This window comes from Pelodiscus sinensis, chromosome 6 (genome assembly GCF_052426305.1).
Source record: "Pelodiscus sinensis isolate ZL-2025 chromosome 6, ASM5242630v1, whole genome shotgun sequence".
NCBI classification, from domain to species: domain Eukaryota; kingdom Metazoa; phylum Chordata; order Testudines; family Trionychidae; genus Pelodiscus; species Pelodiscus sinensis.
Genome location: NC_143057.1, coordinates 66,022,809 through 66,094,897, shown reverse-complemented (window position 1 = coordinate 66,094,897; position 72,089 = coordinate 66,022,809).

Here is a 72,089-nt window from a genome sequence, read left to right as displayed (position 1 = left end):
TCAGTGGCAGCAGCTGAATCTGGAGCCAGTTCTGACTTACATACAAATTCAACTTAAGAACAAACCTATAGTCCCTATCTTGTACGTAACCCGGGGACTGCCTGTACTACACAGTCTGGGAGTATGTCTACACTGCAGTGTTTTTCTGGAAAAACTATACTTATGTCCACACTGCTATTGAATTCTTTTGACAGGAATTTGAATGAATGGAAAGATTTTTCCAGCAGCAGTAAACCTCTTTCTACCAGGAAGAAGCCTTTTTCTGAAAAAACGTTTTTTGGAAAAAGGCGTGTGTGGACACGGAAGAGAGTGTTTTTTCAAAAGAAGAGGCCTCCAGGAAAAAGCACAGGTGCTCTGGTAGCTACTCCATCCACAGTAATCACAACTGAAATGCAAGATAGCATCCAATCAATGTAGATGAAATCTTTCAAAAAAGCACATCGCTTTTTTGTTGTGCTTTTGCTATGTAGACTGTCTTTTGAAAAAAAGATTTTCCGGAAGATCTCTTCCAGAAAGGCTTCTCTTGAAAGAAAAAATAGGCAGCCGTTTGCACCCCACTGGCTGATGAGAGAGTTGCTAGTAACCAGGATGCAGGTCACCCCTGAGGCAAGGAGCTAGACAAGAGCCTGTAGATGGCTGCTAAGGCAAATGGTATGACAAAAAACTGCTGGTTCCCCAGAAACCTGAGGAGGCAGCAGGCTCCAACATAACCAGAGTGCTAAGCCTCAGAGAGGATGCTGTGATCCAGAGGCAATGCATGTCTGAACAGTTGGAGATAGCAGAGTGATGACAGGTGAGACACCACTCAGAAAGCAATATACTTAATGGAGCTAATTCCTAGAGTAAACAGTAGAGCTGTGTCTACACTGGCATCCCTTCCGGAAAAGGGATGCTAATGTAGCACATCGCAATTGCAAATTCCGCGGGGGATTTAAATATCCCCCACGGGATTTGCATTTACATGGCTGCCGCTTTTTTCCGGCTTGGGGAAAAGCTGGAGAAAAGCGCCAGTCTAGACGTTATTCTCCGGAAAAGGCTTTATTTTCCAGGGGGGGATATTTAAATCCTCCGCGGAATTTGCAATTGCGATGTGCTACATTAGCATCCCTTTTCCGGAAGGGATGCCAGTGTAGACGCAGCCTAGGAGGCATAGCAGTGGTGAGTCCACCCATTGGTAGCTAGGTGGGTGGGAAGTGGCTATGGGGGGATGAGCTGGATATAGTTCAGAGACTCTTCTAGCATTATTGATTACTGATTTCTCTCTTATCGCGGACAAGGATCAGATATCTGCTGACTTGCTCACATGAGCCTTTCATACCTGCAGTATAAGCAACAAAGCACTTGCTCGAGTGATTTTGTTCTTTTCTCTCCAAATGTCAAAGCTTGTTCTCCTTGAACTCAATAGCAAAACTTCTTTTATTTCAATGGGAACTGGATTTGGCCCCAACAAGAGATCAGAGAATGTGAGTTGATCAATTCCTTATTTGTACAGAGACAGTTCTCATGTGTACTCGTTCTGCCAGACTGATTTTGATTGCCCCTCCTTACCATATATCACAAGTCCTTCACCCTTAGTAAGTCAGTTCTTTCTCTAAACTTCCAGAGCAGGGACACTGATTTTCAAAAGGCCAGCACTGCCTACTTTCAAATTTGAGGATTTCCAGAATTCACCAAAGAGAGCTCTTATATTCCCAGCTGCATACCCTTTTGAAGATTCACCTATTTCCAATCCATGAATGAAAGCATACATCTAGCATGATCCAGTATCATGCCTGTGACACTGGTGCAAAGCACAAAGCAAAGGATATGGGTGGATTTATTTTTAAGAAACCTTCAAAGCTTTCAAAGATAGAAAGAGAAACCTGCAACGTTTCTGCCCATGGTATGCAAGCCTGTGTTATTAGTCCTCACATTCATCAGCAGTTTTCATCTGTAAATGAAAAACCAATAGGGAAATGAAAGTCAACCCAAGTAGAAGAACCACAGTTGGATTAGTGTGCTTATGTTTCTTGTGTTAAATTTTTATTATTTGTATGGTGGTAGTACTAGAGATTCTAGGACCATTGTGCTAGCCAGTACATAACACATAAAGAAAGACATATAAAGACACTTACATAATATGAGAGGAAAGAAAACTGATCATTCCACACAATGGCCAAAAACTAACTCAAATGTAGTCGGTGTGGTAGTAAGAAAGCCTTGTCAAGAGTATCTGTCAAATCCAGCGAGGAGATGTACAGTATAAGATAGGGTCTGCACTCTGTGAAATTCAGGCATGCAGAAAAAAATCAGAGAAGAAATCAGTCACATTTTCTTCAGGGACCAATACAATGAAACCTATAATAAAGCACTGAAGGCATCTTGAAAGAATGTGCTGAATAGATGAAAATAGATTTTCATCCAGTGAACAGGTCATTGTGTACATTACAAATAGGGTGATCATGTCAAATATGGCATAATGATTCTCAAGCTATTAAAGAAAAGAAATGCCATGCCCTAATTTCGCAGCAGCATTTTGACACTTTGGAAAGATTTATACATCTTGAGGCCAAAAGTATGATAACCTCAACAACCTCTGTATAAGGTTCAATCAACATGAGGGGATAAACACTGTAACACACTAAGGAGTTCAACTCTCTAGGTCCCAAAATTACTAAAGTATCACTGATTTGGTAAGGCAGTTGTTATGTTCCTATAAGCCTTGGCACTAATGATTTTCATTTCAATGTACAATTATGGGCTGTAATTTTAAAAACACTAAGATTTGATTATGAAAGTTGAGAGTACAGACATATCAACATACATAGACGTATCTATGGTTGGAATTTTGCCAGAAAACCAAAGCAATGCTATTTCTGGAGTGAGATATAAGTCAGAGGGCTATAAATCTTTGCAAAGAGTAAATAGCAGGAGGGGGTGAGAGCAGCAAGTTGAGGTAAATAGGGACCAGATGTCTGCTGGGCCAGTTCCCTGTTATATATTATAGAACTCTGCTGCTGTATAATATGTTGGTTTCCAACAGTGCTAAAGGATCAAGATGGCAGGTTAACCTCAGTGGCAAATAGGGGGAAGTCCTGGCCACAACCTTTTGTGCTGACAACATTCCTACAATGGAATCAGGCAATGAGTGTGGCTCTGGGGTGGTGACACCACTAGAAGATCTCCTGACACTGCTGGTTATGCTATACTAACTTTATCATCAGAATCAACAGGAAATGTGAAACAAAGGATGCATACATCACATCCTAAGGAAGGTGTAGACAATAAGCCCGAGGCAGTTCACCAGTGTTAGCCCCTGGCAGGCCACCAGCACTTTATTTACCTACATGTCTGCAGATAGGGCTGTTTGCAGCTCCCATTGCAGAGGATCACTGTTCTTGGCCAAAGAGAGCTGTGGAAAGCAGTGCCAGCCGTGGATACACAGGTCAATATAGTGCTGATGGCCCGTCGGGGCTAATCCTGGCAAACTGTGTCCAGCCCACAGGCTGCTTATTCTCACCTCTATCCTAAGATCAGGCCCACAATGTACAATGATATGCAGTACAGTATGTTCTTACATTACATAAGCAAATTACAGCAGAAACGTAATATTAAATGAAAAAGACTAGCAAAGATTAATACATAAGAATCACTACATAAGCATTGAAAATGGGACTTCATTTCATTCACTGTGAGGTTTGCTTCTGCAAGAATAAGGTCAATAGATATATATAATGAAATGAAGTACAATTTTTAATTCCTTTCTCTCTTTTTTTTTTTTTACTTTTTCCTCTCTTTTTTTCTCCTCTGTAATATATGCAAAATCTATGTTAATACAGCATTGAAAGTTGAGAATTCAAAAAGTGCAGAAGTCAAGGAATTAAAATATTAAGATTACCTCAAAAGTATTAACTCTGATACGATAATGCATTGTACAGTATATATTAAAGTATTTCACAATGCAGCCAGTAATCCAAAATACCACATGCTGTAGGTGCAATGTGACTGAGTTAATGTTGCCATGGGGATGATAACATTTGAATTTCTTGACCTGTGTGTATGTGAATTGCCATTGTAAACACTGGGCTAATCACAATAGGCCAAATTCTTAGCTAGTGAAAATTAATGTAGCTGCACTGAAGTCAATGGAACTACATCGGATTTATCAAATTGAGGGTCTGGCCCCTAAGTAATTTTTAAGAGTGTAATCTTTTCTAATTCACCAAAGATGGGATCAACATCTGCAGAAAACTCCTTGTTGTATGTCAGCCAAAATACTACAGATACGAATGGATTCATGGGAAATCGTAATCAACAGAGAAACTTCAACATCACTAGTCTTCACAGCACAGAATAATCCTCTCTCACAGTTGACATAAAAAATAGATGATGAACATTAAACTTTTAGAACATAAGAATGACCATACTGGCTCAGACCAAAGGTCCATCTAGTCCAGTATCCTGTCTGCTAACTATGGCTAATGCCAGATGCCCCAAATGGAGTGAACACAAGAGGTAATCATCATGCCAGACCTATCCTGTCATCCATCTCCATACAAACAGAGGCTAAGGACACCATTCCTACTCATCCTGGCTAATAGCCATTGATGGACCCATCTTCCATGAATCTATCTAGTTCTTTCTTTAACCATGTTAAAGTCCTGGTCTTCACAACCTCCTCTGATAAGGAGTTCCACAGGATGATGGTGCACTCCATGAAGAAAAACTTCCCTTTGTTTGTTTTAAACCTGCTACCTATCAATTTCATTTGGTGACTCCCTAGTTCTTATATTATGAGAACAAGTAAATAACTTTTCCTTATTCCCTTTTTCCATATCAGTCATGATTTTACAAAACCCATTTTATATCCCTCCTTAGTCTCCCCTTATCTAAGATGAAAAGTCCAAGTCTTTTTAATTTCTCTTTATATGGGACCCGTTCCAAACCCCTAATCATTTTTGTTGCTCTTCTCTGAACCTTTTCTAATGCCGATATATCTTTTTTGAGATGAGGCGACCACATCTGTTCACAATATTCAAGATGTGGGCGTACCATGGTTTTATACAGAGGCAATATCCTGTTTTATTCTCCATCTCTTTAAATTATTCCTAATATTCTGTTTCCTTTTTTTGCTTGATAATGCACACTGAGAGGATGTTTTCAGAGAATTATCCACAATGACTTCAAGATCTCTCCCAAATAGCTGTAGCTAAATTAGTCCCCATCATATTGTTCATGTAGTTGGGATTATTTTTTCCAATATTCATTACTTTACATGTATCAACATTAAATTTCACTTGCTATGTTGTCTTGGTCTTAACTATCTTGAACAGTTTAGTAACATCTGCAAATTTTGCCACCTATTTCTCCAGATTATTTTTAAATAAGTTGAATAATAAGTTGTTTCCATGACAGATCCTAGTTAACACTAGTTACCTCTCTCCACTCTGAAAATTTACCTTTGTTTCCTGTCTTTTAACCAGTTATCAATCCATGAAAGGACCTTTCCTCTTATCCCATTACAACTTATTTTACTTAAGATCTTTTGGTGAGGGACCTTACCAAAGGCTTTCTGGAAATTGAAGTATATTATATCCGTTGGCTCCCCCTTGTCCACATGTTTTTTATACTGAGGCAAATATTGTTATTTGTGAATAAACACATTTAAATGCTTAGCATCCAAACAATTATAAGCATGTCTGTTCCCATGTTAGTATTATGAAAAAATGCTGCTGAAGGGTATAAGGTATGGAAATGAACTTTCTTTTTTGAAACTAGTCCCTTCATAATATAACATTTAGTTGGATTTGGAGATCTAAAATAATCCATACCGAATTAGTAATTTAACCTGATTCTGCATATTCAAATATTCCAGATGACACTGTTTGAACCAGAATGTTAGGTGGTCACAGAAATTTTTTCCAGGAACATTTTCAATGCTAAAATACTAGGGGAAAAATTCACATCAAATTTGCATCAAATTCAGTGGAGGGGGATTTGTAAGAAAATTCTCATGAGGGACTGGCCTTTTTGAGCCTTGGGAGGCAGGGGGCAGAGAAGGCTGTAAGGTAGCCAAAGGGAACTCATTCCAAGAAACAGTAATGGCTCACAAGAGACTGAACTGATAGCATGCAAGACTGAAGTCTTTTGCTGAGCTACAGAAAACGGATGATAGCCTTAATCTAGCCACAGACAAGGTGTTGAGTCTTCTCATGTTCCATCAGCTTCAATCCTCAAATTCCCTGGTGAGTGCACCATGAAGTGTATCAGTTAGGGTTTTGTGACAAGGACAGCTATCCAGTGGGAACAGGGCAGAGCCCACTGGTTTATTCCACATATAGCATTCAACTGAGGGTGAAATTCATCCCTTTGAAGAGGGTCAGCATAAAAGCTATATACTATTTAAATTCCAATTTATCCTTTGATGGCTGAGGCGTCACTTAAGCCAGGGGTGGGCAATAAGCAGCCATGGGCTGGACATAGTTCACCAAGGTTAGTCCCTAGTGGGCCACTAGACTTTTATTTACCTGTACTTCTGTAGGTACAACTGGTTACAATTGGCCACCCCATTTCCTACAGCTCTCATTGACCACCCCATTTCCTACAGCTCCCATTGACCGGGAATGGTGTTCTGTGGCCAATGAGAGCTTCAGGCAGACATATCTGCTCATGCACAGGTAAATAAAGCAAAGGCAGCCCATCAAGAATTAACCCTAATAAACCTCCTCTGGCATATTACACACCCTTGTAATACATGGGTCTTGTTTTGAGCCTTGGACACAGGAGATTTTTTTCCCCTGAAAGAATAATATTAATGTAGAAAGTTACATTTAGTAGACCACTAAACAAAAGTTAATTATGTACAATTATTACAGAGCCTAATTTAAAGCAATGACCATGAAATCAAAGACTGTATATTTCACTGCAAATACTGGCTAAGATCCTTAAGATGATTCAGTGCCATAAACACTATTGTATGTGTAACTAATAAAATAAATAGAACTGAACCATTGTGAAAGATGACTATATATGAGTTATCAATCTGTACCCATAAAGTTTGTTTATAAATGCCCTTTAAGAAAGGGGGTGAGGAGAGAGAAAAAAAATCACTGACTTGTTAGGTATAATAATGAAGACAACAGAGACTGTCAATTTGGAGATTGCTCAGCCAAACTAGTACTTTAATTCTGAGTCATAAACTTCAGGTACATGCTGACAGAAATAGTAGCACTCAGACATAACTATTTGCAATAATCAAACTAATTGTCAAGGTGCTTACTCATTATAATCTAGTGATAACTGCAGTGAACAAATGTTCCTTACCTGGTTCAGAGGTCCTGGTTTTTATTTAAAGGGTGTGGTATTTGGGCTTGATGTATCCAAACTGACGAAAGAGGTGCAACAACTGAGCATGAACCCTTGAGTTAAAATATTTGGTGTTTATAGAGATGCAGATGTGTTTATTTCAATAGCCAAAGCCATGAAAATTCCTTAAAATCATGGTAGTATTAATGAATGGGGACAAGCCTCAGTGTTTGGAACAGATTAATGCACATCTGCTTTCATAGAGCTACAGATCACATTGTAAATTTTACAGTTGTGCTTTACCTTCTGGCAGCCAGGACTGATATGAAAACATCTTGCTTGCATATGCCAGAAAAGTTTTAACTCCAGCTATTAATTTTGATTTATTAGCCATTGGCAAAAAAAAAAAATGCTCATTACATTTCTGACCATATACTGGACACTCACTTTGCCTGTTGATCTGCACTTCACAAAAAATACCTTTGTGGAAGTCCAGGGAGAAAAAGTGCAAAGAATTTTAAATGTCATTCTTATTATTCATCCTTGGTTTAGTTCTTAACATAAAAAAGTGTGGATTCTTTCCCTAAAGTCATCAGCAAGCAAAAAGATCTTCAAACAAGGTGACATTTTTAAGAATTGTTGCTTTTTGGTATTTAGAAAAATAGGCAGACAGATACACCTACATTTGTCTAACATGATAACAATTGCTAGTTCTTATATAGCTGTTCATATATAGCTCTCTAAGCACATTTATAAAGGAGGGAAATATCATTAGTCCCATTTTATAGATGGAAAAACCAGGGCATGTGGTGGGGAAGTGATTTGCCCAAGATCACCCAGCAGATCAGTGGCAGAACTAGGAATAGAACCCTGCTTCCAGTCTTATGCTCTATCAACTGTGCAACATTGCCTATTTATCTATATGGCATCAAGTATGAGGGATATGAATATGGGAATATTGGCTTTTTAAACTCTGAAGTCACATTGCAGCAATGCAGTGGGGCCATGCTTTAATGAGAACCCAGGGAAGTACAGTAAAACTCCAGTAGTCCGGCATCCAATTGTACGGCACTCCCGGTAGTCTGTCATCAAAATGGCAAGAGCCTAGTGAGTGAACTTCAGCAAAAAATGAGTCACAAGGCAGCAGCAGCAGCAGCAGCAGCCGCAGCAGCAGCAGCTGAACTGAGTGAAACTGGACAGGACCGAGTCAGTCTACCACTAGCATTGTGTGACACAGGACAGTGCTTGTGCTACAATAAAAAGGGTTAAAACACTTTATATATGGTATATACTGTATATAGATAACATCTTATAGTACCTCCTGATAGTCTGGCATATCCAATAATCCAGCACCACCTAGGTCCCAAAGGTTCTGGATTATCGGAAGTCTACTGTATATTGTCTCCTTGGAGTTCTGAGGGAGTGCACACTGCAGCGTGACTTTTCTCACCCTTTCAATGGCTACTGCGTGGGGTCCTTGCTATCCACCAGCCTGTTCTCATTTGACTCTGCCCTCACCCAGCCCTCCCTTTTCGGCAGAATGGGAAGTGCACATTTTAAGTCACCTTTATCGAATGAATTAACATTAGAGTGATTTATAACAACACAAGAAAAGGTGCTCACCTGCTACTCTGGCCATCTTTGACGCTATTTAGTAGGTGGTCACTGTGTCAGGTATATGAAGAGGTTGTTTTCACACACACACTTTTTTCTTCCCAACACACCCTGCCCACATCCCACCTGCATGTCCACATTCACCAGATGTGATCCTGTGCATACCTATTGGTTTGACAAATATGCCAAAAGCAACAATGTTATTTTGTTTGGGTTTCTATACCATTTTAAAACTGTTAGGACTTGGAACTAAAGAGCCATATACTTAGTTGGGAGGTGAAATAGGAAATGAGCTACAGTACTGTATTAAGGAAGCCAGTGGAGCTATGTTCCCACACTTTCAAAATTACTATCAATATATCTGCATTGGTGTAGTCAAACAATTTTCCCACTGAAAGAGCAGGCAAATAATTAAATCTGAATTATACACAGAGGCACAAATATATTTTTTTTTCAAAGAGTGGATAAATAAAGTAACATTAAAGTACAGTCCTGTCTTTCTGTGTTTATTAAAGATCCATGAAATATGCACAAACATGTTTCCCTAATATTATGGCAAATTTCTAAAATTCTTCTTTGCTAACCTGAACGTTCAACTATACCTGAATAGGGTATTGTCCCTCACTTCCTTCCTCATAATGTGTTATAGTGTTGTTTGTGCACTGTTAAAACAGAACTGCATCCTCCCTCTGCTTTCTAGATTGTAATTTACTGGTGAAGTACATATCAGATAATACATTTCTCCTTACTTATACATAAACTCCAAGGCCAGGCAAGAATGTTATGCTTGTCTAGTCAGACCTCCTGCACAACACAGGACAAAGAACTTCAACCAATAATCTCTGCATCAAGCCTGTAACTTCTATTTGCGCTTTAGCATACCTTTCAGAAAGATCTTCAGATTTGTTTTGAGGACTTCAAGACATAGATAATCCTCCCTAAATACCTTTAAGAATCTGGCTTTACAACCTTAGATAAGTTGTTCCAGAGGCTTATTATCCTCACTGTTAAAATTTTGCACCATATTTCTAGTCTGAATCTGTCTAGCTTCATCTTCCACTTATGTGAATAGTGTGAATGGGCTTGTCTACACTATGGAGAAGATCAACACTGTCACAATCAATCTTCCAGGATTTGAATTAGTGGGTCTAGAGAAGACCCACTAATTTGAACTGAGAGGGATTCCCCATTGATTCTGGTAGTCCTGTGCCACAAAGGAGTAAGAGAAGTTGATGGGAGTGTACGCTTCTATCGCTCTCCTGTTGTGTGGATGGCACAAAACACCAGCTTAAGATACTTTGACTGCAGCTATGTGATTAACATAGCTAGAGTTGCATATCATAAGTCAGCTTTCCCCTTTAGTGTAGACCAGGTCAATGTGACTACTTACATGAGTAAAGTCTAAAGTTTAAATAAATGAAGTTTGCCTATATCAGCAGGATTCTTTAAGAAAGATATTATATTATTGAGGGTCTGGTCATGACTGACTAGTTCAGGTTTATGGGGTAATAGCTTTCATTGGATCAACTTCTGGTCGTGAAAGAGATAAGCGCTGAAGATACACGGAGTTCATCTTCAAGACCTAAAAAGAGCTCTGAGTAGCACAGAAGCTTGTCTCTTTTACCACCAAATATTGATCCAATAAAACATATTACCTCACACACAACCTGGGTTCTCGAATATCTGGGCCTAACTTGGCTACAGCCACACTGCACTCACAAAGTTAAGATTTGTGAGGTCTGACCTTTACTTAAAGCAAAGATCCAACCACTTTGTTGTGTATGAAAAGTGCAGCAAAGCCTCTCCTAACTCTTTGAATACAGAATTCATTTTCTGAGAAATTACAAGTAAATCTGTTTATTAATTTATGAATTTAAATTAATTAAATTGGATCCTTTAAGAAATTAAGCATCTGCCTATCTTAAGTTTTTGTCATGAATGATCTTAACACTGGAATAAGAGTGACATTTAAAAGTTTTAGTGTGGTAAAAATTAATTGCAATTTTGCATAGATGATATAATTGAAGAAATTAATTTGTAATTGTTATTTCTTAACAACTGTATCTCATTGTTATGATTATAAATGTTAAAGTGAATAGAGATCAGAAATAACAGTCCTATCACTACCTTTCCTCTACTACTAATTTACATGAAACAATTCTCTAAATTGTAATGACTCAAGAGCAAGAGCAAAACGGACACATGTCAAGTGTTCTCATCATTGGATAACTTGACCCAGCTGCCATTGCTCTTTAAAGATTTCATCTAGGGCTGCATATTAGAATACATTTCAGTACTTGAAGGACTCTTCACACAATTGTTGCCTTGGCTCCTCTGTGATATGGGGCAGCCCTACCAGTGTACCAAAGACTCAGGGGGAGACTTTGAAATAAAGACATACAAACTTTTCTTTCACATGGTGAAAGACTGTCTCTTTAATAAACCCCTCTAAATCAATGTTTCTCCACTTATTTACCACTGTAGGGTGTATATATGGCCCACAATGTGTTCTGAGGGCCACATTCAGTGCTATGTGGCCCACATCCAATACCATCTCTATGGCCCTTAGGCTATATCACATGAGCCAAAGCTCTGTACTGATTGACCACTGGTGGTCCATAAATCTCATGTTGAACATCCCTGCTCTCAACCAATACAGCAGAAAAACAGCTACAACAAAGTAATGTATCGAGTAAGTTAAAAGTAAAAAAATATTATATTATTGCATATAATTATCTTAAAACCAGGCAACCTAACTCATATCATTACTCTTAAGGCCTTTTAGCATTTCTGGTCCCAGATTAAATTTAACAGATTTTTAAAGAAACTTTAGATATTTTCCCTATTCCTACTGCTCATGACCTCACCCATGTCAACACCCAGAAACAACCTTTACTCTGTTCCTATAGTGAAAATAAAATATTTGTAGGAAAAATATGAAAACACAGGAAAATATGAAAAAGAAATTTTAATTTGTCTTTACAAATAATTTACACATAGTCTAGGACTGCAGACTCTAAAATTTTAAATCAGAATTGTATAGTTATGGCCTGGCATCACTACAGGGCAAAGTTAAGTAGATTACATACCTTAAATAAACATTCTTATATCTGTATATTCTGCATTGGTAGTTTGTAGCATCCTTATAATATTTTTCTCTTCAATTACTGATATGTATTCACAGCCTTAACTCTATTTTAATATGTTATATGTGTATATGCATGAGAGCGATATATCATTATTTTATTAAAAATATTTAGAGGCATGTCTTGTCACTCGTGTCCTATAATTAATATCCCCACAAACATGAATTTTCCTTGCTCCTATTGTTCAATTAAATGAGGACCATTCATGTATTTTTTCTGGAAGCTGGATCTATCATCTACTTCTGGACAGTGTATTGGTACCAGACATGGTCTTGTTATGCATCCCGAGTTACAATTTGAGTTAACATTCAAGGCTCTCAGTTTCTTGGCTGCCAGAGGCTGAACTCATTGGTGAGATAAATTATACCTCCCCTAAGGGAAAGAAGCAGGCCACTTGTCACTTGTCAAAGAACCATCAGTTGTGCGATGGTACCTAATGTCCTTCCATCCCACCTGGAGGCACAGTGGTTGTTATGAAAGTGCAGCCCTGGATAAAAGTGATGGGAAATAGGCAAGGATGTGGCGGATTTAGATAAATGAGACCAGGCACAATTAGTAGCAAATCATGCTGGCAATGGAGTTTTTAAAGAAGCTTTTAAAGGAAGAAAGGTTTTACATTCTACTCACTATAATCCAAAGCAAGCAGCTCACATAAGCTTCATGGTGTCCTCTCTCTCTAAAATCTCTAACTTGACCTATTTCAAGCCATATACTCAGGAAAATAAATCAGCACTCTGTGGTTTATTTCACAGCTGATACTTTATTTGTATTGTTTACTGGGGGGAAGAGTATTCCAATCAAAGGTAAGCAACAAGACCATGCCACTATTTGTCCTGCAAATAGAAATTTTCATCAGTCTTTGCAATAATCAGATCCGAAGGATTAGCAGCCACAAGAGTTACAAAGATTGCTTTATGCTCTATTGGCTTTATGAGAAGAGAGTTTCGATGAGCGCCTCTTCAAATTCAGCTCCATTTGTGCTCCACATTCATAATGACTTCAATTGACTGAAACCGGCAAAAAATATCCAATTAAGTATCATTACATGAGTTCAGTCGAATGCATGTTTGAAAAGTCTCTTAGAAGATATTAAGTTTCAGTGAGTTTACTGCAACATGCTGTGGCTGAATCTTTAATTCTTAAAAGTACTCTGTCACTTTAAACTGTCTTGAGTAGTTTGAAACTAATTACTACATTTCAATTTTGTCACTTTCTGTTTCCCCGCAAATGCTGAGAATTGGTGATGCGACAAAACAGCTTCCAAACAAATAAACAAAAAGATTAATTACACTCTGGTTTGGAGATGCTTGTCAGTATCTGAGCTTCAGAGGGTTTTTACATGTGACCAAAAGAATCAGTTGTGTGTTTTAGCTTATACATGCCTCAGGTATTCATCTTCTACATTCAGAAGGTACAAACATGAACTCTGACATACCAAGAAATTACAGTGGATGCTAATTTATCTGATTTTAGCCTGAATAATGGATAAAAACCACTAACTTGCTTGATCTTCTGCTGCACTGCCCACAAACACTAATGGTTGGGAAATGAGATTCAATTACCGCCAAGGAAATAAAATAAACAGGGGAAATTGTTAACTGTTCATACATAAATGAGTGGCAATCATGTTAAAGAATAACACAATAGTCAATAGATTAAAATTAAAGAAATTTAAATTTAAATTTAAATTTATATATTACTGAGAAAAATATAATAGTCAGGTCATTCAGATATATGAATAATTTACCACTACTTGCTAGCGACCTTAATAGTGATTGGGTACATCTACACTGCACGCTTATTTTGAAATAAGTTATTCTGTAAAAAATACTCCAAAATAGCTTATTTCAAAATAGCATATCTACACCACAGGAATACTCAAAATTAGTCCAAGGTAGGCTTCCCTAATGTGGACATGCTACCTCCATTTAGAGCCCCAGGAGGCACTGGGGAGTAATTAATCTGAATAGCCCTAGGGAGGAGCTATTTCAAAATGGCAGCAGTGGAGAGGCCTCACTACTGCTGATCTGAAATAGCTATTTCGGAAAAAGCGATATTCCTCATGGAATAAGGTTTACAGAAGTTGGAATAAGCCATCTGTTATTTCAATTCTATTTATATAACGAAATTGCTGTGTAGATGCTCGTGTTGTTATTTTGGAAGAGCAGCCGTTATTCCGAAATAACAGTGCTGTGTAGATGCACCCATAGTGAAAAATGTCTAATGTAGAGGACAATCTATGAACTGGCAGAGATGGTACTAGGTGACAATCATTTTATCATTCTATTAAACATTCTGGAGCTCAGATACTGTCCTTTTTTCTTATTTAAATGTTGTTATATTATTTAATACATCAGCTAAAATCATTTTTCATTGTTGTAGTCACCATGAAAACACACACCAAGATGCAGTTTTAGACTGAATAGTTTTAAATCAAAGAATACAAGTTCCATATAAAGAACAGAGGGATAGGACTACTGACCAACACACACATATTTATTTATTATTACTTATTTATTTATCACAAGTGCCAGCTGTCTTCCTCTGCTCTTCAACTGAGCTATTATTTGTGAGCTGAATTCTTATAGTTGTCAAAACTGAGCTGTGTCACAGCCTTCCAAGTCAATTCAGGGTAACTGTTGTATGCGCAGGTGTGAACAAACCCCTCTCCCCCACCTGAGACATTTATGTGAGAAGCTGACAAATGGCCAGAAGAGCCTGGTATCATAAATGGAAGATGCTGGAGACAACATAATAAGACATGAGACTGGACAAGGTGGGAGGGAAAGAGTTGAAATGGGTGTCCAAGGGGACAAACAGCTTGAAACTGAGTCAGTGAAATAAGGGGAGACATTGGCATGATATGAATATGGTGGTAATGTGATCATGATCAGGGTGACAGACAAGAAAGATAGCCTTCATAGCTGCATTTTTAATGGTCTGTTAGGCTATGTCTACATTGCACATTTATTTTGGAATAAACTATTCCAGAAGAAATATTCAAAAACAGTGTAACCCCCAAGGAGATTACCTAGATTCCTGGGGCTCTTTTTTCCATCGGAAAAAATAAAGTTGAGTGGGTAGCAGGATCCAGAAGAACCCAGACCTATCTATCAAAACCTGTAAGCAGATTGGCCTTAAAGAAGGTAACCAGGTGGCGAGGGGAGCTACAATAGCTTATTTCAAAATAATGCGTCTACTCACCAAAAGCTCATCAACATAGCACTGAGCTAGTTTGAAATAGAGCACCCACACTGATTGGACGCTAACTCACATTTAAGGCTATCCAGAATCACCTCAGGCAGGGCATCAGGACAGCAGTTAGTTCCTGGAGCGCTGCCTGAGGCTATCTGAGGCTACTTCTAATCACACCCCTCTGTTGGCAGAGGGATATAAATTAGATGTATTGAAAGTGCAAATGAGGCTAGGATTTAAATATCCCATGCTTCATTTGCATAATGGCGGCTGTCGCTTTTTTCAAAACAGGGCTTTTCGAAAAAAACCAGCAGTTTAGACGGTTCCATATAAAGAACAGAGGGATAGGACTACTGACCAACACACACATATTCAGTTATTATTACTTATTTATTTATCTATCACAAGTGCCCCGTCTAAACGGCCATTTTTTTCGAAAAGCCCCATTTTGAAAAAAGCGGTGGACGCCATTATGCAAATGAAGCATGGATTATTTAAATCCTGGCTTCATTTGCACTTTCAATACATCTAATTTACATCCCTCTGCTGACAGAGGGATGTAGTTTAGATGTAGCCTGAGGCTTGTGCTTAAAGAGACCCCCCCATATAGCAGTCTGTTAGGCTTTTTTCCTTTGCCTACCTCCTCGAGGGACAGCAAAGCCTTTTCTTTTGCCTGCTGTGGTTGCCTTTGCAGACACCTCAGCAATCCAGCTTGTGCTGCACCTCATGCAGCAGTTTCTGCAGGCTACCTCCCAGGCTCTGCAGGAACCCAACATCCTGCTAGGCTTGGAGACCCTCCCTGCCTCTCTGCAGACCTGGCTCTTTCTGCTGGATCCCTCCCCTGCACACCATACATTGTTGCTTCCTGCATCTGGACACCAGTTCCGAGTGGTGGGAGGGCACGTCATGGAGAGGTGAGGGGTGACCAGCAATGGCTCTGGAATTTCTGGATGAGGAAGGACACCTTTCTGGATGTGTATGAGAGGCTCACCCCTGCATTCAGGTGATGGGACACACACATGTGACTTGCCAACCCCCTGGAGAAAAGGGTTGACATAGCCATGTGGAAGCTCGCCACGCTGGACAGCTACCGACCAATCTGTTGGGAACCAGTTCAGCATGGGGAGATCGACCGTCAAGGCCCTGGTCATGCAGGTCTGATGCTCTCGGGCTATTATGTGCAGGGGGGAAGGCAAGTGCTAGAATGGGGAAAGGAAGGGAAAGGAAGGGTGGGTGGTGGTAGTGGTGCAAGCCCCCTTCTTAGGAGGTTTTCCAGTCCCGCCCTCACAAAGCCCTGCCAGGGATGGCGTAAGTGTGTGTGTGTGGGGGGGCGGGTTGCTCCTGATGTGCAGGAGGGTGAGGAAGGGGTGGACTCAGGGACCTCCCAAGGACCCTGGCACCCCTGTGATTCTCTGTTTGTCTCCTTCTACAGGTGGTTGGGCTATCAACACTGTTCTGCTGCGCATACTCATCAACCTTGGTGCCATGGATACCGTCATCACCTGCTTTGCCAACACGGGCTTCCCCAACTGCAGGGGGGCTATTGATGACACCCACATCCCCATCTAGACCCCCCCCCCCTCACCCTCCAGGCATCTGTGTTCATCAACTGGAAGGGATACTTCTTAATGGTTTTGCAGGCTGTTGTGGACCGCTGTGGCCAGTTCACAAATATATACGTTGGGTGATCAGGGAAAGTGCATGAAGCCTGCATCTTCTGCAACTTGAGTGGGTTCGAGAAGCTGTGTATGCTGGAACAGCACCATCAGGGTCAGGGATGTGGACATGCTGATGTGCATGGTGGGGGATGAGATCTTGCCCTGGCTCATGAAGCCCTACACAGGCCTACCAAGTTCAGCAAGGCCTGCATGGTTGTTGAGGGCACCTTTGGACATCTGAAGGTGAGGTCCCGATGCCTCCTCACATGGCTGGACACTGAGGAGTGAAACATCCCACACGTGGTGGTTGCATGTTTTGAACTTATTTGTGAGAGGAAGGGGAAGGCATTTCTGCCAGGGTGGGGGGCAGAGGCAAAGCCAGGATATGGTTCAGGTCTGTATAGTAGGGGCAGGTGTGGGATTCTGCCCCAGAGCTGGAACTGTAATTCTCGGGCCCTGGCATACGCGTGGCAGAGCTCCTTTACTTTCAGCTGCACCTGCTCCTGAGTGTGGATATGCCCTTGGTGGCCAGACTCTCAGTCATGCAGCCATAGATATCAGCGTCCTGCATCTGGTGCAGAGATCCTGGAGATTGGTCTCATCACCCAAACCTCAATAAGATCCAGGATCTCCGCACCAGACCAGGAAGGCACACATCTCCTGGGTCCTCGGGCAGGCTTTTGGTATCTGTCTAACTACTCCCTGGGAGCAGTGGAGGGCTGGGTGGGAGCAACGGAGTCACTCATTGTGGCCAAAATACATTGCTGTGGTAGCTGCTGGGTGGCTCAGGGCTGTCATGGCCTTATGTCTCCCACAATCCCTTCCCCCTAAGGCTGCAGCTTTAAGGGCTCCAGGGGAAAGGGAGCAGTATAGAGTTGGGCTGAGTGTAGACAGTAGACAGAGCAGCCTGCAGGGCACCATGGAAAGGAATGAAGGCCCCTTATTTTGAAATAACTTCAGCACCTTTGTCTACACAGTCACTATTTTGAAATAGCTATTTCAGAAGAATCATTATTCCTCCTAGAATGAGATTAACAAATGCCAAAATAAGCTGCCCCTTATTTCAAAGTTATTTTAAAATAACGGAATTGCTGTGTAGATGCTCATGTAGTTATTTTAGTAATGGACAGGATACTTCTGGTATCCTGAAATAGCTATTCCGTGTCTTTTGAGTGTGCCCATTATTTTGAAATATAATGGGTTCACTATTCTGATGTCCCTGTAAACCTCATTCCATGAGGAGTAAGGGACATTTTGGAATAGTGATTTTTTTCAAAATAAGTGCTATGTAGAGAGAGCCAAATTTTGAAATAAGCTATTTCAAAATTAACTCAAAATAAGCTGCACAATTTGTGTAATGTGCAATGTAAACAAACCTTTAGGGAGCACTGTGTGTAACAGTATGGATGGACAGCAGGAGGTTACAATAGATGGAAAAGGGAAAAAAGTCAGAAATTAAAAATATTATCTCGGGAGAAGAGGCAAGATTTAAACATAACCCAGGGTTCATGGAGGGGAAAACGGGGAAGGGTTGGCACCTTTTTAAATGTGAGGACTCAGTGCTTAAAAAGAATAGTGAGAGACAACTCAGAGTTTTGGTGTTTTAAAGGAATGTTTTAAAATACCTAGATAACACTACAAAAGAAGAGGTGATGAGAAGTATGAATTTAAAAAGATCACAATTAGGTAAAAGAATACCATTTCTTTGTGAACACATAGCTCACTAATCACAGAGTGAGCTTCCAGTACTTATACCATCAGGCAAGATCATAAGAAAACCAGAAAGAAGAAAAATAAGAGCGAATTACGATGAAATGTTGCTATATGAGCTAGTGTGCAAATGAAAAATAGAGAATGAGGTGAAGGGTGTCACACATCATCTTTTCTTTTTTCAAGACATCACTTGAAGCACAAGAACTGAACCCTAAAACACACTGAAGTGGAAATTCTATAGCAGAGTAATTGTGTGAATTTTAAAGCACTTAACTAAAGCATTTACTACAGGTTCTTCTGTATGAACCTACATAGTTGAGAACAACTGCCTATTTAGCCAGATCAGGAAGAAAATGTGGATCAGTGATGTCACTTCTAATTACAATTCTTAATACTAAGTTCTATCTGCCACTTTGGAAATTACCAGCTCCATCTCCTTGGTCACAAATGAAATGAAAGGTCCTGCACTCCACCAAATTAAAGGGTCTGCACATCTTTGGGTTCCCAATGGGGGCTTCACAGTGGGAAAAACAGAGGGGGATAAGTTGTCACACAAAGTACAAGGGCATATAACTAAAACTAATTGGTTAAGTTAAAAATTGTCATTTCTCCATGACAACAAGGTCTAATACTCTTTGAAACAGTTGCTCAGAGAAAGTGGTAGAAAAGGCATGTCTGTTGGAACACTATCAGCTAAACTAGACAATCTTGCTCTTGATTGGGGTTGGACTAAAAGACATAATGGTTCTTTCCCAACTATTGAAGCAGGTATAAGCTTTGAGTTTGTAATACAATCTTAACCCAGCCCGATAGTTTTATGTTTTGATTGTGATATTCATCGAAAGGTATTTTCCCACCTAATAATGGCAATAGTTTTCAGAAATACATGAAACTTAAATATAATGTAACCAAAGAGGTGGGATCCTTTTGTCCATATCCAACTATGTGATATATATTAAGTTAAAAACAGAATATGCTCATTACGTATCAATTGGCCTGTGACAAAGAAAAATTTGTTAATTGTTATTTATTTTATTGTTGTGAATATTACATGAAAATTATTTTTATTATGATTGCATAATTCAATCATCAAATTGTCTCAGACTCAAAAGTAATACTTATTTTCTAAGGATTTTTTCTTATTATTGCAGTAAGTATGATATTGAGAACTGAACATTTAAGTGGTTTAGAGTCCCAGACAAGAAGTCTTAGGAAAGGGTGCTGGAGAAGCCAATGTTCTGTGGCGCATACACAGTTGAAACTGCTTCCTGTATAAAGAGGGTCTCTTTCAAGTAACTCAGAGTGATTAAAAAACATCTCAGAATGGTTCAGGACCCAATTCTGAAGCTCTTACACAAAATTCCCATTGACTTCAGTACTGTAGTAAGTTTGCATGAGTTAGATCTGCATGATCAGGCCACATGTGTATAGTGATCAAAGCAACAAAAGCGTCCATATTAAGGAAAGTGCCTAAGGACATGTGTAGAGTTGTCCCTTCAGAATCAACTGTACTACTCATATATTTAATCATCTTGCTGATATGGGGACTGTGCCCACAAGAGGGTGTCACATTGAGTGGTATTTATCCCATGACCTTTCACTTTCACTCTTCTGTGAAATATGCATTTATTTTTCCAAAAGAAAATAAAACACTTTTTCAAATAACTGTGTTTTACTTAAACCAAAAACCTGCAAAACAATACTATTGAAAATGTTCTTTTATTTTCTATCTTCTTGCAAAACTGGTGAATACCAAAAGCCCTGTGTTCAGTTCTAATTTGTGAGTGTTATATTTTCCTGACATTGTAGGTTGCTTTTGGTTGCAGTTGGTTGTTTGCCTGTGAGTGCTTTGTTCTGTTTTTTTGTTTGCTGAGCTGAAGTTTCTGCAGAAAATATTTACTTTAGCAAAGGTTGTAATTACAAGCCATCACACTTATTTTGTTTCCCCCTGTAGCTGTTAACACAAAGTTTGACTTGTCTTCTAGGTCTGTCAAAAAAACCCCAACCACCTCACTAAAGAATGTGTATGTTTGAAAATTCAAAAGGTCAGCTTGATCCTTGCAAGCAAGTCTTACTGAATAATCCCCCAGAAAAAAATGTCAAAGATAGTGTAAAATGTCATTTTATATTGTGCACCAACCAACTAAAATACACAAGTGTAGGGAATGCAAACTCAAACTAATAATAATGGAATACAGGAATTGAAATAGAGTTTATATTTTCAAAGTAGAAGGGTGCATGTGCATGTTTTTCAATGCCTGTCCTCTTTTCGTGGCAATCTTTTGGCCTCCAGAAATGATGCAAGTATTAGTGTCTTTGGGATGCTGACAACAGCATCACAGTTTATGCAGTTTCCATTTGTCAAAGCAAATAATAACAATAACTTTTCAGTGGGATGAGACCTGTTTTAGTGGTAAAATTTGAAATCACAAAATTAGCACTTGCAAAATAAATTACTAGTTGGGAAATTTTAACTGTCCTATTTGTGATCACAATCAAGTAGTGAAGGCCTACAGTATAACTGTATTCATGTGGGATTGGTCCATCAGTGGCTATTAGCCAGTATAGTCAGGGACAAAACTTCATGCTTAGGATGTCCTCAAACTTCCAGAAGCTGGGACTGAATGAAAGAGTAAGAATCACTTGATACTTGCCCTTTGTAGCTCTGGTGCTGGCCACTCTCGGAAGACAGGGTTCTGGGCTAGATGAACCACTGATCTGAGCCAGTATGGTTGTTCTTATGGTCTTTGCTAGACTGGGGTTTTGTATCTCTTACTAAGATACTTAAGCCCATGCAAAGCGCTTGGGAGTAATCCCATAGATGGTATTAGTACATAAACGGTATTAGTCACAAGCACTTGAGTACTTTGCTGGATCAAGCCCTGGTGTTCACAATTTGACCCACAATTCAAATCCATGTGCAGATGGGGAGCAATTTTTGAAGACTAATGTGATACCTAACTTAAGAAAAACTGCTTTTGGGAAAATTTACCCCTAAGTGAACCCAAACAAGATAGTGATTTATATTTTTCTGAAAAAGTGTTGGAATAACAAGGCTTGCAATAAATTCCCTACTTTGCATTAAGTGAATCTCTGGGGATAAAATGAAAATCTACTTCCTTGGGGTAGCAGACCTGCATCCAACACAGCTGGAAGTCAAGAGAGGGCTCTGCAAGCACTGACCTCACATGTCTGTCTGCTTTCATTAACGCAGCTCAGTCATAACATATTATTGCTTCATCATAACAGAAGAAAACAGAACTTTTCTTTCCACTCCTAAAATTGACTACAAAAAGAACCAAGTGGGAAATGAAAAAGAAAATGAACATAGAATGTATCAGAAGATCAAATAACATGGAATCAGAATTTGGAGTCAAAATTCTCAAAAGCCGTGTTGCCTTCACACAAAAGGAATATCAAAAATCTGTGAGTTCTTTTCATAACAAAAATGTCTTTCTGGATGAACGATATGTTATGTAAATGGTTAGAATACAGAGCATGTTTTTCCCCACATAAAATACTCCATTATGTGATTTATTATACCTTTTCCCCAAATGTAATTGGATACTTTTCCGTTATGTATCTGAAAGGTGCACAAATATAAAGAAAGATGGAGTCAATGGAAAGAGGGGGAAACTCTTCACATACAATATAACTATTTAGAGAAGAAAAATTCTCAAAAGCATAGCATGTAATTAATATATTGTATCCCTAGGGAAACAGACACAGAATACATGTGCCAAAAAATAACACAGGTTTTATGCACCTACTTATCTGGCTATTCTATAAAATATGCAAGCACTTTCCAGGACAGCCCTTTTGTCCCGTGTTTCATGTGCCAGTTTTAGGACACAGATGATCTTTTAAAAAAACTCACATTCTCACACCTGCATGGAAAACCTTTTGAACATTTTATAGCATTTCAAGGGGAAAATATATATTATAGCAAATTGGCATATTTTCTCCAGGTGTTCTTGAGCTCCTTATTTTAAAAGTATTTGTTTTTCTACTCAAAGTATATTTTCCCTTTTTTGAATAATTAGGTTTTTATAAGGAAGGTTTAGATTGAACAACTCTTTGTCTTGGCACTATTTTACTGCAAGACAAATTAGTCCACAGGTCCTTGTTTAATCAACATTACTGCTGTTTGTACAAGGAGAAACTGGATATTTCTTCAGTTTTTCTGCAATATAGTTAAGATTTCATATGAAAAAGCTTGATCAATGAATAACTTAATTCACTTCTAGCCACCAGATTTTAAGAATTGGCTCAGGTCACTAATAATTGTAGCTTGATGATCTGAATTTTTACTCCAGTACTGATCCTATAATTAACTCCTCCTGTGCAAATCTCTGCTCACACACAGAGACCCACAGGGTGAAACCTTAGCCCTGTTTAAGTCAATGGGAACTCGGGTTCCACTGACTTCAGGATTTCACCCACTGACTTTCCGTTAGGCCCTGGCTATACACAAGTTGAAATATTGTGACCTTACCTTATAAACTCTTTGGGGCAACATTTTCTCTGAAGCTTCTAGCACACTTTGGGGTAATATGAAATAACTGATAATGAATAATTTGTTCCTGTCACAAACTCTCCACAGTGTTGTAAACTATAACTTGTAGTGAATGTAAGTGTTCTCCCATCAAAAAATAATGAGTGGGATAGACCACATGACTGAGAAGCTTGCTAATAGCTCTATCTCCCCTCCATCACAGGAGAAAGCAACGGTGTGAAGCTGTAGTAACTCCCTGACTTTCACCTAGTTTTCAAACTTTCTGAATGATCTAGACTAAGTTTTGGACTGGGCCCCAAACCTGCTGGGTGCATCTAGACTGGCAAGATTTTGCGCTAAAGCGGCCACTTTTCCGCAAAAACTTGCCAGCTGTCTACACTGGCTGTTTGAATTTGCGCAAGAGCACTGACTTGGTAATGTACAAAATCAGTGCTTCTTGTGCAAATACTTTCACACTCCCGTTCGGGAAAAATCCCTCTTGCACAAGAATACTTGCACAACAGGGCCAGTGTAGACAGGGAAGAATTGTTTTGTGCAAAAAGGCCCCGATGGCTAAAATGGCGATCGGGGCTTTCTTGCACAAAATCGCATCTAGGCTGGCCACGGATGCTTTTGCGCAAAAGCACTTTTTGCGCAAAAGCATCTGTGCCAATCTAGATGTGCTTTTGCGGAAATACTTTTAACAGAAAAACTTTTCCGTTAAAAGTATTTCCACAAAATCATGCCAGTCTAGATGCAGCCGCTGAGTATTTTTTTCCTTTGGACCCAAATCGCAACTCCCCATTCTTCTTGTAGATAACCAGCCCCAGCTCCTCCACCTTAACTATTGCCATTTTCTGGGGCTAGGCGTATCTTTTAAGGCTTGCATGCCCCTGTATTAGCCCACTCTCATTTTTCATCTTTGAGAACAGCTATCAAGGTACAACTGCTTCCTATCCTCTTAAATCTCCCTGGGAAATATTATCTAGGGGAGAAAGAGGGAATACAGAAATAAGAAATTCACTGAAATAAAGAAACTATAGATAAGCAAGAACAGTAGAAAATAAGTATATGAAATCCAATGGAGAAAATTCTAAATAAAATCCAGTATATTATATTAGAATATATTAACTATACACACTAACTATACACTATTGCCAGTCTCAGTTTTCTTGGCTTTCTTTTTCTATGCAAAGAAAAGGCTTTCCTTTAACTAGGAACATTTACTAAGGGTTTTTGTGTTGGGGTGTGCATGTATTAGAGAGAGAGAGAGAGAATTTCTCTTGGGCAAAGCAATGGTGGCATAAAAATTCTGGAAAAACAAACAAAGAAACCCCCTATGCATCAAGTCTATATTGTTCAAAAAGAAATCTGAACCATCAAATAACACAAAAAGTAGCAGAGCTAGTGCAATTTTTTATTATTCCTATTGCTTGTCACAAAAAAAAATATGTGAAACTAACATAATGAGGGCCAGACCCTGGCCTCTGATATGCTCCATCTGCTCTACTCCCAGATACAAAGGATAAAATAATCTCCCTCCATAAAATAATCCCAATAAGCAGAGTCAGCTCCTTTACCACTATCACTGATCACCTTGGCATAAGGAGATTGTTGGGATAGTGAAGGATTGGATAAGCTGTGCACTGATTGTCCTTATCCAATGCACTATTCACTAAAACTGTTACCAGCTGCCATTTCCATATTTCTAGGGGCCATTACACCCTGGCACGAGATTGAGCAAACCCCAAGCTTCAATTTGCATTTGAGGGTAGCGGCAATTGAACAATTTGTATAGTAGTGGAGCTGTAATCCACTGAACAAAATGGAATTCTGTATATGATGGAAACACTTCAAGGCAGGAGTTCCCCAGCCACCCTAACTCCACCACCCCAAAAGGGTTTTGTGTGTTTATGTGGGTGAGGATCATGGGGGTGGAAAGATAACAGAAAGCTAATTTATTCTGTCCCCCCAATTCCCTTTCCAACTCTTTACTATTCAGCTCTGTACTGGATAGTACTGAGTATAGCCTGGCCCACCAAACATGTGGCCCTGATCTTGTGCTGGACCAGCAACACAGTTGTATGAATCCATATCCCATTACCAGTCTCCTCAGTCATTCAGCCCCTCCAATTTTTCAGAATGCCAGAAGCTTTTTCTCTTTTAAAATAAAGCTGAAGTTGTTCTTTACTGAGCACATACATTCCTTTGTTCTTTGCAACAGAAATTTCACAAGAGTTTTACAGGTGCAGATTGAGTGAATATGCACTGCAGACAAATGGTCCTTGAATTTAAGTCTCCAATAACTCATAGACATGAATGCCTGAAACATCTCCAAAGAAATCATCATGAGCTATCAGGTTACAAGTCAGTGCGTTAAAAATTCCCATGAATATAGATAAAAATGACAAATTGTAAGAGTGCTGAAAAAGGAAATAATACTTGTTTTAAAATGTCCCTAAATGACAGATCCTCATGCACTGTTGTAAATAGTTACACATTTTCAAGACGGTGGAATTTAAAGTGTACTCACAGTGTAAGTGAGACCTAAACTGGTCCTTTGTGTTATTTATGAGGTAGTTTTTCTATTCTAAAGAGAAACCTTTTATTTTTTTAAGACAAGAAATTTCTTGTTCCTAAACATTTTTTAGATTAGTAAATGCTTGCTATAGGTTTGTGTGAATTTTACATACTTTTACTTCCATCTCTTTTATAGAAGACCAGAGATACATCAAAACAAAACAGATTTTTTTAATTATAAAAAGTTTATCAAAGTTTACTGACTCTGACAGAAAATTCAGCTGTTTAACTTTCAATTTGAGTTTGGGGTGAACTTTTGCACCCAGTTTGACCCATTTACATTCTGAAGCTGAGAAATTAGGAGGAAACTCCAAATTTATCTCACTTCATAAATCCGGTTTTTGATCACATGACTTGAGAAGTCTGGTGTTCATGATCTTTCAGATTGTGTTATGTGATATGCAATACACACATGGTGGAGTAAGTTAAATATTGTTTTCCAGTATTAGCTTAGAATTCCTTGGGTTTTCAGAGAATAAGCCAGACTGTTACCATGATTTTAACAATTTTTATGTGTGAATAATCTATTCCACATGTTGGGTGTAAAAATGTAGTGGAAAATATTTGACCTGGAAATTGATGTATTATTTTATTGGTATATTTTATGAATAGAGACTCAGAATAAAATTCCATTCTAGATATAAAAATGTTTTCATACCAAAACTAAAGATCTATAAACTTAACTGCAAAATGACTGTAGCTAAGGAAAAGCTAGTCAATTATATTCTTTATATAGTGAAATGACATGACAAACAATACCCTCACTGATGATGATTTTTACAGTATAGCTACTAAAATGTGACATGGTAGAATCATCATGGTTTTATTAGCAAAACTCCAGTGAGACTGCCCTCGTTCAACTCCTTGCAGCATTGTCAATGACTATATTCCTCATGTTTTAAGAAACTGTGCCAAATTCTCCTCCATATGTTTGGGAGGGGGGGAGAGAAAAATCCATGGAATGGCAGAAACTCCATACATTTCTACTCTAAGACCTTCTTAAATTAATATGTGTTCTGATATTTTTCAGCTATCATGACAGATATGAAAATCATGGTAATCCACGTGGAGTCTTTGGATGAAATCTTGGCCCCATTTAAGTCAATGGAAGTATAGTCATTGACTTTATTGGGGTCAGGATTTCACTCCTGGGCTGTGTCTAGACTGGCCAGTTTTTCCGGAAAATCAGCCACTTTCCTGGAAAAACTTGCCTGCTGTCTACACTGGCTGCTTGAATTTCCACAAAAGCACTGACGATCTCATGTAAGATTGTCAGTGTTCTTGCAGAAATACTATGCTGCTCCCATTCGGGCAAAAGTCCCTTTTGCGCATAACTTTTGTGTAAAAGGGCCAGTGTAGACAGCTGAGATTTGTTTTCCACAAAAAAGCCAAGATCACGAAAATGGCGAGCTGGGCTTTTTTGCGGAAAAGCGCATCTAGATTGGCCACGGGCGCTTTTCCGCAAAAAGTGATTTTGCAGAAAAGTGTCCGTGCCAATCTAGATGCTCTTTTCCGAAAATGCTTTTAATGGAAAACTTTTCCGTTAAAAGCATTTCCGGAAAATCATGCCAGTCTAGACGTAGCCCTGATGTTTTCACATTGCTTCTTGAAGCCTGTGAGTCCCAGGTTACCATAGACTCTGCTAGCTGCTACCCCCTACCTCTTTCTCCAAAGGTGGGGTTTGCTTAGAGAAGAAAATGCCATTAACTAATGACAATAGGTCTAGCATTGTTTTACATAAAGAAAGCATATGGTGGTGAAACAGTCATGATGTCATGGCTCCACCTATCCCTCTGCTGTTGCTCTATCCACTTCCATTCCATCACTTCCCAGACTATGGCCACATCTCCACTTACCAGAGGATTGATGCTCTAGCAATTGATATTCCAGGGTTCAATTTAGCGGGTCTAGTAAAGACCCAGTAAATCAAATGCTGAAGATGCCTCCATTGGCCATGGTACTCCTTGCTGTTGCAAGGAATAAGGGAAGTTGGCAGGAGAGTTTCTCCCATCGACTTCTTGCTGTGGGACTGTCCCAGAAAATTGATCCAAGGTACTCCGACTCCAGCTGTGCAATTCAAGTAGCTGGAGTTGCATAAATTGCATTGATTATTCTCTGCCAGTCTAGGCCTGACCTAGGAAGTCTCAACCTAGCCCAAAAGTGTATCTCGAGAACTAGGGAGAAGTAGGAGATCATGCATCCTTCCACATTTTGTGCCCCAGTCTGTCCAGTCTGAGTCCCCTCAATCAATGAAAGGAAAGATGAGGTCAATTATTTCCACTATTTGCAAAAGTAAGGCATAGTGTCCATAAGGTGTGCACACAAGTGTTTTCCATGTGAAGTGCATTTGACCTGGAGCTTTAACTAGAGTACAAATGCATTTGACTATAATTTTCAGAAAAAATTCCACAAGCTACTTTTTGTTCTAAAGTACAGTGCTTAAAAGCATTATCCTTTTCATGATTGTTTTCCTTTTAATTTGTGTCTTTTCTTGTCCCCATTTCTACTTCTATGGAAAAATGTGTTCAAAATGTGTTCTTTAAAAATGAAATAATAATACCAATCATAAGACACAGTTTTTTTTAAAGCGTGGGGTTGGCTTACCAATGGATCTACATTGTTGTTGTAAATCAGGGGTTGGCAAACTTCAGTTCCTGGTCTATTGTGTAAGCCACTGGTGTACTGGGATGTTTTGTGTACTTGTAGCATCTGCAAGCACAGAGCCTGTCAGCTCCCAGTGGTTACGGTTTGCTATTCACAGCCAACAGAAGTGATGGGGAGTGGTGGCCAACACGTCCCTCAGCCCACAGTGCTTCCCACAGCCCATTGGTCAGGAACAGCAAATCTCAGCAATTGGGAACTGAGCGTCAATGTCTCTGTGGACACTCCAAGTAGAGAAAACATCCTGGTACAACAGCAGCTTACCCTGATGAGCTGGGAACTGAAGTTTGCTAACCCTGCTGTATTTTAAAAATTGGCAACACAAGAAACTTGCAAAAGTTTTAGTAGATATATTTTAATGTAATCTAACAAAAAAAACCTGTCATAATAACTGAACAAATATGTATTCACGTACCTTAAGAATTAGTCCATGTTTTAAATTCTCATATTCTAATGCACTTATTTAAATTCAGCTTCAGTCTTAGTTGCTCCTGTGTCATCATCATAGATGTCAGCGGTGTTGTTCTCAGACTCAGGTTCCTTATCATCAGTATCCATTTTGTCATCAGTAAATATGGCGTTGTCTTCTGACCCATGAAGCTCATTGCTGAAACAGCATTTCCAAAATTATTTTTCTATCATTTCCAAGGGAAAAAACTCCCATTGATCCTTGACCCATTGGGTGACCAGATTGATTTTCAGCTTCAAAAGATTCCTGCCTTTTGTAAATTTTGCCATGCCTGAGCACATCCAGTCAGACCACATTTTGCATAGCCTGTCTTTAATGTGTTTGTTCAGGCAGACAGTAAGTGAGCCTCCAGGTATTACAGTAAAAGTACTTTTCATTTTTTTCAGCCACGTATTTCACCTCATCCATCTTGTGTACCCTGAAAAAGACCCAAACAAGCATAGAAGGTTTATTGAAAAGTGCTCTTAGTTTCTTATTCCACATTCTTTCCAACCATTTAGTAGTCCCATTTTCAACCATCCATTTTCATGTGCATGTATAATGATACCTGCAGGAAATTACATGTTTTTTAGGCAAGGCTTTTCTTTTAAAAATAACAAGAGGAGGGAGCTTTGATGCTTTGGCCAAACATGATGAAACCACTGTAAAATGGATTTTGTCATTAACAACTGTTTTAATTAAAACTGTTTTTTCACATATACCAGTTACCATTCTGTTACTCAGGAGATCAGATGTTCTTGGCGTTTCATCCATGTTTCCATTTTTTGTGGCATCTTAAAGGCATATCCCTTTCAATATTTTATAATAAAACTTTGGAAAGATTCAATTTTTTCTTCCAGGTTTCTCAGCAGCTTTTGTGCAATCTTTGTTCACTGACAAAGACAGAGATCATGATGGTTTATGAAGTGAATACAGCAACCCACGGATGTGACAAATTTTGATGACTTTACTGACTCGTATTTGTTGTTTTTTGACATTTGCAGAGCCCGCAGATGACTTCCAGTTCTAGTGATGATATTCAACAATCCAATTATTAGGAACAACAAATAGGACTACTGATAGATTTTAAAATTATAGACTAGAATGGCTACCCTTCTGAGACCAATCATTAAGATCTTTCTACAGCGCGGGAAATGAAGTGCACCTCATTGGACATATTTTCTTGCTCCTTGCCATGTTTTTTAATGTTGTTTTATTTTTTCACCATTCTCTTACCTGCCTCTCATTGATACAGAATTCACGAGAAGCAATGTAATTATTGTTTGCTCCTGCATATTCAACAACTTTAAGTTGAATACAGAACATTTTCTTTTGATTGTTCACTTTAAATACTTGTATGAAAATCCTAGAAAATAATTTAGTTAGATCTTTTTAGGCTAATATAGAGGAATGTCACTGGCTTTATCACTGTCAAATTATAATTGTTTATTTCAAAGAAGCCCTGTAGATTGGCATATCTGTGGTGATAACAGACTACTTAATTTTTTTATTACAGATTTCATTGATTCTGCACATTATATTTTCAGATTGGCTAGAGACTTAGGAGGTCCAATGGTCAACCTGCCTGAAGAGATCAAATTACACAGTAGCAGACTGACACCAGTGCCACAGTACTGTCATTCATGGTATGTTTTGATTTACATGCAAGGTGTAGTATTTTGTGGAATAGATGGGTCAAATTTCATGCAGATACAATTTAGATAAAATAAAATTTTAGTATATTTTTTAAAGAAGAAAGTACAAAACTAACATTCTGCCATCAGTGATTTACAACAGGGATCAACAAAGTTTGGTTCCTTGCTCATCAGGATAAGATGCTCGTGTGTTGAGAGGTTTGTTTACCTGGAGTGTCTGTAGGCATGGAGCCCCTCTGCTCTCAGTGACTGCAATTTGTCATTCTCACTCAATGGGAGCTGCAGAAAGTAGTGCAGGCCTAGGGACATGCTGGCTATCACCTCCTGCTGCTTCTGTTAACCAGGAAGGGTACATTGCAGATACTGGGAGCTGAAGGGCTTCATGCCTATTCCACTTAGGCTCCGTCTAGACTGCAAGCCTCTTTCAAAAGAGGCTTCTTTGAAAGATACTTTCGAAAAAGCCTCTTTTGAAAAAGAGTGCTAGACTACAATCAGTACTTTCAAAAAAGCAAGCCGCTTTTTCAAAAGAGAGCACCCAGGCAGTCTGGATGCTCTCTTTTGAAAAAGCACAGTTTGCATTACATAGTGCCTTTTTTCGAAACAGCACTTTCAAAAAAAGGCGTTCTTCCTCGTAAAATGAAGTTTTCTGAGGTTGAAAAAACTGCCACATTCTTTTCATTTACCTTTGAAAGAATGCGGCAGCAGTCTAGACACAGGGGAAGTTTTTTTTTTTTTTTAAAGGCTACTTTTTTTGAAAAATCCCTGTAGTCTAGACACACTCTTAAACAAAATGTCTCAATACGCCATCCACTGACATGAAATTAAGTTTGCAGAATCAATGAAATCTGTAATAACATTTAAATAGCCTGTTTTCACCACAGACATGAAATTAAGTTTGCCAACTGCTGAAATACAGGGTTAGCTTAGTAAAAGGTAATAACATTTTGCCATTTTTATCTATTCATCTTGGGGGGACAAGGATCTTACAAACCAACAAGATAATGAACATGTATATATGGTAGTAATAATAAACACAATTAAACCTGACTTCTTTCGTCACTTAGAAACTCTGCACTTTAACTCCAATCTGACAAAAATCATACCGGTAACTTTATTTGCAATGAAAGATTTGCTGTCTAGCTGTGTTGCCCGTGTGTTATTCAGAGTATTCGGTTTTATTACGTTCAAAAGGAAAGTGTGAAGATGTGAAGTCTTTATGCCTATTGTCAATTTTCCTGTAAAGTCACTCCTTTAATTCACTAAGCGATGAATAAACGCTGGCATTTTTGCAACTTCATATCCCAGGCACTGGCCAAACACCTCATCCTTCCAAAATGAAGTATGAAAGTTGTTTTGTAGAGAAAAAAGTAAAGGATCTAAATAAAGAGCTAACTATTAATGAAATACATATTCACTTAAGAGGTTGGAGGATGATAGTGATTTTACAGTAGTAAAGGTAGATGAATTCTGAAACTATTTTCACAAATACTCAAGTTAAAATGAATTTGTTTTAGCCACACTCGCTAAAAAATCATTTATGGTCATTTACCATGTGAGCAATTGACTTTTACTAGGATTAGGACACATGGAAAATGAAATAGAAGCTCACACAAAGATGTGTTCATTATAGAAGTGCTATATTTTACATGAGATAGATGCTGCTAAACACAGCAGGGCATTGGGGGCTAGATAGAATTTTCAAAAAAATCTGTCATTGCCTTTGTATAGCTAAAATTAAGTAAGCCAGAGAGGGCTCTGACTACCCCTTTTTCAGCTAGGACTGCATACTAACTCACACATTTACAGAAACACACATAATTACAGAGTAATAGTGTACTTCATGTACTGCTAGTGGCACAGCATGCTGTGTTAACAGAGCAATAGAATAACATTCTCAAAACTCCACAGCTCTGAAAACCAGACAATGAAATTGCCTCAACAAGGCTCTGACTGCTCCTTTTGCAGTTAAGACTTCACAAATTCCAGATGGGTATTTTGAATAAACATGATGAGATATAATAAAATTTTAACTATTCATCCCGCTAATAAATCCTATCATACTCTGGTTATCTAGTTATCGTGTGCCTTTGGTTAAACCTTTTTGGTCTAGAAATATAAACGTCTAGCATTTACTAGCCTTCTCTAATCCTGTTTATAAGCTACCACTGCTAACATTCCTGCCTTTTATGGAGAGATTCAAAAATCATCCTGACTTCTTTAAGATGTCCTCCTTATGTTCATGCATTCAGGAAAAGGAAAGTATACTTATACGTGCAATCATAACTACCCGATGCAGGTCTAGTATCAAGTCACTGACTTTAATGAGACTTTAGCACATGAATGTGCTTAAAAACTCCACTGGCTAGGTAAAAGACTTAAGTATATGCTTTGCTGAATTTGGACCTCACTATTGTCTAAAAATAAATTCCTTTCTATGGATACTTTTCATTTTAATCTACTTTTCATTTTAATGTACAGCCCATTTAATCATGGTCTGTACATCAACTGTAGTTTAGGGACAGTGGTGTCTAAATAATTTTGGCATTTGAATGATTTTTTTGTTTGTTTTATTTTTGTTTGTTTTGCTTATCCAACTTACCTGAAACTTTGCCGAGGTTCAAGTATTCTTTTACTAATGAATTAGAAATTGTTTTGTGATTTTTTTCAGCACCCTGCTTTTGCAGAGTGCAGTGCCTTATACATACAATGGTGATTATCTCAATTAGAGTCTAATGTTTCAAAAACATCTTGGCTCTCTTCTGAAAATAATGAAATGCTGCTACTGTACAGCTTGGCCCAGTACATCCTAAAGATTCTAAAGAGTCGTATAATTGAGCATAAGTCCTTCTAATACACAAAATCTTGGGAACTAACTTCCAAAGGGCCTGATCCTACCCAATAAAGTCAACAGGAATAAGAATATGCTTTAGCTTAGTACAGTTAACCAAGGCAGTCAGAATCCATGTTAGCTGGATATTTAAAAGCACTTGATAATGGTTCAAGTTTAACCTGAGTGGTAGAATCAAGTAGCTCAATCTATTTAGCTTAACAAAGAGAAAATTAAGGGGTGAATTCTAAGGGGGTAAGTTGATTAGTCTACCAACATGCAGCACAAATATGAGCTCTGCAATCTATCAGAGAAAGCAAGTTGTAGACAAAGTCAATATAGAAATAAAATGTGAAAATAATTAACTATTGGTCATTGTGGACGGTTCGGGGTGCGATCACTCCCTCCCAGAAGGGGAGGGGGGCTCGGCGAACCCCATCACCCTTTTTTTGACAGGGTCCCATCTAGGGTCAGTTGAGTGCGATCACCTCCTCATGTCCAGGCTGGGGAGAGGGGTTCAGCGGACCCTGCAACTATAGGCCAACCCTGCAGGGTGGGGCCTGTGCCCACAGTCTGGTCCTTCCCTAGACCTCTATCTGGGCCGGCCCTACTGTCCGGCCATCACCCTCCACTGTTTCCCGCGCACGCTGCTGCTGACCAGGATTGAATACTCCTGGGGAATGGGGGAGGGGGACCCAGTCCCACCCTCTCTCTGGGTCCCAGCCCAGGGCCCTAAGTGCAGGGGCTCACTCATGCCCCAACGCGGTAGACAGGGGTAATTCCCTCCGTAACCCGTCTACCCAGGGATGCCAAAAGGGCCCTACCCCAGGCTCCTTCTTCCCTTCCTAGGGGCCTTTGAGCATCCATACTGATCCCCGGAGCCTACCCAGGTTCCGGAGACCAGGCCCGGCATTGCTCCGGCAATGTCCCACAGGTCTGCTCCCTTCCGAGTCACTCCTTCCAGGGCCAGCGGGGTTGGGTCCAGTCACCGTCGAAGTCAGGACTGGCTGACCGCCAGCTGCAGTGGCCATCTTGGGAACCCGTAGGTCGAGGCCAGGCCATCTGCCGGCCTCGGTCCTGCCCGAGGTCCGTCCTGCGCGCGGGGGCTCTCTTCCCTCTCTGTGAAGAGGCTGCCCCCTCCCTCTCTGGTGGCGGGCCTTTTTAAAATGGCCCACCATGCCCAACACCGCCCAGGGCTCCCCCCCTTCTGGTGGCGTGCCGGCATCTCCTGCAGCTGCCCGGCTGCTTATCTCCGCCCTGGCCCTGCCCAGCGCTGCCCCCGAGGAGGGGCCAGCGGTTCCCCACTGGTGCAGGCGTAGAGGCTGGGTCTGGCCCCGCCATCCTTCTTCACCCGCGCCGTGGTCGGAGGGAGGGGCTTGGTCCATGCCTCCGCTTCCCGCTGCCCGGCGGTCTGGGCCGTCACCCGTGCAGGTCGTTGGCAGCCCGTCATAGTGATCTTACCAAAGATTGTCTATCTCTGACCATTTTAAATCAAATTGGATATTCTTTTTTCTAAAACATATGCTTTAGGGATTATTTTGGGAAAGTGCTATGGCTTGCACTATACAGAAGATCAGAATAGTTGGTCACAGTGGTTGCATCTGTTGTGAAAAGAATTCAGAAACGTCCTTTTCCCAAATCCCAGCAGGTACCATACACTCCATTTTTAGAAACAATAGGTCTATAGGGATAGTTATATCATAAGGGAAGAGTTGTTAAGAATTATGCACTGTAATTTTCTCATTAACACATAGAAAAATAAAAAAAATGTCTAAAATAATTAAATAACTTTTTTTTAAAGAAAAGGGGGTACATTAGAAGAAACCATGCAAAAGAACACAGAGTAGTTGGGAAAGCACAGAGCACACCTAAGATCCCCCCAAAAAATCTACTATATATTTGAGAGAGTTTGTGTATTTGTCTGTCTGCCTGGGAATCTATTTGTTCAAAAACTCCTCCTAAACATTAAGAGCTAGAACCATCAAGTATTGTATGCGGGTTCTGATTATCATAACTTAAAGCAAGGTCAGGGTTTGGTTGTGCCAGGATAATGGGATGTACATGGAATGTAATTGTTTCTCATGAATGGAAAGTGAGGGGTGTGATAACAGGGACAGTTATACTCACGAAAGGGTGCGGCAAGCACAGAGCGATCACAGTGGGGCAGCAAACCACTCTTCCCCAGGGAGCAGCCACTGGCCAGCAGTGCAACCCCTGCCAGCCCAGGTTGTCCCCAGGGAGAATCCAGTGGGAAAGCCAGAAGGCCCCCACCACCCTGAGCCATCTCCAGGCAGAAACTAGTAGGTGTCCCTCCCCCCAGATCTCCCTCCCATGAACTCTCCAATATCTCCCAACACCCTGGCTTGATTCCTGCATCCTCCTGACTCCCAAAGCCCTCACTCCCTACCCTGCGCCTCTCCTGTATCCTCCAACCCTCCAGTCCACCCACAGCCATAGCCTCCTGCCATAAATCCCCCTCATCCCCAAGTCCCTTTCCTGACTCCTACACACCACTCACACACACTTCCTTAGACTCGTGCCCTGAAGCACCCAAGCAATACTGAGTAAGTCTTCTAAAGAAGTGGGAGGGAATTTGATTCTCATCTCAAAAAAGGTCCTCTCATATAAGACACGCTAAAAATAACATACAGTGTGCACTGCAAATCTAGTAAGCAATGAATTTTTTTTCCTTGCCTTTTTATGTGACGAGCTTGTTATGGCTAAACTGCAGAATTCAACAGCTACAGACCAGTTGAAAATGGGTACTGCTCCAGAAAAGTCTGTAATAAAATGGGTTTATATTTTATAAAAATGTGTCATTACAAGTGGTAATCCTGTGAAAGAATAGAGCTGAGAAAATGCAATATGACAAACATTTCGACATGGTTCTCTACAGATAGGCTGATTTAAATGTGTTGAAGTAAAAAGAAATGAAAGGCTTGGATGGATTCTTAATGAATTTTACCATTCTAAATAAATCTCTATAGACACTGTGGTTTCCACATTAGTTTTACCAGCATACATTTCTAGACAAAGGGGAAATACTAATGGGACAATAGTATTGATTAAATTGGAAAACCAGCATTACCCTTAAACTGTATAATTTGTGCAAGACTAAGCTCTCAATGAATCCCTCCAGTGCTCGTCTCTCATATTTACTTTAGTATCACAAATACTTTACAAACTACAGCTTGCCAAATCAAACAATAGAGACAATCTTATAGCCCTTCCTCCACTGGGGAACTTCTTTCATACATCGAGAATGAGGTTCAGATGACTATGTAAGTATGTGATTTGTAAATAATTATTGGTATTCATATACCAAACAAATAGTTAATATGTTTATAGTAAAAAAAAAACAGTAAATCTAATTAGATGATTTATGGTGATCTCTGGAACTCCTATATTCCTGGATATAAATGTTCATCTCTGTGCTATGTTCATAAATAATCACCATGCTACATGAAAAGATTTCTTTAACTATGCACTGGGCATTCATACTGGAGTGAGGGCAGTTTGTAAGAGTCGTGTCCACACCAAAATAAATACCAGATCTGGCATAGACGTATGTTTTATATAATCTGGGGATAGCGTGAAGTCAGGAATATTTTATTATGTACATCTGTAACAGTGCTACATTTTAAAGCACAGTTTTTTATTATAGCTTAATGTTATTTATTTTAAAAAATCCTGACAGTTTTCAAGAATCAGTCTGCTTCTTAAGAAAATCTTTTTGTACAATTCAGTCCAGATTTTATTTGATCATTTTGTGACTTTTATACTTTGTAACAAGGTAAAACAGAGGATAAGGACACAAACTTGCCCCTTTTAATGAAAAACAGGTTTTGCCAGTGGAAAACAAATTCTTTGTTCTTAATTCACCAAATGGTCCTTGATTAAGATATCCATCTTCCACCCATGTTGATAGGGAACTACTTGTATGAACAGAGAGATTGTCTGCCTTCTTGCAAGGTTTCTTCTGACAGGAGGAAAATACAGTAAGTTGTGGACAGGGTTTTAGAGGACCCTCACTAGCTGAAGCTGCTCATGAGATGCACTGATTAGTTGCACTCCTTGCTGTAGTGGTAGTCCCCTGCCAGTGCTGCTTACCTCTGGGAAGGTGATGAATGCTGTAGGATCCTTCACAGAAGCTGCAACTGATTTTCCACTACTGTGTCTTCTATGACTTGCTATAGCAGAAATTAGTGTATACCTCATGGTGACCATGATCTATTATAATTGGTAATATTTAGTGTCATTGTGATCTCATGGGCACAGCATGAGATTTGTGTCTTTGATTTTGTTCAAGATTCTTCTAGTGATTCACTATGTGACTTTCACCACGTCATCTATGAGCAAATCATGCTGCATTACTGTGGAGGTTCCTCTGGTGGCTGAACTGATGCCATTGTAGTGGCCAAGATGGAGTTAGCATTCTATAGTGCCAGGAAGGAAGGGTGAAGGTAAGAGTATGGTAGAAGCAAAAGGACCTCTTGAGATCTTTGTCAGTCCAATGACTCTATAATTTTGGATTAAAAAAAAGTCTGTACTGGATTCTCATCAAGAAGGAAAATGAGAACTATATTCTAGATCTAGGACCATTATTTAGCATAAAATGGTTTGTCATACACAAATGCAACACTCTGTAACAGATCTGAGTGTGGCATGGATAATTATAGAGAAAGTAGATGGTATGTCTTAAAATGAAACATCATTCCTCAAGGAACACTATAATGTACTTACTACATGGAGAAAAAAAGTGAGCAGAATCAGGATGATGTGGCGATAGTAGAATCATAGAATACTAGGACTGGAAGGGACCTCGAGAGGTCATCGAGTCCAGTCCCCTGCTCCCATAGTAGGACCAAATACTGATAGACATTCATCTAACCTTCTCTTAAATATCTCCAGAGGTGGGGATACAACAACCTCCCTGGGCAATTTATTCCAGTGTTTAACTACCCTGACAGTTAGGAACTTTTTCCTGATGTCCAACCTAAACCTTCCTTGCTGCAATTTAAGCCCATTGCTTCTTGTTCTATCCTCAGAGGCCAAGATGAACAAGTTTTCTTCCTCCTTCTTATGACACCCTTTTAGATACCTGAAAACGGCTATCATGTCCCCCCTCAGTCTTCTCTTTTCTAAACTAAACAAACCCAATTCTTTCAGTCTTCCTTCATAGGTCATGTACTCTAGACCTTTAATCCTTCTTGTTGCTCTTCTCTGGACCCTCTCCAATTTCTCCACATCTTTCATGAAATGCGGTACCCAGAACTGGACACAATTCTCCAAGACTATGTCTAGACTACATCCCTTTTTCAGAAAAGGGCTGTAAATTAGACATATCGCAATTGCTAATGAAGCAAGGATTTAAATCTCCCACGCTTCATTAGCATAAAAATGGCTGCCACTTTTTTTTGGCATGGAGCTTTGTCGGAGAAAAGCGCCAGTCTAGAGGCTGTTCTTTCGAAAAATAAAGCCTTTTCTGAAAGATCCCTTATCCCTTATTTCAAGAGGGATAAGGGATCTTTCAGAAAAGGCTTTATTTTTCGAAAGATCAGCTTCTAGACTGGCGCTTTTCTCCAACAAAACTCCATGCCGAAAAAAAGCCGCAGCCATTTTTATGCTAATGAAGCGCGGGAGATTTAAATCCCCGCTTCATTAGCAATTGCAATACGTCTTTTTACATCCCTTTTCCGTAGCCCAACTGAGGCCTAACCAGCACAGAGTAGAGTAGAAGAATGACTTCTCATGTCTTGCTCACAACACACCTGTTAATGTATCTCAGAATCATGTTTGCTTTTTTTGCAACAGCATCACACTGCTGACTCATATTCAGCTTGTGGTCCACTATAACCCTAGATCCCTTTCTGCCATACTCCTTCCTAGACAGTCGCTTCCCATTCTGTATGTGTGAAACTGATTGTTCCTTCCTAAGTGGAGCACTTTACATTTGTCTTTATTAAACTTCAGTAATAAGTAGACTGTGTCATCCCAGATGCAGCGATCTCAGGCACTGCAGCAGGAGCACTGTGTGTGGAGGCTAAATTAATGATCAATATGGAAAGATGCACTAGTGGCAGATCTGAAATTGTTGCTCGGTTATGCCAGGGAGCAGCTGAAGGTCACTGCCTGCAGGGAATGAAGGCAGGAAGAGAAGGCCATCGCTACACAGAAAAAGAGAGAACTGCATAGTTTCCACAGGAAAATGTGCTTCTCTTATTCCCTATGCTGCAACATTGCCTGAGTTCAAATTGCCTCTGGGGACTCTGAATGAGATATCCTCCAAGGAATCGTCTGAGACAGAAAACTTCATAGTTGTTTCAACTACTAAGAGTGTCATTTATTTTTCTGTATATTTGTTTGCCACTTTGTTAAGTGTGCCCATTGCATATAGTCAATGTTTCCTCTCAATTCCCCTAAAAATAATGTGGTTTTAAATGACTGTGTCTTTTTATTACTGTTATAATTTTCAAAAAGTTTCAGAGAATATATCCATAGTATCTGTTGTCTATGTGGCCAAGCAGAAGATCACACCATACTTTTCTTTACCATCTTCTATGCTGATTCTATGACAAAAATAAATGAAAGGTATACTCTATTCAAGAAAATTAGGATGTTTTACACAAGTATATAGTAGTGAAATTTTGAAGCTGTATTAGTAACATTTTACTACAGGTTGAACCTCTGTGGTCTGGGATTCTCTGATCCAGCAACATCCATGATCCAACATGACCATGGAGTCGCTGGATCAGAGAGACCCAGCCCCAGAGATTGCCAGCAGCTGGGAGCTCAGCCAGATAAGCAGTCAGGAGAGTCCGTGTCCTGGTGTCAAGAAGGCACAGGGAGCCCCTGCCAACTGGGGATGCAGATCCACTGCCAGCCGGGGACATGAAGTCCCTGCCAACTGAGGGGGTGGATCTGCTGCCAGCCAGGGGGAAGGGAAGCTCCTGGGGCCAGGGGTATGAAGGTGCCATATGCTAGGAATAGGGAAACCCGTGCAGCTAGGAATATGGAGCCTATATTGGCTGGGAGTACAGACCCACTGCCAGCCAAGGACAGGGAGACCCTGTGGCCAGAGGAGCAAAGCTTCTGCCAGCTAGGGGCAGGGAGCCCCACCAGTTGAGGGAAGGGAACCCCGCAGACGACATGGCGGCAGCCAGCAGTGGCATTCTGCCAACAGCTGGGGCTAGTGCAGTGGTTGAGCTAGTGGCCAGGAGGGGAGCCCTTGAAGAGCCAGAGGCTTGACTACACCTGCTCCAGTAAACTCCCTCCTTCGGGGCCACTCAGTTCTCAATGGTGCCAGACCAGTCCGACCTGTATTATATTATTTGTGTGCAAAAGCACATTTAATGCCAGAACTACTATCTATGTTTTAATACACAAACAAAGCTGTCAAAATATAATGCTGCAGAATAATTTTCATTCAGTTATTAGGAACTGGACAAACTTTTAGGATAGGGAGAACCTATACAGGAAGGATGGGCTCCACCTAAACCAAAGCAGAGCAGTTTTTAAACTAAGGGCTGTGAGAAAGCTGACAGGTAGAGAGAGACCCGTGGATTGGACAGACACGTCTATTAGGAGAGACTCTATTAATAGAGATGCTCTGTGTTCTAGTCAGGAGGAGAGGATGGAAGTATGGGTAAGATCAGATGAGACATAATCAAACGAAAAAGAGTCTAACACATCAAGAAATGACAGAAAGATACATAGTGACAAATTATTAAAGTGCTTATACACAAATGCTAGAAGTCTAAATAGTAAAATGGGTGAACTAGTTTTAAAGGAGGACATTGATATAATGAGCATCACAGAAACTTGGTGGAAATTAGGACAATCAACGGGACGCAGTCATACCAGGGTATAAAATATATCGGAAGGACAGAACAGGTTGTGCTGGTGGGGGACTGGCACGATATGTGAAAGAAAATGTATAATCAAATGAAGTAAAAATCTTAAATGAGCCAAAATGTACCATAGACTCTCTATGGATAGTAATTTTATGCTCCAATAATAATATAGCAGTAGGGATATATTATCGACCACCTGATCAGGACAGTGACAGTGACTATGAAATGCTAAGGGACATAAGAGAGGATATCAAATTTAAAAACTTGATAATAGTGGAGGATTTCAACTATCCCCATATTGACTGTGTACACGTCACCTCAGGACAGGATGCAGAGATAAAATTTCTTCATATGACTACATTTCTTAAATGACTACTTCTTGGAGCAGCTGGTTCTAGAACCCACAAGGGGAGAGGTGATTCTTGATTTAGTCCTAAGTGGAGTGCAGGATCTGGTTCAAGAGGTAAATATAACTGGACCTCTTGGAAATAGTGACCATAATATAATAAAAAGTAACACCCCTGTGGTGAGAAAAACACCTCAGGAGCCCAGCACTGGGGTATTTAATTTCAGAAGGGGGAACTACACAAAAATGAGGAAGTTAGTTAAACAGAAATTTAAAGGTACAGAGACAAAAGTAAAACCTCTGCAAGATGCATGGATACTTTTCAAAGACATCATAATAGAGGCCCAACTTAAATGTATACCCCAAATTAAAAAATACAGTAAGAGAACCAAAAAAGTGCCATTGTGGCTTAACCGCCAAGTTAAAGAAGCAGTGAGAGGTAAAAAGACATCTTTTAAAAAGTGGAAGTCAAATCCTAGTGAGGAAAATAGAAAGGACCATAAACTCTGTCAAATTAAGTGTAAAAATATAATAAGAAAAATCAAAAAGGAGTTTGAAGAACAACTAGCCAGAAACTCAAGAAATAATAGTAACATGTTTTTTAAGTACATCAGAAGCAGGAAGCCTGCTAAACAACCAGTGGGGCCTTTAGACAATTGAGATGCTAAAGTAGCACTCAAAGATGATAAAGTCATAGTGGAGAAGCTAAATGAATTCTTTGCTTCAGTCTTCATGCCAGAGGATAGTGGAAAGATTCCCAAACATGAGCCATTCTTTTTAGTTGACAAATCTGAGAAATTGTCCCAGATTGAGGTGACATTAGAGGATGTTTTGCAACAAATTAATAAATTTAACAGTAACAAATCACCATGGCCAGATGGCATTGAAAGAACTCAAATGGGAAATTGCAGTATCTGTGGTTTGTAACCTAACCTTTAAATTGGTGTCCATACCTAATGATTGGAAGATAGCTAAAGTGACACCAATATTTAAAAAGGGCTCTAGAGGTGATCCTGGCAATTACAGACTGGTAGGTCTAACATTAGTACCAGGCAAATTAGTTGAAACTATAATAAGAATAAAATTGTCAGGCACATAAATGAATATAATTTGTTTGGGGGAAAGTCAACACGGTTTCTATAAAGGGAAATCACGCCTTTCTAATCTGCTAGAGTTCTTTGAGGGAGTCAACAAACATGTGGACAAGGGGGATCCAGTGGATATAATATAGATTCATACAATCATAGAATACTAGGACTGGAAGGGACCTTGAGAGGTCATCGAGTCCAGTCCCCTGCCCTCATGGCAGGACCAAATACTGTCTAGACCATCCCTGATAGACATTTATCTAACCTACTCTTAAATATCTCCAGAGATTGAGATTCCACAACCTCCCTGAGCAATTTATTCCAGTGTTTGACTACCCTGACAGTTAGGAACTTTTTCCTAATGTCCAACCTAAACCGCCCTTGCTGCAGTTTAAGCCCATTGCTTCTTGTTCTATCCCCAGAGGCCAAGATGAACAAGTTTTCTCCCTCCTCCTTATGACATTCTTTTAGATATCTGAAAACTGCTCTCATGTCCCCCCTCAATCTTCTCTTTTCTAAACTAAACAAACCTAATTTCTTCAGCCTTCCCTCATAGGTCATGTACTCTAGACCTTTAATCATTCTTGTTGCTCTTCTCTGGATCCTCTCCAATTTCTCCACATCTTTCTTGAAATGTGGTGCCCAGAACTGAACACAATACTCCAATTGAGGCCTAACCAGCACAGAGTAGAGTGGAAGAATGACTTCTCATGTCTTGCTTACAACATACCTGTTAATGTATATATACTTAGATTTCCAGAAAGACTTTGACAAGGTCCCTCACCAAAGGCTTTTAAGTAAAGTAATTTGTCATGGGACAAGATGGAAGGCACTTTTTTCGAGTGATAACTGGTTAAAAGAAAGGAAACAAAGGGTAGGAATAAATGGTAAGTTTTCTGAGTGGAGAGAGGTAACTAGTGGGGTCCCTCAAAAGTCCTATTCAACTTATTTATAAATGATCTAGAGAAAGGAGAAAACAGTAAAGTGGTAAAATTTGCAGATGATACCACAGTGCTCAAGAGAGTTAAGACCAAAGCACACTGCGAAGAGCTTCAAAAAGATCTAACCAAACTAAGTGATTGGGCAACAAAATGGCAAATGAAATGTAATGTTGATAAATGTAAAGTAATGCACATTGGAAAAAATAATCCCAACTATATATACAATATGATGGGGACTAATTTGGCTTCAACTACTTCAGAGAAAGTTCTTGAAGTCATTGTGGAGAGTTCTCTGAAAACATCCACTCAGTATGCAGTGGCAGGCAAAAATGAAAATAGAATGTTAGGAGTCATTAAAAAAGGGATAGAGAATAAGACAGAAAATATCTTATTGCTTCTATATAAAACCATGGTAAGCCCACATCTTTAATACTGCGTGCAGATGTGGTGGCCTTATCTCAAAAAAAGGTATATTGGCATTGGAAAAGGTTCAGAAAAGGGCAACAAAAATGATTAGGGGCTTGGAGCGGGACCCATATGAAGAGAAATTAAAAAGACTTGGACTTTTCATCTTAGAAAAGAGGATACTAAAGGGGCCTGTGATAGAGGTCTATAAAATCATGACTGGTGTGGAAAAAGGGAATAAGGAGAAGTTATTTGCTTATTCCCACAACAAAAGAACTAGGGATCACCACATGAAATTAATAGGCAGCAGGTTTAAATCAAAGAAAAGGAAGTTTTTCTTCACTCAGTGCACAGTCAACCTGTGAAACTCCTTGCCAGAGGATGCAGTCAAGTCTAGAACTTTAACAGGGTTCAAAAAAAGAGCTAGATAGATTCATGGAGGTTAGGTCCATCAATGGCTATTAGCCACGATGGGTAGAAATGGTATCCCAAGCCTCTGTTTCTCTGGAGGTGGGTGACAGGGGAGGAATCACGTAAGGATTACCTGTTGTGATCCCTCTCTCTGGGGCATCTGGTATTGGCCATTGTCAGACAGGATAGTGGGCTAGATGGACCTTTGTTCTGATCCGGTATGGATGTTCTTATGTTCTTACAAAAGTACAAAAACTACAATTATCATCTAATTCAATATTTAGCTTTCCTAGAAAATCCATTCTGCAAAATAGAGAATATAATGTTATGTAAGAAACTATGAATTATATATTGCATTAATATAATATCATCGGGGAGCTATGATGTTGAACTAAATCATTATAGTAAAGGCATGAGCAATTTATGGCATTATCAGAATCTCTAGTTGAAATTAGATTCATAATCCCCACTTGACTTTGTGTTTTTGTTCATAATATAAAATTAAAACAAAAAGATTGAAGGACTAACATTAAAAATTGGTCATTTGAAAAGATGGCACTGTATGGTATGATACTCTAGATGTTAGTATATTATATATGGATTTAATTATCAAAAACGTGGATGTGATCACAAACTAGACATTAGAAATATTAGAAATAGATTGCTAAAAATTAAATGGCTTTCTATTTACAGTGATATAAAGCTTTAGGTATGACAAAGAGTTAAGTAACAGTTAAAATGAATCATATATTATAAAAGCAAAACTTGTAAATTTTTTTTCATTGTGTTATGTATGTTTCATTTTCTGAATCTAAAGAAGAATCTATAATATGTCATATTTTTCTTCTGACGTGCACAAGGCATTAAAGATTGGGCTCCTTATCTATTTATATATAAAACCTACCATTATTCCTTGCAATGCTATTGTCTCTGTAGTGATCTCAGTATATTGGAGAGACAAGATGGGTAAGGTAACATCTTTTATTAGGCCAAATTCTGAAAGAGATCATCTCTTTTGTCCTACTATAAATTAATTTAAAAGTAAATTTGTAATACATTATTTTTCCGTTATTATCGTTTTACAGTGATCCTAAAGATTTCTAGACAAATATATTACGTCATTGGCACACTTTGTTTACAGGCCAGTGCCACAATCCTGCAAACATTAACACATGTGAATGTGTACAAGTTTCAGTGTTTGCAGACCCAGGTTTAAGAACATGATGCTGTATCACTGAAGTTAATGGGAGCAGGGTTCAGACCTAAATTAAGATTTGACTTTAGGAGACATCTGTTATAACCCAGTAGGGTAGACGACATCTACACTAATAGGAGGGCTTTTTCTGTCAGTGTAACAACTCTACCTACCCAAAGATGGTCTATAAAAGCATTCTTCTCTCTCTATAGCTTTGTGTACTCTGGGACATAGATATTCTGGGGAGTGACTCCACAACTGATACAGCACTGCAAAAGCTATGTCAGCCTAATTGTTCAGCATAGACCAAACTATAGTAATGAGATGTAATGAACAATGTAATGAGATGTAATGTGGTGTATAATTCTCTCAAGAAAATCACATGATTTGGTTAATAAAAGGTACCTCTTGAGGGATTCATCATGTAAGTGCCATTTATTTATTTTAATACTGTTATATAGGTTGGACCTCCCCGGTCTGGCATCCTGGCAGTCCTGAACAAGAGAGATTACTGGAGTAGAGGAGGTCAATTCTGGTCCATCTGCTGATGGAATCTGGGCTCTCTTGGGATCCATTTGCAGATTCAGCTGGGCTCCACTCCTAGCTAATAGGCTCCACTGCAAGCCCCCCAGTCTCCACGGGATGCGCTACCCCCAGTCAGGCTCCACTGATGGCTCCCCGGCTGCTGCTGGGCTGGGCTGACCCCGGTCAGGCTACGCCAGTCCCCAGCCACCACTGGGCGGCACTGTTTTCTGGTCCAGCAACATCTGTGGTCTGTGTGGAACACCAGTCACAGAAGACCACACAGAAGACAGCACAGGGACGAGAATGGAAGAAGGAATCAAAGATGCTTTTTAGTTTTAGTGATGAAGAAAAAACATTATCTCCCCAAATAACAGGAGAGTTTGGAGAGGGAGAGCTAACAGGAGAGTTTGGAGAGGGAGTTTCGAGGGGGAGGTTAAAGGGCACTACTGACTTCGGACCTTTTTAAAAACATAACTCTTAAAATCTATATTCCAGAGGTTTAAAGAGAATCCCAGTTTACACTTAAACTTATTCATTAGAAAAATGGAGTCAGAAGCCCAGCAGAAGAGTGGTAGTGGGTGATTCGATCATTAGAAACATAGATAGTTGGGTTTGTGATGACCGAGAGAACCATATGGTCACTTGCCTGCCTGGTGCGAAGGTTGCGGATCTCTCGAGGCATCTAGATAGACTTTTGTAATAATATAATAACATTCAACATTCCTGTGGTGGGAAGAATACCTCAGCAGTCCAGCACCCTGGCATTTAATTTCAAAAAGGGGAATTACACAAAAATAAGAAAAGCAAAAAAAGATTTTGAGGAACAGCTAGCCAAAAACTCAAAAAGAAATAACAAAATGTTTTTAAGTACATTAGAAGCAGGAAGCCTGCTAAAAAACGTGTGGGTCCCCTAGATGATCGAGCTATAAAAGGAGCAATCAAGGACGATAAAGCCATTGCAGAGAAACTAAATGATTTCTTTGCTTCAGTCTTCACGGCTGAGGACGTTGGGGAGATTCCCGAATTTGCACCGTCCTTTGTGGGTGATGAATCTGGGGAACTGTCCAGGATTGAAGTGTCATTAGAGGAGGTTTTGGAACAAATAGAAAAACTTAATGTTAACAAATCTCTGGGACCGGATGGCATTCATCCAAGGGGTCTAAAAGAACTCAAATGGGAAATTGCTGAGCTATTATCTGTGGTTTGTAACCTATCCTTCATATCGGCTTCTGTACCTAATGACTGGAAGGTAGCCAACGTGACACCAATATTTAAAAAGGGCTCTAGAGGCGATCCTGGCAACTACAGACCGGTAAGTCTAACTTCAGTACCAGACAAATTAGTCGAAACAATAGTAAAGAATAAAATTGTGAAGCATGTAGAAGAACATAATTTGTTGGGCAAAAGTCAACATGGTTTCTGTAAAGGGAAATCCTGTCTTACTAATCTATTAGAGTTCTTTGAACGGGTTAACAAGCATGTGGATAAGGGGGATCCAGTAGATATAGTATACTTGGATTTTCAGAAAGCCTTTGACAAGGTCCCTCACCAAAGGCTCTTGTGTAAATTACATGGCCATGGGATAAGAGGGAAGGTCCTTTCTTGGATTGAGAACTGGTTAAAAGACAGGAAACAAAGGGTAGGAATAAACGGTAAATTTTCAGATTGGAGAGAGGTAACTAGTGGTGTACCCCAAGGGTCAGTCCTGGGACCAATCCTTTTCAACGTATTCATAAATGATCTGGAGAAAGGGGTAAGCAGTGAGGTAGTAAAGTTTGCGGATGATACCAAACTGTTTAGGATAGTCAAGACAGAAGCAGACTGTGAGGGACTCCAAGAAGATCTCACCAAACTCAGTGATTGGGCAGCAAAATGGCAAATGAAATTTAATGTGGATAAGTGTAAAGTAATGCACATTGAGAAAAATAATCTCAACTATATGTACAGTATGATGGGGGCTAATTTGGCTACGACAAATCAGGAAAGGGATCTTGGAGTTATTGTGGACAGTTCTCTAAAAACTTCCATGCAGTGTGCAGCAGTGGTCAAAAAGGCAAATAGGTTGCTAGGAATTATTAGGAAAGGGATAGAAAATAAGACACAGAATATCTTACTGCCCCTGTATAAAACTATGGTATGCCCACATCTTGAATACTGTGTACAGATGTGTTCTCCTCACCTCAAAAAAGATATTTTGGCCTTGAAAAGGGTTCAGAAAAGGGCAACTAAAATGATTAGGGGTTTGGAGCGGGTCCCATATGAGAAGAGGTTAAAGTGACTGGGACTTTTCAGTTTAGAAAAGAGGAGACTGAGGGGGGATATGATAGAGGTCTATAAAATCATGAGTGGTATGGAGAGTTATTTATTAGTTCCCTAAATAGAAGAACTAGAGGACACCAAGTAAAATTAATGGGTAGCAGGTTGAAAACTAATAAAAGAAAGTTCTTCTTCACACAGCGTGTAGTCAACCTGTGGAACTCGTTGCCAGAGGAGGCTGTGAAGGCTAGGACTATAACAGAGTTTAAAGAGAAGCTAGATAATTTCATGGAGGTTAGGTCCATAAAAGGCTATTAGCCAGGGGATAAAATGGTGTCCTTGGCCTCTGTTTTTCAGAGGCTGGAGAGAGATGGCAGGAGACAAATCCCTTGATCATTGTCTTCGGTCCACCCTCTCTGGGGCACCTAGTGCTTGCCACTGTCGGTAGACAGGATACTGGGCTAGAAGGACCTTTGGTCTGACCCAGTATGGCCGTTCTTATGTTCTTATGTATTCAGAATTGGCGGGTTGATTTTTTTATATCAATAATATTTCATGAAATTTGGCTCTTTTCTTTCAGCAAATGATTTAAGGATAAATGTTTTCATTGTTTTACCAGTTCTGCTTAGGAGAAGTTTTATGATAGTCATTGGTTTCTGAAAGTGAGAGGCAGCATATTTTGTGGTAAAAAACATAACTATAGGAATGACAGACAATACTCATAGCCAGGAATTAATTCTATTGACAGTTCCAATAATATGCAAAATTACTGGTTCAGAATAACATATTTTGACTGTGGGCATAATGCTATTAGGAGGAGGATTAACTTCCATGAGAACTCTGCACTGATTTCCTGTCCAATGCTGTTATAAGCTATATGAAACATACATAAATCAATTTCTGCACTGAAAACTGAAAGTCTCAGCAACTGGATTTTCATCACGTTAATTGTAGGTTTTTATGCATAGGAATTATATATATAAATCAGAGTATATTCAGATTAACTTCATTTTGATAAGATAAGCAATGAAGATTAAAGAGAGTCTAAGTACCTATCCTACAGTCCTAAGATATATATATATATATATATATATAAGCCACTTGGATTTGTTACACTGAGGGTAGTAGAATTAGGCTCAGAATGCAAGCTACGCACAATTTCAATGTGATTAAAACAATATCTATCATTAATTGCCACCTCCATTTTCATCATATTAATCGTAATTTAAATATAATAATTCTACAGTGCCAATTGAAGGGAACATCGCATATGTGGCTTATCTTCATTTTAATAGAAATTTAATCATACAAATGCTGTAGTTATCAGAAAGTGATAATGACACATATTGGCATTTCTATTATTTGTGATGATACTGTGCTGCTAAAAAACGTATGTTTAGTGAGATTTGGCAGGTTATAAGACTGCAAGATGGGCCCAGCACTACATTGTAGAAGCCTATATATGATGTGTAAAGTCAAATTTATTCTGGTATTGTCCAGTCCATTTTTGAATTATATTTTCTATCAATTATTTTATGGCCGCTTTCACCTCACATTCTCAAATGGATTTTATCCTCAGAACAGCACCATGATCTAGGAAAAAGTTAATTACCTTCCCTAATAGGTGGGGGATAGAGCCACAGTGATACTAACTGGCTTGCCTAAGATCTCTCAGGGAGAGCAGGAAATCACATCTAGGGGTATATCTGCACTAGACACCTTACAGCAGCACAGCTATACTGATGCCGCTCTTTTGCTGTAAGATTGCTCTTGTTGCTGCTCTGTGCTGACAGGAGAGAGTGAGAAAGACTTGTTGGTGTAAATTTTGGAATTAGCTCCCTGATACCTCCATCCTGTTGACCACTTGAGCAATCTCCTCTGAATAATTCTAACCCTCTGCACTGCAAATTAACAATATGTTCTCTCCTATCCCTGATTCCATTGAAGTATTCTGCTATGGTATCCAGCCTCTGACACTGCCTATTCACAGAAATACTAGGTTTGCTATCCCAAAAGGACTGTGTGTGCACTAGCTTGTTTGAGTCAACTGAGAATCAGCACCTCTATAACATCACAGCACTTGTGATATATTTATGGTGAAAACAATCATAAGTGTATTATGAAAAGCTAAGATTTAAGAGATAGTGAGTGAGGATCATAAGGAAACCAGAAAGGTTACATATAAAACAAAATCTATTAATACTTTCTAGAGATTAACTTCAACAGTGTATTCATCAATCTAAAAGCAGTGTATTCTGACCCTAAGACTTCTTGCAGCATTTGTAGTTTGGGATCCCATTCTTGCAGGTTGGGATCCCATTCTCACAAATGTAATGGCATTGCCTGATTAATTTCCTCTGATGCAAGAGGTGTCTTTTTGCTTTCTTCTTATATTCCCAACTCTCTGTTGGTGCTCACAGTCAGGATAACCTACCACATTTTCTGCCAGTGTGCTGACCTGGTGCTGACTTTGCAGTCTCATGTTGATAGGCACCTTCCTCTGTGTTGCCTTACAATGCTGAATTTACATGTGAACAGAGAGAGATAGCTGAATCTACATCCTGTATGTGACTGAAGCCTGTTTGGCAACCCTGTCAGGGTTCAGTCTTTAGGAACACATTTCTATTATACATACATACCTATTTACACAGTATCTGTACATGCAGCAATTTTCTTTGCTGCACTGAAAGCTTGTCTAGACAGAAGTATTGTCCAATGTATGTCAGGGTTCTCAAGAGGAAAAGAAAGAATCTGCTGAGCATCAGGAGAAGCTTACCTGTATTCTGTGTGAAGTGAGATGATAGAAAGAGCCAAATCTCCTGGTCTATTTTACTAGCACTGCCATTATTACATCACACCATGTACTTTTATAAAGATACCCTTTTTATATACAGGTAAAGCAATTTTGGGGATGGATGAACCTGTTGGTTTTAATATCACAGTGTTTTATAAGTTGACATTATTCCCAATGCACAGTGCCTTTTCTTGCAGATCTGACGACCTCTCTGTTCAGGAGGGAGAAGTTTCTCTTGCTGTTGAGTAAAAGCTATTCCCTTGCACCTGCACATCTTTTTTGCCTTTTCAAACAACTGGTTAGTGCCCAGGGCCTCTGAACTGTGTCTGACTTGTGCCAATATTGGCAACTATGTCGAAAGACATGATCCTGTGCTGCTGTGAGAAAATCCATGTGCAGCGTCTTTGTTATACAAGACTATTTTGTTCATTTTCATAAACTAGCAGATAGTTTTGAAACAGTATCACCTCAGTGGACTTTAATGACCTGTTTTAGAATATAAGGGGATTTGGCAGAAGGACAGCAGAATCACTTATGAACTCACAGCCTCATTTAATGGTACCTACTTCAGCAATAGGGATCTCCCTCTTTTTATAATAATCTGGGAGTTCTTAATGCAGTCTGGCTCCATATTCCTTAGACTTTCCTTTGCTAACATAAAAATGTGTTATTAATTGTCTATTTGAGTGCTACCAGTATATTTGATACTGTGCAAAACCTGAAGAAAACATGGTTTTGCCTCAAGAAGAATATATTCTAAACTGGATAGATAATACCATGAGTCAAGCCCACATTGACAGACATGGTACAGCTGCTTTGTGCTGCAACATTAGCAAATTCTAGCCACAAAACCAGTGGAGCTCACCTCAGGAGTATTAGATCCAGTGCAGAGAGAATCTCTGGTTGTGTAGAGCCAGTGTAATGATTCTTGTGCTACTTCTTGCTCCTTGCTACTATGGGGCTTGGTTTGGGACCTCTTACACTTCACTGATGCTCAGCTACCATAATGTTCCTTCGGGGGCTGCTGGCAGCTAGGAAAATATAGTGCAGTTATGCTATGAGACTTGCCTGGCACACAGCTCATCAAGGGACCTACTCACACTCAAGGGCTTGGGCTTAGTAGACATCATATATTATACTAGATAACCTGATGAAAATCTGATCACAAGGAGGCACTAACATTTTCCTTTACAAATAACATGCCTTTCTTTTGAAGAAAGAATGACCTTTTGGCGCACAAGAAGCAGGAGTGATTTCCTTGTATAAGAGGCTGCATGACAAGAATTTAATTGTCAGATATTTTAAGCAGCAATTGGTCTTTATATGGAAACACCATACAGATACATAATTAGCACAGTTTTCCTTATCTAATTTTTTCCAGTGCTCCACTTACAGATAAGTGAGTAGCTCTCCTGACTGTCTTTACCATGCCATTACAGGGTTTCCTCCCTTTCCCAAAATGTTAACTCCTCTTTTGGGACTGTTGGTTCATAAATGCCCTATAATTCTTTGACTTTCTTGTATTCTGTGTCAAATCCAATGCATCACACCTAACCTCAGTGCAACAATTCACCCAGTGCTATTGATTGGCATCGGTAATTGCCCATCACTAAGACACATTTTAGAAATTGCTCACAGATATCTGGACACATCTGAATCATTTGAGCAGCTGCTTTGTCTTGTGGCAGTGTCTTCCAGCAACCTTCACACTTCAGTCTTCTCCAGCTCATGGTCAATGAATGAAAATCCCTTTTGCTTTTCTTGGCTGCAAAGGCGCTCTCATTAATCTTCTTTATCACTTCATTATAGCGAAATTACAGTAGTTGTCCAAAACTGGCATTAGGAACTGGAATTCAAATGCATTGGTGAGCTTTATTTCAACCTTGGACATTGAACTCTAAGCATGATCAATCTTAGGATAAATGCTTACTCTCATTTAATCGGAGTGAGACACTCGCAAGAGAGTATATTTAAATAAATTAGACACTTTTAAGTAGCAGAGTTGACTGCAAAATATTTTGCCCACTAAGTGAAATAGTTGTACTTATTCTTTTATCCACCCTCAGAGAGATGCTCACATTTGGTTGTTTTCCTTCAGAAAATTGGTGATGTTTATGATGTCACCTCCGCACTCTTGTCTCTCTTAGTAGATGGTGTTAGTCAGATAACACCAGAGCCAAGCTCTGAAGGGCTCAGAAAAGAAGGGGAACTCAGAGTCTGCAACTGTAACTTGTTTATGATGGAACAATATGTTCTTTGCAGTTCACAGGGCCACTATAAAACCTACTGCCCTGGGAATTAGAGAGGCTTTTGCAATGCTATTCATGGGTCTGTGTCTCTCAGCATGAGAGCCAGGAGAAGGGAAAACTGTAATGGGAAATATATATTGAGAATGGGAAAAGGCTCATAACAGCTGTCGTGTTACTTTCACTCTATTCCCCAGAGCAGTAGCAGAAAGAGCTTTACATTTGTGTAAGATAAAAAAGAGGTAGGGGTGCAGACAAGATAATCATGGGGGTAAAATGATTGTGGCAGGCTTTGGGAAGGAAGAGAGGAAAACTGGGGAAGAAATGAGGGCAAGAGCAAGGGCATAGGTGGCAGATAATGTAGTTAAGGAAAGATATTGCCTTCTCAAAATTTCCTACACGCCCCGGCCACTGGGTAAGGCTGGGGCTGTGGCACAGCAACCCAACTCCCTAGCTGCTGGGGAGGGCTGGGACTGGGACCACTGTGTGGCAGCCCCAGCCTTCCAGGTGGCCAGCAAGGATTGAGCTGGTGTTGGATGAGGCTTGGCTCCATGAGGGGAGAGGGAGGAGGGAGGTTGCAGAAAGGGTGGGGACGGGGAGAGGTCTTGCCTTCCCTAGCTGGGCCTTCACCTACTGCCCATGAGCAAGGGGTTGGACAAAAAGAAAAAGGGAACAGTATGAAAAAATATGAGAGAAAGGAAAGAAGAAAGTCAAAAATAGAAGAGGAAGGAAAGAGTAGGCAAATGGGTGGAAAAAAGAGCAGATAAAAGGGTTGCATGGATAATTTTGTTAGGCATTTAGATAACTAGGTTATGCTTAGAGAAAGAAAAAATAAACAAGAAAGGATGCACAACATTGATGCTAGTTAGTATTCACAAATGCATTCATTTTTAATATTATATTGCATTTCCCTATCACTCACCTATAGATCTCTGTTTTGTAGAAAGGACTAGTAGGATGGTTAGATTGTAGATGTATGAAGGCTGTCAAATGCTTTTTTCTCAGGGGGCCCTTTAAACTCCTAAATTCACACAGTCAGGTATGTATTAGGCACACAGAACTTTTTAACTTTTATAGAGTGAGAAGAACATTATCATCTATTTTAATGTTTTTTATTAAACTTTGAAAAAAATTTTCTTTTGTTTAATGAGAACAATATTCACAGTGCTGGAGAACATTTGCAGTAAACAACTTCTGTGGTTATAGAATGCCTTGGCAACTCTTCATTTTTTAAAATCATCCACAAAAACTTTAAATAGTTGTATAAACCTCCATCATGAACATTGTTCCTTAATTATTTTTTCCTGACGTGCTGAATTGGATTGGAAACACTGATATGTCTGTTTTCTTCATCATGCATTGCCATTTTAAAATTTGTTTTTTTAGAATTTTCCAATCATAGGAGGGTTACATTCTGGAATATTTTATAGCATGAAAATGTGGTTTCCAGGAAATGCTGAGTGCCAATACACATAGGTAATGCAGATTTGCTTTTGGACAATTAACTTCCACAAGCTTCTTATTCCCTCTGGGATATAGTTTAAAAAACACCTGCCAGGAATTGTAGAGAAAGGAGTCGGCTTGAAAAAGCCCTGGCTGGGATGATTTAGTTGGGATTGGTCCTGCTTTGGGCAGGGGTTGGACTTGATGGTCTCCTAAGGTCTCTTCCAGCCCTATGAGTCTATGGTTCTGTGGCTGTGTCCAGACTCAGGGGTTTTTTCGAAAAAAGTAGCCTTTTTTCGAAAAAACCTCACCTGCGTCTAGACTGCAGCTGCGTTCTTTCGAAATTAAATCGAAAGAACGCGGCTTTTCTTTCGATGGCGGTAAACCTCATTTCACGAGGAAGAACGCCTTCTTTCGAAAGTTCCTCTTTCGAAAGAAGGCATTCTTCAATGTAAATAGGGCTTCTTCGAAAGAGAGCATCCAGACTCACTGGATGCTTTCTTTCGAAAAAGCAAGCCGCTTTTTCGAAAGTTCAACGTACAGTCTAGACGCTCTCTTTCGAAAGAGGCTCTTTCGAAAGTATCTTTTGAAAGAGCCTCTTTCAAAAAAGGCTTGCAGTCTAGACATAGCCTGTGAGTGAAAGGATGATGGGCATGCCTAGCAACAGAGCATTCCTATATTTCTCCTACAGGCTTGTTTTCAATTGATGGCCTGATACAGGACTTCGACTTCATATTGTTTTACAAGGAGGGCTGTGATAATGTTTTGACAAGTTGCCTTGTTTTAACTGTTAAAAATTAGCTGAATTTGGAAATTGAGCACTTAGGGGAGAAAAGTTAATTTTTAAGAGCCCTTATTAGGAATTATAAAAGAGGAAAGAGACATTTTAACATAAAGTTTGAATGATATTTGGGAATAGCAAGATTGTAAAAAAGGGCCCTAATGTTATAGCACACGTGGTAGCCTAAAGCCCACAGCTTTCTAATAATTGTAATCTGCTACACCCCCCAGTGTAACAGATATAATTATGTTAACAGCTTTCCTACTCAGACACCATACATTCCCATTATGAAGCCAGCTTCATTTAATTAGCATCATGTAGTAAATTAGCAGTTATAAGGACTGCTGGGTACAAGGGGATCTACATTTTCTCACCATCTACTTAATCCTCAGTGTTGAGATTACTGCTCACTGAATTTCTGAAGACAAAAAATGCTGACATCCTTTTTAGATGCTGTTATTCTTTCTGCGTATGCATTTGGAACAAACAATCCTGTACATCTGCCCAGGAGTTAGGATCATTATAGTGTCCATTTCTGGTTGAAATGATGAAGGGATGTGGAGGGATCATGCATACTAGTGTTGTTATTTTTTCTTACAAAGCATCATTATCTGAGTGAGTGCTTTTTTTCCACACAAAAGCAATAATTAACATTCCAGGGTAAAAGATCAGCACTAGTGAAAAAGAGAGCCCAGACTGAGAAAAGTAATTCATTTTAAAGAGCAGTACCCAAATCCTCTGAGCATTTCAGTGAGAAGACATTTTTGCATAAAGTCCTCAGTGGCATGTATAAAACCAAATTGCATTATTACTAATCCCATTAGTTTGCTGCTAGAGAGCAGCTATTATGACACAAAATTCTCTTTTGTAATAACACATTTACCATTTTAGCTCCACTAGTAATATGTAAGAATTCTTTTCTGCACTCTTGGAAAAATGTTTAAAAATGCTATTTAAGTGTATTACCTATAAACAATGTAATAATTTCCTCACAATAGAATTATATTTAAAAGCCACAGAAGCTGCTTGGAGTGGGAAGAACTCTCCATTAGTACCATTGCCTCTCTGCTTGGATGATACATTGGCATCTATTCTCAAATATCATAGGAAAAACAGAAGCATATGCTGTAGTTCTTTTTTGGGAGTGAATTCAAATATTTACAGTCTTCACTAGGCATAGTAGGCCACATCCCAGTCTCACTAAAGTCAATGCAAGTTTAATCATTGACATGGGGGGAAGGGTCCAGTGTATAGACCTATGTGCTTTGGATCACTGGACCTAGTATGAATTAATTTCCAGTGACTGCAAGAATGTGCCAAATTTATTGTCTGTGGTCAGAAAGAATATTCTGAAGGAAAACAATGAAAAAGGATAGTGTTCACAGTTTTTCTTAATATTTTAACATCAGTTTCACTAATGAATCTAGCCAAGATTCTATCATGTCTTCCAGAAAGCAAAAGCCCATATGCCAAAAGGAATTCTATCTAAAATGTCTGATGGTAGTCAAACTTCTCAGAAATAGAAAGAATATTGTAATTCACAGATGACATTGATTCCATAACAATTGAACTCCTATTAACATCTGAAGAAGTGGGTTGTGTTCATGAAAGCTCATGATACATTCTACATTTTTTGTTCAGCTCTATGGTGCGGCAGGGCTATTCATTGTTTTAAAGTTTTTATCTGAAGTTCAGAAAACAGTCCTGATATAAAATATGTAGATCGTGGATATATTATGTTTAGTCTTCACCTTCAGTGCCTGTCCAGGAGGAAATTAAGAACCCTCTGTACTTTTTGTAAAGAAAAAGAGAATTCCCCACTCTGACACTTTTGGAATAGAGAGTTGTGACTCTCTAAGGCTATGTGTGAGGTATTACCAGTGCAGGATGACTATCATACCACATTATTCATTACTATAATTTATAAAACATCAGTAGTATTTGTATATTGAAAGATGCTTTCATGGAATAAGCCTGATTCTAACACTTGTCAATCAAGGCCAATCTGCCTGGAAATTCTCACTCATGAAGCCAGAATGTGATGGTATAAATATTCTGGAAAGTATGGGGAAAATCAAACAAGGTGTTTGGATGATAAGTGAGATGAAGTAATTCCAAAATGCTTTGCCCTAGAAACCCTGTTTTGGCTTTAATATTTGTTTTGGTGAAGATACTCCTTGGGGGATTAAGGTGGTGAGTTCTTGATAGATTTTATTTTTAAGAGTGGTTTATGTGTTCTCAACACCACATATCATTTTGTGTGCACTCCCTAAGCCCCGTGCCAACCAGATGTGAGCTTCTGAGATTGCATAAGAATACCATGAACACCCTGCACGGTGCAGTTAGCTCTGTTGTGGGCTTTTGGAAGCTAAAAAGCTAGAAGATTTTATGAGCATCATATATTGCATATAAGCCATTACAAAAGCTGAGGGGTAGTTGAGCTGCTTCTCTCTCTCCATTAATTCTGCGGTCTCAGTCAATGGGGCAAACACGTAGTAGGTTGTCATAACTCTGCTTAATGGGGATACTTTTAATTTATCGTTGCCAAGCAATTAAAAGGTGTTTATCCCAGAATTAAATGAGTGTTTAATTCCAAGCTCTAGTTAATAAAGAAGTTATTGAATAAAGATTAGGATGTGCACTTTATTTTACCCAATTGCTCCAGCCAACAGAGGTATTTGAAAATGTGCCAAGTGAGCTCCTCAATAACCTAACAGAATCTTGAGTATGCAAAGCAAAATAACCCAGCACCTACAATGGATCAAGGTAACTTGGCAAAGAGCAGCAAATGTTGGTGCTGATCAGGAACAGTCCTGATCAGTCTACCTGAGGTCTGCATGCTATGGACTTTGCATACTGCTTTCTTAGGTAGGAATAGAGCATGTATTTCATTAGTTCTGAATAGATAGCACATATGCTATACAGTAAACATATGCTGCACAACAAAAGGTGCTCCCTCCCTGACTACCCAGGTGATTTTCCCAGTCATATTGTCCAACTGCCTTCCAGCTTTACACACCTCCCACTGCTTTTTACTCAGCCAACTCCTTCTCTTCATCTAGCAGAATCAGCCCTGTCAAAGTGGATATTTTTTGCAAAATGAAAGTCTGCTTATTGGGAATGGCTGATGCAAAGTTTGGGTGGCATTTACGTCCATTCTTGATTCTCTGACAGGTGGAAATCATATTGTAGTTCAGGCCAGTGAAGAGATCTCAAAATCTGGACCAATTTATGTCGCCCTTCCAAGTCAATAAATATGCATGTAAATATGTCACTGAGTTATCCCTTAAAAAGAAGCCCCAAACCAGCTGACAAAGGAAAATATTACACTATAATTGAGATTATAAAAAGCAGAAACATCTTAAAGCCAGAAAGCAAAATTAAGGTTACACTTCAGACTTAAAACAATGCATGAAGAATAAAGCTTAAATATTAAAGTATTTAACATTAAACTATTAACAATTGGAAACAAGATTGAAACATTAACAAGTATGGAAATATGGCATGGAGGCTCCACCGGACAGACTTAATGCTTTGCATTGGTAACTTGGTTGGATAATTATGGATAGAGATCTGTTCAAATTTCCCATTGTTCCTTCAGTTAAAATAAACTCTCATATGTTCCTGTGGTGAGTCAGCAATCAGAAATATAATAATTTACACAATATGAGTTTACAGCTAGCCAACACTGCACATTAACATGGGATGAAAGGCGACAGCTTGAACTGGTACTTAAAGAGGTACTTTAATATATTTCTGTTTTTTCCAAACTTACTGTTTGGGACAGGTTTGGCTCCAGCTCCAATATGTTTTTTTCAAAACATTCAAAGCACTTTAAAGCTAGAAAATGGTTTGGAAAGCTAGAGAAAATAGGTTTTCAGGGAGTTAACTAGGAAGATGTCAGTAAATATGATGAAACCCAACATGGGGGCCAAACTATGTCCTTAAATGGAAAGATATGCAAGCAAGGATAATTCTGCCAGGATCTTTTTATTCAAGGTTTTTTTTTTTTTTTGCCCACTGAACAACAGCAGGGACCAGCCCTCCCTCCAGTGAGTAAAGCATTAGAGATCCATCTCAAGAACTCACACTCTTGGATGTCCTCTGAAAGCCAGGATATACTTACTGAAATGAGTAGAAACAAGTCAAAAAAATTATTACCCATTATTGTCTATACGATTAGGGAGTTTGAGAATTCTAAGAAGGTGTTGAGTAATTAGTGGAGGAAAAACAACTAGTGGGTTAATCTAAATCAGTGTTTCTCAAAGAGATCTGCAGTTCCACTCTGAGAAACCTACTAACTGGCCACACCCGGTTGTTTATGTACCGACTCTGCAGCCACTGAGCCTTGTAGCTCCCATTGGCTCTGGTTTGCCATTTGCAGCCTTTGGCTTTAGCTGCAATTGGTGAATTAGAGCCAATGGGAGCCACGAGGCTCCGTGGTTGCGGAGCTGGTAAATAAACAAACCGGCCAGTTAGTAGGTTTCTTAGAGTAGATCTGCAGACCAATTTGAGAATCACGGCTCTAAATATATAAACAGCACAGTTCTGGTATGGTGGCCTACATGATGTTAAAATAAATATGCTATGATAATGTTAGTAAAGCAGTGATTGATAACATTTTAGTTATGCTTGAAAATAGTGCTCAGTAAATATTCTTGCCTCCAGGAGTTTATTACAACTTACCCTTTTATATAAGTTTCACAGTAAAACTTGATATACCAGATGTTTACTTGATTCACATTTTAAAAATGTAAAAGAAAATGTACACATCTGAGTGCAGCTTTTTTTCATTCAAAAATCATATAGAAGCCAAAAGCAAATATAAAATGTCTAAATGCGTGGACACCTTGTTAAAAAAATGGTCTGACAGGGCCAAGAAGTATACTTTTGAAACTTACTCACTGTACTTGTGTAATATATTGTTAATTAAGTTTCACATGAATGTAAAATTAAATACTGTAACTACACGCTCTGTTACATAATTGCAAATCCTAACTTTCACTTAATTGCATGTCTTAATTATGTGATTTCATGTACAGTACTTAACTAATTAGATAATTAGAATATGTAATTAGAATTGCTAGGTATCTATTAAATATATTCATGAAATTTTACTTTAAACACTAAAACTTTTTAATTAGGACAACCTACAATAAATACACACATGAAAAACATTTTAATAACTAAGGTATAGGAAGTACTATCTGGTCTATAGCTTCAACAAATATGTCTCAGTGTCGATGACTTCTGTACATCATACATCCATCTATGCTGCTGTACACAATATTGACCCTGTGCTTGCTAATACCCTTTTTCAGAGTGTTGGCTTCCATCCTGCAAACATTTACATACATATTTACTTTTGCTCACTGAGCTCCCCCATTGAATCCTGCAGAAGTACCCATGTGTAAAGCTAAGTATTGGTTAAGTATTTGCAGGATTGGGCCCTTAGAAAGCTTGCTCCTCCGCTCCCATTAGTTTGGTATAACTCCAATGAATTAATTTAATTGATTTACCTCAGCAAATGTTGTGTTAGAGCATATTAGGGCATACAACTTTTTAAAGAGATAAGTGAACAAGATATTAAAGTTCATAATGTGAAAGTAGAAAGAATTATACTGTAGGAGAAAGATGAATTGTACTGTAATAATTGAATAAGTTGAAGGAATTCTGTTTGTCTTTTAAGAGGAAGAAGAAAAGTATGTTAATGTTGATTGTAGGTATGCAGATCAAGGTGCTAGCCAATTTGGGCCTGAGTTTAACAGGAAGAGAAACATTAGGTGTTAGACAGAAAGCAATTCTAGATAATCAGGGAGATATAGCCAGGAGATTGCTGTGTGCTTGATATTGAAATGAAGATACTTAACCACACTAATAATGTGAAGTTTTGCCACACCCTTTGATCTTGTTAACTTGGCCTTTTGACTGTATAAAATCAAGGGGTTTGAACCTTGTATGGTACTCACATTTTCTGAATGCATTTTAGCAAAGCTTTGCTGAAATAAACAGAGCAGTCTGCCAAATCTGTGAGTCCTGTCTGACTTTGACAATTTGGAGGTTCCACCGAGATGGCAACCGTCTTCGCTGAGGCTGTGTGATCCCTGACTGTCTGGCAGGATGACCGTGGTAGCCGGCACCTGGGCATTTGGCCTGAGCGGTCCTCCACCAGAACGGAAAGGTGCACAACCATAGCGAAGTCTACGCCATCGAACCTGTTGGTTCCTGCTCTGTTCTGGTAGGGATCCCGGGATCTAACATCAGGACTCTGGTCAGGTAATTATTTTGTCCGGACTGAGGACTGTCTTGTCTCTGTGTCTATCCGTCTTCCCTGTGGTGTGAGTGAGTCTGGGAGCCATCCCTGTCCAGGGACTGGCCGACCAAGGGGCTCCTGTCCCCGCGGTCTGTGTGACTGGAATCTGCACAATCGCAGCCGCACCGCACCTTGGATAAAATCCTTGGAGTGAACGCAAGGGCGATTGAGGCAGTAGCCTGTGGGCTTCTTTTGTGTGTTGCACTGGGCACCGCTCTGACGAACCCGAATTTCCTCCTTGTGTGATTGGTGTATGAAGTCCTCCTGTATGGGTAACTAGACATCTAAGCAGGGATAGTTCCCTAAAGGGACCCTGGCTCAGTTTATATATTTTAGAAAGGGTCCGGACTCCTGTAAATTTCTGGAAAAATGATCTAGATTAACTCTGGGGGGATCCCAAAACTCAGTGGCCACTGTTAGGATCTTGGAACAAAGACCAAGTGGACGTCTTAAAAGACAAACTTGGCCTTCCCAAAACTAAATTGGCTAGAGGAGAGGTAGATAGCTTCATGCAGTGGTGGGACGAGGCAAATCTTAAATGAACTGAATCGAAGCTCGCCTCCCTTAAAAATTCTAATTATAAGAAAAAGCTTTATTGGAAACCTCCTCTCCCACCACCAGACCGAGCGCTTCCCTTTACCCCGTCCTCCAAGAAGACTCAGACCGGTCCCACTTGAAGCTATAAACCCTGGACCCACACGGAGCTCCACTCGATTTTAAAAAGTTTTCCAAAGCCCCAGGAAAACCCTACCAAATTTGCAGAGGAATTTTGCTAGTGTGCAATGCCTATGAACCCTCTGAAGCAGACCTCCTGCAACTGTGTAAACTACTTATAACCCCGTAAACAGCAACAAAGAAAAAAACCCGGGCAACTATCACACAGACTGACTGATGGTTTTTTTGTTTGTTTGGTTGGGTTTTTTTGGGGTTTTTGGGATACAGCAACCAGGTAAAAATGGACAGGGTGCCCTGGCGCATGCGTTTGTTAATAGCCTCTTATCTGCTATTAGCAGTATGTTAAAGCAAATAAGTGTTGGATGGGAGGCCAAGACCATGGACAAATTGCAAGCAGTGGCAGAGCATTGCCACTGCACTCTAAAAAGAAAGAGAAGCAGTCCTCACAAAAGTTGATAGCTCTGCAAATACAGCATTATTCAGGGCAGGGCAGACAGTATTGGGAATGGGGAGGGTACCAAGAATGGGGATAAGGTCAGAGAAGGGGTCGTGGCACCGGGTTTTTGGGATTTAAAGGTTTCAGCTCCGGTCATATCCACCCTGTGGGAACAAGGCATTATTGTCCCCTGTTCCAGCCCCTGTAACATCCCTATCCTCCTCCCAGTTCGAAAAGCTGATGGTAAATCATGGTGGTTTGTTCAGGATCTTCAAGCTATTAACTGCATTGTTGTACCCACCTTTCCTGTAATCCCTAACCCAGCAACTAATCTGGCTTCTATCCTGCCAGATGCAACTCATTTTACTGATGTTGATCTGTGTTCTGCTTTCTTTTCTGTCCCGGTTCACCCTACGTCCCAGTATCTTTTTGCCTTTTCTTACAAGGAGCAGCAGTATGCTTCCCAAGGGGTACACAGAAAGCCCGTCTTACTTTTCCCAAGCATTAGCCAAAGACCTTGTTGACCTGGTCTTCCCCTCTGGGTCCACATTGGTCCAATGTGTAAATGATCTACTCCTCTGTTCCCCTTCATTATCTGCCTCAGAAACTGACTCTTTAGTGCTTCTCACTGCCCCCCCCAGCCACCTTAGGGTTACCTGACTACTGTAAGCCTTTACCCTTTTCTGTCACGAGCAATCTGGTTGTGCACTTGGGGTTCTTACTCAGGAGCATGGTGGCAAAAATCGTCCAGTAGCTTATTTCTCTGCCACCTTGGATCCTGTTGCCCAAGGTCTACCCCCCTGTCTGCGTGCTGTGGCTGCCGCGGCACGCCTAATTGAAATGTCTGAGTCCCTTGTCCTCCGCTCTCCTGTTTCTCTCATGGTCCCTCACTCTATAGATACTCTCCTGCTGCAATGTAATACAGCTCACCTTTCCTCTGCCCACCTCACTTTTACTGCTTTCGGCTTCGCATATCACCATAAAGTGCTGTTCTCAGTTGAACCCTGCCACTCTCCTTCCTCTGGCTAATGACGGTGAACCCCACGACTGCCTTGCAAGTGTCTCTGCTGTCACCGTCTCATGCCCCGACCTTTCTGATGTCCCTCTCTCTAACTCCGACCTTGTGTTATTCACTGACGGTTCCTGCTTTAGAGATAGCCAAGGTCGTCTCCTCGCAGGATACGCTGTGGTATCACTCTCTGAAACCCTAGAAGCTGCGCCTTTCCCTTCTGTGACCTCAGCACAAGTCGCTGAACTAGTTGCCCTAACCCGCGCTTGCTTTCTGACTGAGGGACGCTCCGCCACCATTTATACTGATTCTCGATATGCTTTTGGGGTTGTACATGACTTTGGCACCCTCTGGCAAGCTCGGGGTTTCCTTACCTCTGCTGGTACCCCTATCAAGAATGGCCCCTACATTGCTGCTCTCCTGTATGCACTCCCATCTGCATTAGCTATTGTTAAGTGCCCTGGTCACTCCACAGCAGATACTGATGTTGCTAAGGGTAATGCTGCCATAGAACCTTCCCCAGGTGCGTTTCTCGGTTCCCTTTCTGTTTCTGTACCACCGCAGTCCCTTTCTAAAGTCACCCTGCTCCTGGTTTTTGATCTGAGGAAGTGGGTCTGGCCCACGAAAGCTCATCATCTAATAAACCATCTTGTTAGTCTTTAAAGTGCTACATTGTCCTGCATTTTGCTTCAGCTGCTCCAAGACTCTGCCTCAGAAACAGAAAAAGACTCCTGGGTCGCCCAGGGTTGCTCTCTACACCCTGATTCCCTTTGGCGCCCCCTTATTGGTGCCTTTGTGGCCCCCTTTTCGCTCTACCCAGCTCTGGCCGCCCTGCTACACGGCGTTTCGCATGTCGGAAAGGAGGGTATGATCTCTGCTGTAACTAAGGCAGAATGGTGGGCCCCCCATTTCAGCTCTTTTGCAGCTCACCACTGTGCCGCCTGTACCACTTGCCAAAGCTACAATGTTGGCAAACCTGTAAAGGTAGCTCAAGGGTTCTGGGGCCTGCCCCAAGCACTGTTCTTGCATTGGCAGCTTGATTTTGTACAAATGCCTGTGTGTCAACTATATGAATTTATTTTGGTTATGGTATGCTTATTTTCGGGTTGGATTGAAGTCTTTCCTTGTTGCAAAGCTGATTCGCTGTCTGTTGCCAAATGTTTGTTAAATCATATTATGCCTGCCAAAGAAACTCCTGCCACTCTGTCCAGTGACCGGGGTACACGTTTTACTGAACAACTTGTTCAGCACCTGGATCGTGTGTTACATGTCACACACCTGCTGCACTGTCCCTACCATCCCAAAGACATAAACTAAGTCCTTTTGAAATTGTTTATGTGAACAATGGCTACCATTACTCCAGTCTCAGACTTGAACTTGACTCACAGTACACTCCTTCAGTACTGCAAGGGACTAATGCAAGCTGTAAGTCACTTCCATTCACAGGTTCGAGCCGCCTGGCCGACGGAACCCACCTCGGATGCCTGCCACACTCTCGAGACAGGTGATTGGGTCTACGTACGACACCACCAACGAAAACACGCCATGGAACCCCGGTGGAAGGGCCTGCATCAGGTGCTGCTCACTGCCCAGACGGCTGTTAAGTTATCCGGCATCGCAGCATGGATACAGGCTTCGCAGTGTAAGAAGGCACCATCCCCAGCGGACCAATCATCACCTCAGGACCATGCAGAGTCAATTTTGACTCCAGAAGAAGACGTAGAGGAACAGCCTGCAATACCTTACAACCTACGTTCGCGTAAGGATTGCCTGAAGCAGATGAGGACCAAAAGCAAGGCCCAAGAAGAAGCAGTAGTGAGCCTAGCGCCTGCTGCCTGGTGGACATAAAACCGTAACTGCGGTTCCCTCAGTGGAGGTTGTCAGAACCAAAAGGGTCTTGCCTCCAACATGTGCCTCTGGTGGGGCCTGTTCCTCGGCCACTGGTGTCTTAAGATCTGGGGAATCCACAATGACAATGACAATTCTTTTATCCACCAGCAAGTATGGATCGCTCAGACCCTTAATATCTCTAATTGCTGGGTCTGCAGCCACATTCCATCCCACTCACAAGCTGGTTCCTGTCTTGGCAATCCCACTTAATTCCCCAGGCCTCACCCATTTAACAAGACATGGAACAGTAATGACACTTGGGAAGCAGTGGGAATAATTGTGGGAATAAATGTATCTAAACGGATAAGTGTGGAGGAGAAAAAAGGTCACTGGTGTTTGGTGTGTAATGGGACGGGGCTGAATCTGGGGAGGAGCAGTTGTCTCCAGCATATTGTAACATCAGTACAATCTTTAATGCCATGCAAATAACACCACTCCCCGTAAGGAGAATCACCGTGTGCCCTTCGGGGGATATTACTCCTCCTTTGTAGACACCTATATGGCAAAGGGGTGCAACCGACCCTTCCCGGCTTTGATAGGGCATCATTGGGTCTGTGGAACAAAGGCCTATACCACATTACCAGTTAACTGGTCAGGTATCTGTTATCCCGCCCAACTCTTCCCACAATTCCGAGTGTTAGAGTCCTTCCCATGAGAACCCCTCGGTAATTTTAGGCGAAAAAGAAGGGACTTGTCGGATGCCCAATGGTATGTGAATCACATAAGCCCTTTAACTTGGGAAGAGGCTATTGGTGGTTCCTTTGACCCACTTGGGGGAGTAATACATCATGCAAAAAGGCTTCTGAGGTTACAAACAGTAGTTAAAATCATGGAAAATGAAACTGGAAAAAGTTTAAGGGCCCTGGCCAAAGAAACAGGAGCGATCAGACAAGTGGTCCTCCAAAACCGTCAGGCATTGGATATAGTGCTGGCAGCAAAAGGAGGGACCTGTGCTCTCATTGGCAAAGAATGTTGTGTATATATACCAGACAACACCAATGATATAATAGATCGCGCTAGCTACTTAAAAAAGATTGCATACCTTTCCAACGAAGAGCCAAGTTCCCTGTGAAAATGGCTAAGTAACTTGTCCAATTTCTCTGGCATAGGAAACTGGTTGTTTCAGGAAGCCCTGACTATCCTATTTGGAATCTTAATAATTTTTGTATGTTTTCAGTTAATCTCCTGTTGTATCCAAAACTGTGCAAGACATGTCACAGACATGTCCCCTCACCAGAGTGCTAATCTGATGCTTTTAAATATCACTAATGAACAAAAAGACAAAGAACGGTTAATGCAAGGAACCCAGTAATTGTTGGTCATAGGCGAGGCTTGACCAAAAGGAGGGATTGTGAAAGTAGAAAGAATTATACTGTAGGAGAAAGATGAATTGTACTGTAATAATTGAATAAGTTGAAGGAATTCTGTTTGTCTTTTAAGAGGAAGAAGAAAAGTATGTTAATGTTGATTGTAGGTATGCAGATCAAGGTGCTAGCTAATTTGGGCCTGAGTTTAACAGGAAGAGAAACATTAGGTGTTAGACAGAAAGCAATTCTAGATAATCAGGGAGATATAGCCAGGAGATTGCTGTGTGCTTGATATTGAAATGAAGATACTTAACCACACTAATAATGTGAAGTTTTGCCACACCCTTTGATCTTGTTAACTTGGCCTTTTGACTGTATAAAATCAAGGGGTTTGAACCTTGTATGGTACTCACATTTTCTGAATGCATTTTAGCAAAGCTTTGCTGAAATAAACAGAGCAGTCTGCCAAATCTGTGAGTCCTGTCTGACTTTGACAATAACATAATCACAGTTGAAATGGGGAAAGAATAGTTGAAAGACAGGAAAAGAAAAACAACATAGGAACATAGAAATCAGACAACTGTTTAGTTTTTTTAAGAAATGGGGTACATAGTGAGCACAGGCATAGAAGCTCATATAATAGCATAACCCCATAAACTCTGTTTGGTTTCCAGTCATTCCAGAAGGCTACACAGACAAAAAAGGCAAAGAAATTTCATAGACTTGTCAAGAATTGCTTTTTAGTAATCATAGAATCATAGAATCATAGGACTGGAAGGGACCTCGAGAGGTCATCGAGTCCAGCCCCCCGCCCTCAAGGCAGGATCAAGCTCCGTCTACACCATCCCTGACAGATGTCTATCTAACCTGTTCTTAAATATCTCCAGAGAGGGAGATTCCACCACCTCCCTTGGCAATTTATTCCAATATTTGACCACCCTGACAGTTAGGAATTTTTTCCTAATGTCCAATCTAAACCTCCCCTGCTGCACTTTAAGCCCATTACTCCTTGTCCTGTCCTCAGAAACCAAGAGGAACAAATTTTCTCCTTCCTCCTTGTGACACCCTTTTAGATATTTGAAAGCCGCTATCATGTCCCCCCTTAATCTTCTTTTTTCCAAACTAAACAAGCCCAGTTCATGAAGCCTGGCTTCATAGGTCATGTTCTCTAAACCTTTAATCATTCTTGTCGCTCTTCTCTGTACCCTTTCCAATTTCTCCACATCTTTCTTGAAATGTGGCGCCCAGAACTGGACACAGTACTCCAGCTGAGGCCTAACTAGTGCAGAGTAGAGCGGCAGAATGACTTCACGAGTTTTGCTTACAACACACCTGTTGATACAACCTAGAATCATATTTGCTTTTTTTGCAACAGCATCACACTGTTGACTCATATTCAACTTGTGGTCCACTATGACCCCTAGATCCCTTTCCGCCATGCTCCTTCCTAGACAGTCGCTTCCCATCTTGTATGTATGGAACGGATTGTTCCTTCCTAAGTGGAGCACTTTGCATTTCTCTTTATTAAACCTCATCCTGTTTACCTCCGACCATTTCTCTAACTTGCTAAGGTCATTCTGAATTATGTCCCTATCCTCCAAAGAAGTCGCAACCCCACCCAGTTTGGTATCATCTGCAAACTTAATAAGCGTACTCTCTATCCCAATATCTACATCATTGATGAAGATATTGAACAGTATGGGTCCCAAAACAGACCCTTGAGGAACTCCACTTGTTATCCCTTTCCAGCAGGATTTAGAACCGTTAACAACCACTCTCTGACTACGGTTATCCAGCCAATTATGCACCCACCTTATCGTGGCCCTATCTAAGTTATATTTGCCTAGTTTATCAATAAGAATATCATGCGAGACCGTATCAAATGCCTTACTAAAGTCTAGGTATATGACATCCACCGCTTCTCCCTTATCCACAAGGCTCGTTATCTTATCAAAGAAAGCTATCAGATTAGTTTGGCATGACTTGTTCTTCACAAACCCATGCTGGCTATTCCCTATCACTTTATTACCTTCCAAGTGTTTGCATATGATTTCCTTAATTACCTGCTCCATTTTCTTCCCTGGGACAGACGTTAAACTGACCGGTCTTTGTTTGGTTTTGTTTTTTTATTCAGTGAGGAGTAGAGTTTCTGGGCCCTTGCACAAGGTATGGGGGGCAGCTTCACACTTCCGTAAGGGGAAGGGCTTTGGATAGAAGGGGCAGGGTGGGGGGCAGCCAGCCCTTAGAGCAGCCAAGAGGCAGTGATTTAAAGGATCCAAGGCTCTGGCTGCCACTGGTTCTGCAGTACTGGCAGTGGTAGCCGGGAACCCCAGACCCTTTTGAATCTTAATGGTTCTCTTTGTCCCTTTTCTCCCCCCATTGGCAGGTCTGCACAAGAGTTACTGTATTGCAGTAAAGTACATTACCATGAGTCATTTATTTCTAAAGTATAAGAAAAGAGTCTACCAGAACAAGTGAGATGGGGTGCTAAGACGATGCTGGTTTTACCATCACTTCAGGTATTGTGGGGAATCTAAGCTTTTCATTCCTGTAACAGAACTGGGGGGCCGTGATCTGTCTCATTGTACTTTATCCAAATGTCAAGCATCAATTCAGATAGCCAAAGACCGAAAATGTCATAAATTATACAAAATAAAATTATTATGAATATTCAACACAACATTGGATGGAACTTTGTGCATTGCTAATATCTATCATGTGTAGTAGAATGTACAGAGGACCAGAAGAAGAGTCAATGTACTACTTAGGCCCTTAAAATAGAGTTTAAGTAGTATTAAGTGATGCACAGGCATTTTGCTGATCCTCAGCTTACTGGGCCTGTAAAATGCTCTATCCATTACTTAAGGTCTTAGGGAGAAATTCCCAACACAAGCATATGAACAGACTATTTGGGCATTAAGTGAGTGAAGGGTATATGTGTGGGGGAGGGATGCTGAAGAGGAAAGCAGGAGAGGATGGAGAGGCAACATATATCCCTTAAACCATGGAGCCACTCCATGGGGATGTAGAGGAGTTCCCCATGCAGTTTCTTCTATTGTCTGCCCTGTATATTTATGTCTAGCCCTCCATCTTTTTAAAATAAGTACCTATGCCAAGAAAATTGGTTTCAACTGTTCCAACCTAAAGGCCTAATCTTGTTTATGACATCAAAATTGATAGCTGTGGAAATGCTTATGTCACAATCCGAGGCTAATGACTTCAGGTGGGAATAAAAGTTGTCATGGCAGATGCATTCAAACAAATGTCCTGTTTGCAAACAAACAGCATTCTTAACAAAAGTACAAGAAAAAGAAAGACACAAAATATGATAAACTGTGCAGGGAGTTTGTTGCATGCATATCATTTCAATTAACATAAAAGTATATATCTTTCAGGTTTGCGGTAAAAATGTAATATTCAGACACTACTCCATGAGGATAAAGGAACAATTTGATGAAATCTCTAGAGATTGATGTAGAGGAAAGAACCAGTCCTAACAAGCAGCTGACACAGCAAAGCAACATGAAGATATATATGCTATAGCCTTTAGCAAGCTGGACATAAATGCTGTCGTAAGGGCCCTAGATGCTACAGGTTTCTGCTATTCTTGTTTGGCATCTTGGTTTACTTAAAAAAGTTTAAAAATGGAATTCAACATGTAATAAATAGTACAAGTGTGACAACTTCTTCTATATTCTTTATTTTAACATTCAATTTAAATTATTTTGCACTATTACTTTCATTTTTCATTTTCAATATGGCAATAGATTTCATATTGATGATATATAGTGATAATGAAGACAATATCAAGAGGAAGATGGGTTAGTTGGGGCATATCTACTCAGCAGGGCAAAAGTCAAATTAAGCTACCTAACTTCAGCTACATCAATTGCGTAGTTGAAGTCGAAATAGCTTAATTTGGCTTTTGATTCTGTCGACACAGCAGGAAGTTGAAGGAAGAATACTCTTCCTTCAGCTTCCCTTACTCATCATAAAATGAGGGTTACAGGAGTCTAAAAAAAAAGTCCTCCAACTCACCATTATTTCAAAATAATGGCTTGCTGTGTAGATATACTCTTTGTTATTTTGGAATGACAACAGTTTTTCTGAAATAACACTGCTGGGTAGACATAGCTTTAGAGATCTGGGAATGGGAAGGTATGTTGGATAATCTGGAATTTTGGGTTAACCACATTAGCGATTTGTTTCTAGTGTCTACTAAAGTTATAAACTATCCAACAGGTAACATTGCCACCCAAGTTGTTCCTTTTAAATTTGAGTTAACAACCCACTGATATGAATGGGAAAGGTCAGAGCTATTTTTTTAGGCTCTTTGTAGACTGAGGAAAATATCAATTTACTGGTTACACAGCTTTAACCTTATAAAAATGCTGGACTGTAAAATGTAGGAATATTTTGAATTTATATTATAGCTTTTATTCCAGAACCCAGTCCTTCCATAAGGTGGATTCAATTGCTCATTCAATGGCAGAGGAATTGAGAAAACATCCGGATTAGAAAATAAATTGTCAGCATCATGTGTTATATCCAGTATCCATTCTACAAGATTAGAGGATGATGACAGGAGTTGCTATTATCATTATTTCCAACTTTTGTTGTAAGCAAGAATTAGTGGTGGCAATAAATGTGCAAGTGATGATCACAGATGTTCCCTATATCCTCTTCCTTTAACAATACAAATGATCTGCAATAGTTTTTTTCACCACAGAATTGCTTGGGAATTGAACCATTTTGCCCCAGAAATTAACCCTAAAGGCTATATAACTGAAAGGTCACACTGGCTCTAGTTACTTATTAGCATAGAAAAAGAGAGCCAAAGAACAAAACTTCAATCTGGAAATAAAATATGGATGAATAAAGCAATAAGAAAGCTACATC